General features: G+C 36.4%; 1 protein-coding gene across 1 annotated transcript in view; it reads right to left on the minus strand.

The window, feature by feature from the left end:
- Window positions 1-69,881: 69,881 nt before the first annotated feature.
- Window positions 69,882-72,089, minus strand: part of LOC129871271 (uncharacterized) — a 2,411-nt gene continuing 203 nt past the window's right edge. Inside the window, exons 2-3 of the mRNA XM_055946176.1 lie at window positions 71,500-71,545; window positions 69,882-70,176 (exon numbers count right to left, since the gene is read on the minus strand). Coding sequence (XP_055802151.1) covers window positions 69,951-70,176; window positions 71,500-71,545 — 272 coding nt within the window. The 3' untranslated portion in view covers window positions 69,882-69,950. The remainder of the gene's footprint in view (window positions 70,177-71,499; window positions 71,546-72,089) is intronic.

Here is a 72,089-nt window from a genome sequence, read left to right on the forward strand (position 1 = left end):
ATCATCTATCTATCATAGGGAAAAGTTGTTTGTTTCATGGGTATAGGTTTAATCAAACTTCACCCATACATCAAATAAACACAACCCAATCACTTCCCAATCAAAATATTCACATTTAACACCCATTTTTCCAATAATCAATGACCCAATGAAAATTTATGGGTGAATTAGGATACCACTCAAGAATTAAATCAATATTAGCCAACAATTTCAAGTTTTCCATTACAATATCAATAGGCAATGATGTTATTTCATGAACAAAATTCAACTATTCAATCATGTAGATATGGACAAATATGAATAGGGCAAACTTACCTTTGAATCAGGGTAAAAAGATGAGAATAAAAGCAAGGATTGTAAGAGAATTAATTCAACACCAATGCACAATAAAACAATAGAGAAATGCAAGAGACTAAAAGGACATTAAGTAGAAGTAAATAATAAGTGTGAAAATGGTAGGGAAGAAGAAAGGATAAAAATTTGAAAAGCTTAGCATTTAAACAAGCAAAATACCCTTTGACTGTTCCGAGATGGCCCTTTGTATGAGTGGAAATTAATGTTAATGATGAGTCGATGAGTCTCCCTTTGAGTAGTTATTATACCAAGTGTAGTAGCTAGGAAAGCTAAAGCAAGAACTCAGTCAGCGAGCCCATTAGAGCTCGCTAAGACAAGTCCACATGTCACCAATAGGTGCACTTCTCACCAAAATATTCAGAGCTTCCGGAGCAGATTGAGCAATTCAAGGTGCGAGCTAAGGCAAGCCCACCTAACCAAATAAGCAGATCGCCAAAATAAATCTTACTCTCCAAAAACCTCTATTGCATCTGAGCATTCTGACTTCCCAAACTGCAAGGTGAGTCGATCTCACTAAGTGGAGTGGGCGACTTGCCAAGTGAGGCCGAGCTCGCCTAAATATACTGTAGCTTCTGAGTGTTCTGAGTGCTAAAATGGGCGAGTTATATTGGGCTCGCCAATCCCTTTAGGCGTGTCACCTTTTCAGCAACCATCTCGCACATTTTTCCTTTGTAGCAAAACTGAACTTTAACCTACACATTTTACACACGTTATTGAAAATAACTAAAAACTTGGGTTGCCTCCCAAGAAGCGCCTTAGTTTATGTCATGGCATGATGTGTACATGCATTCAAGCATCGTCCAAATACTCCACATCAATCATACTAACACCCAGGCCTACTCCGAAATACAACTTTAGCCTTTGCCTGTTGAATTTAAACCTCGAGCCATCATTGTTCTCAACTTCAACAGCCCCATTTTCAAATACACAAATTACTTTGAAAGGGCCAGACCACTTTGAATTTAACTTTTGGGGAAAGAGTCGTAGATGAGAATTATAGAGTAACACAAGACCATCAACTCTAAATTACCATCGAAGGATTCGGGTGTCATGCCACTTTTTCATTCGCTCCTTATAAAGGGTGGAGCTCTCATAAGCACGTAGCCAAAATTCTTCTAAAGCATAAAGTTGGTCAACTCTATCCTTCAATGCAACCTCCCAATTCAAATTCATAGTCTTCAAAGCCCACAACACTTTATGCTCAAGTTCAACCGGTAGATGACAAGACTTTCCAAACACCAATCGATACATTGATATGCCAATCAATGTCTTGTATGTAGTTTTATACGCCCACAAAGCATCATCTATCTTTTAGGACCAATCGAATCTATTTGCATTAACAGTCTTGGCCAAGTTTTCTTTGATTTCTCAATTGAACACCTCAACTTGGCCATTTGTTTGCAGATGATAGGGCGTGGCAACCTTGTGCTTTACTTCATATTTACTCAGTAGTGAAACAAATATGTAGTTGTAAAAGGGAGAACCACCACCACTAATAATTGCACATAGAGTGCCAAACTTTGTAATGATGAACCTTTTTAGGAATTGAACAACACTTCGTCCCTCATTTTTAGGTAAGAACACCGCCTCTACCCATTTTGAAACATAATCCACCGTAACCAATATATATTTGATCCTGTAGGAGCTCACAAAAGGATCCATAAAATCAATGCCCTAAACATCAAATAACTCTACCTGTAGAATATGAGTGAGAGCTAATTCATGTCTCTTTGACACCCCTCTTTATTTTTGGCATTGCTCACACTTCTTAACAAGAGAATTGGCATCTTGATGTAGAATTAGCCAATAATAACCACTTTGAAGTACCTTAGCAGTTGTACATACTCTATTATGGTGCCCACCAACCGACAACGCATGGCAAGAGTTAAGAATATCATCGACCTCAACTTCCGAGACACACCTTCTAATCATATGATCCTCATACTCCCAAAATAGGTAAGGCTCATCCAAAAAGTACTTTTTGGCGTCAAAGACAACCTCTTTTGTTGATAGGAGTTTAGCCCTTCGGTTAGAATCCCACACACCACAAAATTAGCAAAATCTGCATACCATGGTGGAGAATTACTTTACACAACCATAAATGAATCATCCATAAATTCTTCTTCAATATCTTTTTCATCAAACACAACCATATCTGACTCAAGCCTTTAAAAGTGGTCCGCCACTTGATTTTCACAACCTTTTCAATCCTTAACTTCAAAATTGAATTCTTGTAATAACAATACCCAACAAATAAAATGTGCCTTTGCATCTTTCTTAGTCATTAAGTAGCGTATCAAAGCATGGTCGGTGTATACCACCACCTTGGTCCCTAAAATATAGGCTCTAAATTTCTCAAATGCATACTCCATGGCTAACAATTCTCGCTCGGTGACGGTATAAGTCTTTTGAGCCACGTTTAGTGTCTTGCTAGCATAATAAACGGGATGAAACAAGTTGCCCTTCCGTTGGCCAAGCATATCCCCCAAAGCAACGCCACTCGCATTACATATTAGTTAAAAAGGAATAGTCCAATCGAGAGAAACAATAATAGTAGCCGACAAAAGCTTCTCCTTAAGAGACAAGAACGCTTTGACATAAGCTTAATCAAATTCGAACACACTCTCATTTTCAAGTAACTTGCATAGATCGTATGCCACCTTAAAGAAATTCTTAATGAACCTCTAATAGAAACCGGTGTGTCCCAAGAAGCTTCGTACACCTTTGACCGAAATAGGAGGAGGCAACGAAACTATAACTTCAACTTTGCTTGATCAACCTGAATACCATCTCCCGAGATTTTATGGCCCAACACAATATCTTACTTCACCATAAAGTGGCATTTCTCTCAATTGAGAACAAGATTTGTTTCAACACAGCTTTACAAAACTCTTCCAAGATGTTCAAATCAAGCTTTGAATGTATCCCCCATAACTGAAAAGTCATCTGCAAAGACTTCCATTGTGTCCTCTCCATATCAGAGAAAATAGATAACATACACCTTTGAAATGCCACAGGAGCATTACATAGACCAAAGGGAATACGCTTGAATGCAAAAGTCCCATATGGACAAGTGAAAGTTTTCTTTTCTTAGTCCTACGGAGCAATAAAGATTTAATTATCACCAAAATAGTCATCCAAGAAATAATACCAATCACAACTCGCAAGTCTATCAAGCATTTGGTCCATAAAGGTCATAGGAAAATGATCTTCTTTAGTCCAAGCATTTAACTTTAGATAATCCAAACACATTCTCTAGCCAATAACCGGCCTCATAGACACTAATTCATTCTTTTAATTTGGGACAATGGTTATACTAATTTTCTTGGGAACACACTGAATTGGGATCACCCATTTGCTATCTGCAATAGGGTAGACAACACTCGCATCAAACCACTTAATAATCTCTTTCTTCACAACTTCTTGCACTGGAGGATTCATTCTCTGTTGATGCTCAATACTTGGCTTAGAATCACTAATCGATTGAATTTTATGGGTGCAAATCCTAAGAGAAATTCGCACAATATCGCTCATCCACCCAATAGCTTTGATAAGCCTTTTTCAACATACTAACAAGTGCTTTCACTTGCCATTCAAGCAAATTCTCAGCAATAATAATGGGCAAAGTGCTATTTTCCCCCAAAAGTACATCCTGAATATGGGAAGGGAGAACCTTCATTTCGAGCTTTAGTGGTTCATCGATGGATGACTTTCCGGGTAGAGTCTATCTATTCTTAAATTAATATAGAGCTTCACATGTTTCTTGGAATATGACCCAATACCCGAAAGAGAAGCCACAATCTCATCATAATTGGAGATTTCTTCCCCCAACAAAGTTCAACAACATCATAGCCAATGACTCACCCACACCTGAAACTTCATTTACATTTGCAATTGCTTCTTCAATTACATCAATGACCGATATCACATGGAAGTCATTTAGTTATTTCATTGATTTACAAACATTAAATGTGACTTCCTCCCATTTACTTAGAATTTCAATTCGTCACTTTCCATATTAACAAGGGCTCTACCGGTAGCCGAATGGCCTACCAAGAATAATAGGCACCTCAACATCGATCTCAAAATTAAGAATTACAAAATTGGCTAAGAAAATAAAATTATCAATCTTTACTAAAATATCATAGAGGATGTCGATAGAATGCTTGATAGAGCGGTCAGCCATAAGAAGATCCATTGTGATTGGCTTAGGCTCGCCCAAACCAAGTTGCTTGAATATAGCATAGGGCATCGAATTTATGCTTTCCCTAAAATCACAAAGTGCTTTAGCAAATTGGTATAGCCCAATGGTACAAGGAATAGTGAATGCACCTGGTTCATCTTTCTTTACCACCATATTATTGGATATAATGACACTACAACTATAAGACACCTTAATAATCTCAAAATCCATGCTCCTCTTTTTCTTCACCAATTCCTTCATGAATTTAGCATAAGATGACATCTCTAATAATTCCTCAACCAATGGAAGATTGATGGAAAGGGTTTTGAAGACAGAGAAATTTTTGAAATTTTGTGTCTTCATCTCTCTTCTTCAATCGTTGAGGGAATGGAGAATATACCTTTGAAAGTGGCTTTGTAGGTGCCACAGGTGGAACAACTCCCACATTGGACATCTTAACCTCACCGAAATCAATAACTTTCAGTGTGTCATCCACCTCATTAGATTCTTCGTTGTTTAGCTCTTCGGACAATTCTTCACTTTCAAAAACAATGGCTTTCCCCTTTCTTGAGCTGGCCGCTTCATCATTGAATACTTTATTTCTGATAATCTTAGCATACTGGGTTAATATTTCCATATATTGTGCATTTTTGTTCTTTGTATTAGCCATTGTATCACTAGGGATACCCCCCCTTAGGTCTAGGATTCAAGTGGGCAGAAATTTAGCCCATTTGTGCCTCAAGTTGCTTGATAGACATAGAATGAGAAGTTAGCATTTGGTTTAATGAAGAGAAGTCAGCTTTAATTTCCTTTAGTAGTTTATCCAAACCTTCCACATTGTTAAGAATACAAGCAAGCATGTCCTCATTCTAGAAGCTCTCGGGATCGGCATTTGATTCCTTGGGCTTTGGACGGTCACAAGGAGGCACATAACAATCTCGCTCACCATGGTTTTTACCTCTATCACGCCAATCCCTTTCTTTTTCTCTCCAACCATCTTCACAGTCTTTGTTCCAACCTTGATTCCTGCATGACCTTGGCTAGCTCGGGCGAGGACACCCCCCTGGTTGATTTGCTAGAAATTGGACCTCTTTATTGTACATCACATCGAACGTAGCTTCCTCCTAGCTCACCCACTATTAGCATCTACTATATTCATGGCCTTATAACCCCCCACCCATGACATGTTTAGATACCAAATTGATTTGAGTCATCATTTTTGTCATATTCTCATCACGTTTATAGTTCATTTCTAATTGTTTCTTGGTTATACCAATATTGAGAGAAGACACATGGTCCTCTCTTATGTGCCATGCATGGTTGATTTTAGTCATTTCATCAATCAATGTTAATGCCACAAAAAATGATTGGCGCATGATGCCACCTCTAATATGATCAGTCATACCTTTGTTCACAGTATCAAGGCTACGATAGAAATAATACAGCAGCACATTATTGGGTAGACCATGAGTAGGACATTGTAACACCAACTTTTGGAACCTTAGCCATATTTCATGAATCGATTCGCCATCAACTCACTTGAAGTTGTGGATGCTATCCATCAATTTCAGCATCTTTGAGGAAGGGAAAAACCTTTCATAGAATGTAGTCGTAAGCTCTTCCCAATAAGTGATTCAGTCCCTTGGTAGCTCGGCTAACCACTTTTTTGCTTCCCTATTAGATAGAAGGGATGCAACCTTAATCGTATAGGCCCTTGAGAGATATATTTAAAGAAGAATGGACTACACACATCCATAAAATTCTGAATGTGGTAATGAGGGTTCCATATAAGAAATTCCCCGAAGAAGCCTTTCATTTGTAGTAATTGTAGCATCATCCCAGTCATATGGAAGATTGAATTACCCATAGTTAGGTGTAACCTTATTACAACGACACTACCCATTTGGAAAACATTGACCTTATTCAATTTCTCGATGTCGTTATTCTGACTATGTAGACTAGCAGTGTTACTATTGTGAAAGCTCATATCTTCACCTAAAAAAGACAAAAACAAGAAAATAATAGTAAGGGAGTTCTACTATAATCAAACTAGATCAGAAACAAACTTCAATAAAAGAACTCTAATCATTGTTCCCCAACATCGACCCTATTTTTGATAACGCTCAAGTATACTTTTTATAATTTAAAGTGTAGGTGATCATTGTCAATAAAAATACACAACTAAGAGTCGAGGTCGAATCCCACAAGAAACTTTATTCAAATAGAATTCAAATACGAAGTACGTAAGTATTCTAAATTATTGTAGAGTTGAAATAAGGAAAGCCTGACATAATATAAATTTGTAAGTTTCAATTATCAATTAAAAGGAGTTTACTAATCTATCACCATAGTAATAGTCACAGAGTTTAAAAAAGTAAAAGGGGTACTTCTAAGGTAGGTGCATAGTTAGAATTGTAGTATGAGCGAGGGTAAAAGTACAACTCAATATTGTTAATTATCAATGAATAGGCTAGGTTATACAATCATACGACAAGCATCTTTCGATCACTAGTCTTGTTTCCATGCAAGCCCTCTCAAACCTAAATATGGGTGCTAACACAAATTAGCCCAATCCTTAGAATAATTCCGCTCTGTCAAGAAATTTACAATTGACAAGCATGTATCAATGACTATTTGTTAATTCATCCAATTCGCGTAACCTTCTCAAGCTAATATGAAGATATAAAATAAAACTAAGTTTGCAACCTCAATTCATAAATGAAAATATGCTAAATTAACATAATCCATATCAAATTAACAAAGTATTGTGCTAGTATAAGAATCCAAATTCAAAAACTACAAATCAACTAAATTAGCACCCCCTCTAGAAGGATGGGATTTAGCTACACATTACAAAATTAAAAGAAATTACACCAAAGTAATTGTCTCTGATTAGATTCAGCTGAACTACACTTCAATTTTCAAATGCCTAAAGCTAGAATTCCCAAATTTCACCCAAAAGAAATGTTCAAAACCCTAATAAATAAGAATGTTCTATTCTCTAAGTTCACAGCAGTGCAAAGATACCAAATTCTCTTCTTGTAGACTATTCATACCTTCTCCAAAAATTGGATGAAAAACCACACCTAGACCATTTTGGCGACTTTAGTCGTGCTCGCAGAAGTAGTCGGCGAGTCACCAAGGGGGATGAATTCTCTCATTTCAGTCGCTCAACAACTCATAAATGACCCTTAATAGATGAGGACTCACCACAACTCCATCGATGAGAAAGATCAACTAGCCAAGTGTAGGAATATGATCCTTAACCCCTATATTATGAGATAATGTAGGCAAAAATATAAGTTAGTACATTTGAATGTACTAAGTCTATGGGAATGACATGCAATATAAATCATAAGATGAAATGATTGAATAACGTACATGATAAAAAGGGATAAGTAATGCGATGAGAAAACCATAGTGATCAAACTATTTTAGAGTCATAGTTGAAAATGTAAAAGAACATAAAAATAGTATACATATGTGGGATAGGAACTAAAACTAAAAATAAGACCATGCAAGCTATAACATGGAATTCCGGTGTCTCTCCATACAATGGAAAAAGGGGAATCTACTTTCCAAGGTAGACTCTACCCTACTAAGCGGGTCATGTACATATGTTATATGTGGATCCACTAGCTAGGCCTAAAAAGGTAATCCTATAGTGGCACGTATTTATAAGACAATAGACTTTATATAAGGACCCCATAGTTCGATCCTCCACCTTAAGTTATTATTCAGTGCTAAGTCAAATCCCACGGAATACATACATCTCATACATAACATATCATCTTACCAAACAAGATTGACTTTTTACCAACCCGCGAAGGGTTATGAGGCTGGACCAGGTACGAGGAATGAATCTATATCTGTGCAACTTATACATAGGTTTAACATTCATAGAGTAGTTTATTTTCATAACATACTTGCAATGTAAGTATTGGCCTTTCAACATTACAATATCATACTTTCATAATTCATGCCATTAGGTTCCTAGGTCACCACATAGGGCCCTAAGTCACCTTTTTCATAACTTACATGCAATTAATAACTAAAATATACTTGTAATCCGTGATCATAATTCATACTTGAATTTAGAGTAAAACTCATATACATAGTCAATTTGGATAAAAACCATGAGAATACTTTGAAATCATTGAACTTCATAATCATACTTCATGTAACTCATCATTGAGAATAGCTTCATGCATGGGCATTCATAATTCAACTTTAAATCATGGAATTCATAATTCAACTTAAAATCATGTAATTCATGTAGAAACATACTTATAATGATCATTGATAATGATTAAAAACATAATTGAAAGTCCTAACATAATTTATCAAAATCAGAGTTTAAAGATAATGAAATTTTATGAGATACTTTAGAAATAACTTGGGACTCCATGGGTGAAAGGAACCCATGGATCAATCCCCATATACCTTTGTGAAATCAACTTAGAATTGAAGAAGAAGTCTTGATGAATTGAAGCCCTAGTTTGAATTTGTAGGAGAAACTTAAGAGAGAATCTTTAGGCTTGCCTTAGGGAAATTTTAAAGAATGGATTAATTAGGAGGGAAACTTGAAGAATTGGGTTAATATAGACTTTGAACTTGGCCATAAAAGTGTCTAGGTTCATTGAACCGAACTTGGGAAAAGACCTTTATACCCTTCATTAAAATCCAAAATTTGGACTTATGAGTTAGACTCTACGAGACTCTATGAGTCATAGGAATAGTGAGGAGTCATCAAGATGACTCATCCTGCATGTTTTAGAAAAACCCTGAAAAATTAGGTCTCTGAAGTTTCTGTACAAGTCGTGTCTACGAATTGTCTTAGAGTATACGATTCGTAAGGTTCACTCGTCCTGTAGGTCTGAAAATTTGCCCATTTACTAAGCCTCTGATATTTGCTTATGAGTCGTGGTTACAACTCGTTATTTGGTCTATGACTTATCCTATAGAGTCGTAGAACCTCTGCTGCACCTTAGTCCTGAACAAGCCCAGGGCTTCCCTCAATGACTCATTCCTACGAGTCCTAGGAAGTATTACGAGTTGTAGGAAGACTTGTCAATCTGAAGTTATTTTTTGCTTTGGGAAATTTTCTTTGGTTCTAACTTCATGACTTTTGGGGTATTACAATATCTCCCCCTTGGGAACATTCATCCTTGAATAAAATTAACTTAGCATACAAAGGACATGGAATAAGGACTAGTAACCTCACATGAAAACGATGACACATAGCAAAGCATAACCATGAGATTTTCAATCTTAATATTAATCATGATTTTAACACCAACTTCATGAACATGCAAGCATATGAAAGACATACAAAACTGAAATGTAGGAGTTTAATTAATTCGATCATGAACAACTTAGTACCATAGGCTTTAGTGAAAGGAAACAAATTTAGATAATGCTTTATCATGTCCTCTTCTGCTTCCCACGTAGCACTCTCTACTTGTTGATTTCTCCATAACACCTTGAAAGGCGCGACCTCTTTATTTCTTAACCACTTCACTTGCTGATCTAAGATTTCCATCGGAACCTTCTCATAAGTTATGTTCTCTTCAATGTTCATATTACCCAATGGCACAATAGAGTTTGGATCACCCACAAACTTTCTCAACATAGACAAATGAAATACCAAATGAACCATAGCCAACTCAAATGGCAATTCTAAATCATATGCCACTTTACTAATAGGTTTCAATATCCTATAAGGTCCTACATATCTAGGACTCAATTTTCCTTTCTAATCAAAACACATTACACCCTTCATAGGTGAAACCTTCAAATACACTCAATCATCCACATCAAATTCAAGCTCTCTTCTCCTAGTATCCGAATAGGACTTTTGACGACTTGAGTCGTCTTTAGTCTTTCCCTTATGAGCATTACTTTCTCCATTATATCCACTACCATATCGGGACCAATCAATGCCATTTCACCTACTTCAAACCATCCAACCGGAGATCTACATCTTCTCTCATACAATGCTTTAAAAGGAGCCATTTGGATGCTAGAGTGATAACTATTATTGTAGGCGAACTCAATCAATGGAAAATTCTCATCCCAACTTCTTTTCAAATCAATTGCATATGCCCTCAACATATCCTCCAAAGTTTGGATGGTTCTTTCAGCTTGTCCATCAGTTTGAGGATGAAAAAAAGTACTTATCTTAATTCTTGTACCAAAACCTTTTTGAAAAGACTTCCAAAAATATAAAGTGAATTGAGTACCTCTATCCGATATAATAGACAAAGAAAAACCATGAAGTTTCACAAGTTCACGAATGTATAACTTAGCATAGTCTTCGGCATCATAAGAAGTCGTAACTGGTATAAAATATGCTGACTTGTTCATTCGATCTACAACAACCCAAATGGAATCATATTGCCTTCTAGTACGAGGCAAACCCATTACAAAGTCCATATTCACATCTTCCCACTTCCAAGTAGGAATTTCAATGTCTTGATCTAAACATCAAGTTTTTTATGCTCAACTTTTACTTGTTGACAATTAGGACACTTAGCAATGAATTATGCTATGTCCTTCTTCATGCCACTCCACCAATACACTTCCCTCAATCACGATACTTCTTGGTGGATCCCAGATGAATTCAATATCGAGAACTATGGGCCTCATTTAATATCAACTCTCTTAACCTATCAACACTAGGAACATACAAACGACCTTGGTAACGTAGTACCCCATCTCCCCTTTGAAAGAAATACTCAATGTCCTTTTCATCAACCGACTTCTTCAATTCAATCAAAACTAGATCATGGTCCTATTTGGCCTTCACCTCCACCACAAGAGACTATTTTGAGCCATTATATACAAGGACACCCCCATCATTGGAATCAACCAAATTCACACCTAAACGTGCCAATCTATGGACATTCTTTGCCAACTCCTTCTTACCTGCCTCAATATGTGCTACACTATCCATGGACAACCGACTAAGAGCATCGGCTATGACATTCGCCTTACCCGAATGGTATGACACACTCATATCATACTACTTTAGGAGTTCAAGCCACCTCCTTTTCCTAAGGTTCAAGTCCCTTTGGCTACACATATTGCAAGCTTTTGTAGAGAGTAAACACATCCATATTCACCCTATAAAGATAATGACACCAAATTTTCAATGCAAACACAACCACCGCATATTTAAGATTATGGTTTGGATAGTTTCTTTTATGTAATTTAAGTTTCCTAGAAGCATAGGCTATAACCTTACCGTGTTATATCAAAACACAACTCAAACCAACGCATGAGGCATCACAATAAGCAACAAACCCATCTGAACCTTCGGACAATGTCAAAATAGGAGTCAACATAAGGCGATCCTTATCTAAAAACTCTTCTCACATTCATCTGACCATTGAAATTTCATTTTCTTTTAGGTCAACTTAGTCAAAGGCAAAGAATTAGACGAAAACCCTTTAACGAACATTCTATTGTATTCGGCCAAGCCCAAGAAGCTTCTAATATCCGAAAGAAATAATGGTCTAGGACAATTCTTCATAGCTTCCATTTTTTTGGATGAACCATGACACCCTCCCCGAACACCACATAGCCAAGAAATGCAACTTCTCTTAGCCAAAATTCACACTTACTAAACTTGGAAAATAGTTGCTTATCTCTCAATATTTGCAATACAATTCTCAAGTGACCCATATGATCTTTCTCATTCCGAGAGTAAATTAAAATGTCACGAAAAAACACAACCACAAATATTTCCAAGTATGGCTTGAAAATACGATTCATCAAATCCATGAAAATAGCGGGAGTATTAGTCAACCCAAATGATATAACTACAAATTCAAAATGGTCATACCTACTTGGCCTTATAAAACCCTAGTCCAACAAATCCTTCAATTTCCTTTTCAACTCTTTAAGTTCCACCAGAGCCATACGGTAAGGAGGAATAGAAATAGGTTGGGTATCGGAAAAGAGATTTATGCCAAAGACAATTTCCCTTTCAGGAGAAAACCTGGAAAGTCATCGGTAAATACATCAGGAAACTCATTAACTATAAGGACTGACTCAAGAGTAGGAGTTTTGGAATCAACATCCCTAACTCGCACTATATGATAAATTCAACCTTTGGAAATCATTTTCTGGGCCTTAAGACATGAGATGAATCGACCCTTAACCATTGAATCATTACCCTTCCATTCAAGAATAGGCTTATTAGGAAATTGAAACTTGACCCTACGAGTTCAACAATAATAGATGTATAAGATGCATGTATCTAATCCATACCAAGAATGGCATCAAAATTATTCATGTCTAATTCAACAAGATCACAAGAGATAATTTTATGTAAGACCGACACAGGACAACTTCTGTAAACTCTCTTTGCTAACACCAAATCACCAATGGGAGTACAAACTGAAAAGAGTTCTAACAACACTTTTAAGGGACACATCAAATCTTACAGCAAGGTAAGAAGTAACAAAACACAAGGTTGCACCTGGATCAAGCAATTCATAAATATCAAAATCAAAGACCCGTAACATACCTGTGACCACATTAAGAGTCTCATCCATATCTTACCTAGTATGGAGAGCATAGAATTAATTATTGCATTGGCAACCCATAGGTTGAGATTGAGTACCTTGTTGTACTTGGCCTTCTTGTGGACGACCTTATACACCTTTGTTGGCAACATGAGTGCACTCGGATTGCTTAAATCCCATCTTGCCATATCCATAAGAAGCACCCATTTCCATCAAGCACTTCTCTCTATGACTCTTTCTATACTTTGCACACTTGGAAAAACAAGGGCTACCATCATTCACACCTCCTCCTTGAACCTTAGGGTATGACACTCTATCTCTATTGACCTTCTTCTTTGAACCTTGGACTTGTTGATAATGGCCATTACCATCATCATCAGTCCTAGCATTAGAGAACCCACCTTCATACCGGGCCCTCTTAGAATCTCTCATTCTTATCTCTTTGACTTTTCTCCTTTAATTTGTTCAGCAAAAGTCATAAGTCGAGATATAACAATTTTTTTGACAAGCATGGAGATACGAGACTCTTTTGCAACCAAGTCAAATACCCTTAATATGAATTGACTCATTTAGGCACGTGGATCGGCAACCAATGAAGGAGCATACTTTTTTAGCTTAGTAAACTTAAGAGCATAGTCCCTCATACCCATGTTGCCCTGTTAAAGATTAATGAACTTCAACACCTTTTCCTCTCGTAGCTCAAGAGGGAAAAAACGATCAAGGAAATCAAACTTAAAGGCTTCCCACTCAATAGGACCTTCATCAACTCTCTCCAAATTCTATTGAGTGTACCAAACTTGAGCAACACTCTTGAGTTTGTAGGCCGCCAACTCTGTCTTCTCTTTCGAAGTCATTCCCATAATGCTCAGTATCTTATACACCTCATAAATGAATTCTTGGGGGTCCTCATCCACTTTCGAACCATGGAACTTGGGAAGGATCATTCTTGTAAAGTCCCTTACTCTAGAAGCCGGAGTAGGTACACTAGGAGAAGTAGCAACCCCTTGGGATAGCAGGATAAAAAAGGTCCAGAACTCCACATTAGTCACTTGGTTAGGTAGGGCACCATTGTCTTGATGGACCAGAGGAACTTGGTCCTCATTAGCATTGACTCCTCTTTGCATAGATGCTCTTCTTGGAGGTATTTTTCTGAAAATTGCAAAGGACAATCATTAGAGAAAGGAGGTCTTAGAGTGTACTCTATCGCATGACATAGATCATAAAAAAGTGAGAATTTCCTAAAACTTCTTATAGCCGCCTATTCACAGGTGTGGCGCACTTCACAACCATGAATAAGACTCTACTTGACGCAGTATGTAGGATACCCTAGGACATCTTAAACCTTGTACTCTAATACCAAGTTTGTCACAACTCGACCTAGGGCCTTGTTGTAACACGGAAATCGAAACCTCGAAGGCACTCCAACCAAGCCTCTTGACATATCATTAAGCATACATAAGGTAAAGTAAATATGAAAATAATATAGAAAGATTCTAAATCATAAATCATAAAAGAAGGTAACTTGACAACATAGACCCTATAACATTCATCCAATAATGTCTCTACTATTTAGGACGGGCGAGGGCTAAGATATGGACCTATCTCACCCTCAAATGAAACATTAAAAAGTCTTTTCAAGTGAGAAGAAAAAAATCATAACTAGCCCTCGATAGATGAGGACTCATCATAAATCCATCGATAAGAAAGCTTAACTAGCCACGTGTAGAAATATGATCCTCAACCGCTATATTATGAGACAATATAGGCAATAATATACGTTAGTACGTTTGAATGTACTAAGTATTTGGAGATAAAATGCAATATAGATCATAAGATTCAATGATCGAATAACGTACACAATAAAAAAGGATAAGTAAAGCCATGAAAAAAATCATACTGATCAAAGCATTTTGGAGTCATAGTTGAAAATGTAAAAGAACATAAAAGTAGTATACCTATGTGGGATAGGAACCATAACCGACAATAAGTGTCAAGACCCAACCCCATAGGCCATGATGGGTGCCCAAACTGGGCACTCGCGTATATCCCTGTTATCTGTAAGTAAATATGTCCCTTGTTTAAGTTATAGCACATCAATAGGCATGATAACAGATAAGCCGGCGAGTCTTATCATAGGCACCACTGTACATACATGCATATACAACCCATACACAACCCATATATATGTCCACGAACCTCTAAGAGTAAGAACAATAACATAAGGCGGGACAGGGCCCCCGCCGTACCCATGAACAAATAAGTATATACATCGAAGGTTAATACCAAAACTAGGCTCTGGCATAATGGAGCGCTTCTATACTGCTGAGTGGAACTCCTACGCTGACAGATCCCCAAAGTGTGTATCTGTACCTACAGTCATGAACGCAGCCCCCTCAAGAAAGGAGGTCAGTATAACATATGTACTGAGTATGTAAATTATAGACATCATAAGGAAATTACATTTGGTGTAGGGATGCAGAGGGAAAGTATAACATTTAACCATTTACCATACTCGCATCGTATAAAAGAAAGTCATACATATTACCATCACGTACTATGCTCGGCTCGTTAGGGGACTCGGTGTACCATCTACATCATTCTCTCATCATAAGCACATATATATTATTAGCGTTGTGGAACATACATCTGGATCCATGTATATAGTAAGTACATGCCAAGGAACATATGACCCAATCTGCAAATCATATAATAATGCTGAAGAATGATGGCCCGATCCAAATATCATATAGTAATGCTGAGGAATGTTTGATTTGATCCACATATCATATAGTAATGCCGAGGAACATTTGGTCTGATCTACGTATCATATAGTAATACCGAGGAATGTTTGGTCCGATCGATGTATCATATAGTAATACTGAGGAACATTCGGTCTGATCCACATATTATATAGTAATGTCGAAGAATGTTTGGCACAATCCATATACATATAATATTAATTATATTATAGCCGACCTAGGACTCGGTGAAAGATGTATTACAGTATACACGAATAAAGTAGTGAGTAACCATATACAATCTATATCATTATCAAAGACTCAATAATGTAAGAAGATTAAGCTATCATCCGAGGACCAGAACAGTAGTGTAGCCATCTCGAGTGCCTTCTAAATTCCATTGAGGCCTATACCACTTAGTACCTCAGGGACCCTAGATATGTACTAAAGTAATACTAAAAGTTCATAGAATCAGGGATACCCATCATCACATAGTACTTAGGACTAGGAGCTTGTGCATCCAGTACTTCTCAACCTATGGAATTCAAGGAAAGTAGTTCAACTTACTACAAGAGTTTGACATTCAGAAGTAAATAAGAGATACAAATTACATTTAGGACTTAAAAGTGGAGTTACCCCAGAGCTCGTATCACATTTTACTTACAATTAGGATATGTCAAAAGAAGAGAAAGAATAAGCTTTACCTAGCCTCTACTTTTCCTCAAGGAGTTATCATTTACATATATCGTACCCGACCCGTCATGGCTTGGTATCATAACCTTATTATTGCATTATCTTAACATCATAGCACCACACTTATGTCAAAGACAAATCAAGAGGAAATAAGGGTAGATCTACATACTTATGCAAGAACATGCCAAGATAAAAGAGATAACTTTACATACTTACTACTCTCCATCATATAGAAGCTTTGAGAGGCAATAACTCAACTAGTATAGGAATTCTACCATTGAGAAGTGAATAAGACTTAGAAGTCATACTTGGGGTTATATGAATGGAATTATCCTCACATTTTGTATATGAATCACTCAAGGCTAAGACATGCCAAAGGAAAGGAAAGGGTAAGCTTCACATACCTCTTACGGATTACTCTTACACATTCACCTCGTCGTATCTTGAACCTATTTAACATAAAAGTAATACTAAGGTTAATGATATTTCATTTTCCAATTTCCAACTCTACACCCAAGTACTCATAGGAGTTATTTCCTTATCCATTACCCTCGACTAGTTTGTTACTAGTTCCGAATCTACCAAAAATCGGGCAGCATCTCTCCTATAACTTCATCCCCGAGATTTTAACTCGGCCACAATATCAACAACCATACCACCAAAAACAATCAGATGCATATTTACAAGTAAATCACTTCAACCTTACACAATACAAGCTCCAAACAACTAGCTCCAAACTATGATATGAAAATAGAGTTTTTAAATCTTTATTTCGCAAAATCTTTAACCATACCAAACGGAGGGTCGTTTGTCTGAAACCAGAAGAACCCACACCCTTTTTAAAATACTTTAAATCCCTATAACACACAACCCAACCAGATGTACCCGCAGAACCACAACGACAACCCACTACTAGACTTAGATTTAGCTATAACCACTTCAATTTAGTTTGTTTCTAACGTCAATCATCCTTATGCAATTTTTCCACTTCCAATCTTATTTAATAAATTTAATATACCTCATAACCACATAATAAACTCTGATTTGAAAGGGAAGCCCTTACCTTGCCTAAAACTCGTCAAAACTTGCCTCGGAAGTTCCTTTAGTGCACCTACAACTTTGTGGCTGCTTGCTAATGTTTTGGTGCTGATCCAAAACATAAGTTTTGATTAATAATACCTTCATAACATCATGGTACACCCTAGATAATTAATTCATGGAGTGAAATCGAAGAACTCATCTTTTTTTCCTTCTAAAACCATGGCTCTCTCCCTCTCTAGTTTCTTCTCTTCTCTTCTTTCTTGTTCTTAAATTTTCTAGAGGAATATAGAACTTAATGAGTCATAAGATATGTATATGTATAGGATATCTTAGGGGGGGACACATGTCATCCCCTAAGTGGTGACACGTGTCAAGCCCTAAGTGGTGATATGTGTCAAGCCCTCATTGGGCCAACACATCCCTTCCTCCAATCATGGGCTGTTGCATGGCATATGGGACCCACCCCCTTTGCTCCAGATGCTTCCATGTGGCACTCCTATCTGCTGCCACGTGGCAGTCACCCATGTTGCCACGTGGCACTTTCTTTTTCCCCTCCTGAGTTCGTAATCTCATCTTCTTTTATGAACCTAAGTAGTCCTTGCTACATAAGCTAGGTATGTACTCCAGTAGCTTAAGTATGTAAGATTTCCAATTGGTAGCTTACGTAAATAATTCATGTCCTACAACTCATCATTCAGTCTCCAACTTTTTCCGGATTCTTATAACTCTATTTCCAATCTTCTCTACTATGGGGTATCGCATTCTCCTTTCCTTAGAGTTGTTTGATAGCGTTATAGATTATCCGGCTCACATGGCAACTCTTAAGAAGCTTTTAGAAGCTTTAAGAAACTTTAGGAAACCTTAAGAAACTTAAGAGGCTTACGATCCTTCTATGAAACTTAAGAGCCTTTCAAAAGACTTAAGAACGCGTTCCAAGGTACAAAAGTATGGGGTGTAACATCCTTTCCCCAATTAGAACATTCGTCCTCGAATGTGAACTACAACCTTCCTCAAGATCTTATACAGACCATATGGAGAGTTTTTCTGTTCCACTATAATAACATATACTTCTATCAAGCACTCAATATCAAAATTCCAAAGTTGGAATTACCTGTAGATATAGGGAATAGGTACAGATACTTGTGTTTCATTTTCTCTTCAGCTTCCTAGGTCACTTCTTCGTGGTTTTCATTTTGCCTCAACGTCTTGATGGAAGCTACGTCCTTAACTCACAACTTCCTACTCTGCCGATCCAGGGTGGCGATAGGTTGGTTCTCGTTAGTTCAGATTCCTCCATGGTCTTTTGCTCAGATTTGGCTCCAATTTTCCTATCGCACATTACATTGCCACTCATGCAATAATGTTCGAAGTCACTCAACTTAGCCCAAGGTTTACCTTAGCGTTGTCTCGCTAGTCTTTAGGTTATGCCTTGCCCTCTCCTCTTTTATCTTATAACCGGTATCGGGGTAGATCCTTCGTTCAACCCTAGTCATGTCCTTTTAGTCATTTGATTTAACTTCTTTTTGTATTCCTCTATAACATCTCCAAAATATCATAACTCTTTTTCATCATGTACTCCTCCACTTGGTCCTATGATGTATATAAATATTCGTAGGTTACATAACTACTCTTATACAACTGGTATGAGGTAAACACAGTATTTTTGTCTCCTGGTCTATCTTGCTTTACATATCATCTTCACACTAAAACTTGATTGTGCTAACATTATTTTGTCCTACTGCTTTCTTTTCTTCCTTTAAGCACTCATTGGTCTCCTCATTTCCTACCATAAGAGATTTTCTATTCTTTCTCCTTGCTACTTGTATGTCACAATATCAGTGACCAATGACGTTGTTGTCATATCTTAATCTTTACTCAAACATGGCCCTACTACCCTTTACACGGTCCTTAGTTTGCTCAGTCTTACTCTCTTATTGTATTCACCCCTTATGGTAGGCACCCATCCCTTAAGGTCTCTACCAATGATTCTTCACATGGTCTCAGATACTGTGGCTTCTATCTGTTTATGGTTGGCCTCAAGCCTTTGCTAACTCGTGCTAGTATGGGATCTCACTTGAAATTTAAGCGTTCCTGTCAACATATGATAGTGTCAGTTGATTTCCTCTCACGCTTGTATTTCCCTTGTCCACTTCCCCCCTTTAGGGTGTACCCATGTCATCCTCTGTTTATTTTTAACTATTCATGCGCATATTATTCTATTCCAACCCTTTGACATACTGCACCATGTCTACACCTTCTGTTAGATCATTTATACTTTAGGTTTCCCCTGTAAGAAACTTTAGTATAATCATGGGGTGATTAGAATTCTCAATAAATAGTACACACTCTAGTCCAAGTAATGGTGCTTGAGTCATATAACTAATGTAGTAGTTTATCCGAAGCCACATTTCATTCATCCTAATTAGTACATTACTAGTGCTTATAATCGTGTCCGATTCTCCATTCGGGGGCACTTATACTCTGATGACACGTGTTTCACATTTTGTTATCACCTCTTTTTATTCCAAAGGATACCACTTGTTTCTTTAATAATTTCACAATGCCTCAGTTGTTTTACTATTTTCTATTCCTTATCCTCGAGGGATCCTACTATTTCCAAAGTCGAGGTATCTATACACAATACCCCTTTCTGCTTTATGAGCTTTCATCCTTATCGTGTACCCGAAGCTAACTCCTAATCTTACTCAAAATCACATTCTTTAGTTACTTCTTTACAAGGCTCTATGTACTTCCATGATGATCCTCATTATATTCACACTATATTCTGCTCATGGTCAATCCCAGAGGGTAATATTTCTTAACTTTTATTCACGATCCTTACTCTGGGCTAATTCCACCTGGTAGAGCAAGCGTACTTAACCCCTTATCCTTTCTCTTCATTCTCATCCTTAATGTTACACCCCATACTTTTAAACTCGGAATGTCTCATAAGTTACTTAGACATTATCATATGAGCCGAATACACTACGACACTATCAAATGACTCTAAGGAAGGGAGAATGTGATACCCCATAGTAAAGAAGGTTGGAAATAGAGTCATAAGAATCCGAAAGAAATTAGAGGCCAAGTGATGAGTCATAGGACTCGACTCACCTACGTAAGCTACTAGCTTAGAAGTCTTACATACTTGAGCTACTTAAGGACATACCAAGCTTACGTAGCACGGATTACATAGGTTCTTGAAATGAGATGAGATAAAGATCCTATGAAAGAGAGCAAAACTAGTTTCCGAACTTACGAAAGTGAAGCAAGCAGGTGACAAGAAAGTAGGTGACTCACCTACTTGGGGTAAACCCCAATGCCACATAGCAACATGTGATTGGCCACAAGGGTTGAGGTGGCACTCTAGGAGGCTGCCACATATCACCCTAGGGGGATGCCACATGGCACCTTCTAAAGAGGTGTATATATGTGTATTTGGATGACTATTAAGTCATTCTTATTCTATTTGGAGCTAAAACTCCAGCAAACAAAAGAAGAGGAAGAACGTGAGGAACAAAGAATAAGGCAGCCATGGTTTTCTAAGAATTGAAGCTAAGTTCTTAAGTTGTCCTCCGTGAATTAATTATTTACAGTGTTCCTCAACCACATGGAGATGTATATATGTATCTTACGATGTCTATGGAATTAATTCTTCATCTTGGAACTTGAGAGAAAGTTAAAAGAACAAAGAGAGAAAATGTTAAGAGCTAGTTAACAAACTCGTTTCTGAATGGGACTGTGGTTAGTAATATTAGTATAACTTCTTGTGTACAACTTCATTTTGAGTGATTCAATATGTTTTGGAAATATATTTCATAGGTATATAACTTTCATTTAGCCTTTAAAATTTAGTTTTGCTTTTATTTGCTCGAAAAAGGGTGATGAAGTATAGAGGAGGTACTGCCCAAATTTTGGTTTTGGACATCTTACACGAACTGCTGTTGGTATATTAGGCATATCCTTTTGTACAGAATTGATGTAGGGGTGATTCGAAATTATATACAATCCTAAGATACATGTATATAACTTTCATGAAGGACATAAAGTCTGAGCAATAAAGTTTGTTTCCCTCAATTACCCATTCGAAATGAAGAGACAATGCAAGACAGTAAGCTATCTAGAATTCACATTTTGATAGTTTTGAGTGAGTTGTTTGGGGTTTGTATTGTGTAATGTTGGTGTGAATTTCTTGAACATATGCTGTAGGTTGTTTTTATTGGTTGGCTGTAGTGTTTAGGGATCTAATTGGAAATTTGGATAGGGCACATTATAGGGGAGGTGTTGTCCAATTTTCGTTAACGCCTTAACTAATTAAAGAACTAGTTGAGGAGACGAACAAGGAAATAGGTTCCATGAATACTAAGGTGCAACCTAAGATTCTGGAAATTTAAGAGTGGTTGATATTCGTATTACTTTCATGTTGAATAGGTTCAAAGGACGACGAGGCAAACGGGATAAAGAGTAACTCATAAGAGGTATGTAAAGCTTTCTCTTGGCATATTTTGGTATAAGTACGTACAACTATCTTTCTTTCTCTTTGGCAAGTCTTATCTTTAAGTGAATTGTTTGTGTAATGTGGGGATAATTCCATTCCCAGAACTCCAGGTATGCCTCGTAATCCCTAACTACGGTTAGGTGTTGACACCCCTACAAGAATTGAGCATTGCCTGTTAAGGCTTTTACGTGTTAAAGAGTAGTGTATGGGAAACTATCTTTCCTTTTTCTTGATATGTAATTGGTATGAAAATGAGATTATGATGCCATAGTTGTTCACTGAGCCCCAGGATGGGCTGGGTACGAGATATATATATAATGACCACCTGAAGAAAAGTACAGACTATATAGAATTTACTCTCTTTCTTTTCTGGAATGTCTTAGTTGTAAGTTAAATATGATGTGAGCTCCGGAGTAACTTCATTCTTAACATCTCCTATTTACTTTTGAATATCAAACTCTGATAGTAGTTGAACTATTTCCCTGGAAACTTTTATACGTTAAAAATGTATCAAATGTACAGGCTCCAAGTCTTAAGGACTATACGAGACTAAGTGTTTTTTATTCCATAAATGATTTGGCCCTATGTTAATACATGTCTAGGGTCCCTGAGATTAATTTTAAGGAAGCCCATAATGACATTTAGAGGACACTCAAGACGACTACACCGTTATTCGGGTCCTCAAACAAAAGCTTAACTTTCTTATTCTATTGCGTCTCCAATAATGATTTAAACTGCATATAGTTTCTCACTACTCTACTCGTGTATACTGTAGTGCTTCTTTCACCGAGTCCCAGGCCGAGAATAGTAATCGTGCATAATTCACTGCATTGTCCACCGAGCCCCTCACTAGAGGGCCGGGATATATATGTATATATATATATATATGATAATGTATTGTAATAAGGTGGTGATGTCACTGGGTTATGATGATCTTACAGGTGTATCCATCGGACCATGATAGGGCCAGCTATATGATATAATTTGAACATGCATGTTTTTATGATTTATAGAGTACAGGTACAAAGGCTTCTTTTATGATGTACTGGATTCCCCGCTTCTCTGCTTCAAATATGTTTCCAGTTATGCTATGTTATGTTTTACATACTCAGTACATATGTCGTACTGGCCCCACTCTTCTCGGGGGGTACCTTTTATGCCTGCAAGTACATATACAGGTTGTGGGAGTCCGTCAGCTTGGGATTTCGCTTAGCTTAGCTGGAAGAGGCTCCATTGTATCGGAGCCTAGTTTTTGGTACTGGCCATTGATGTATAGTATTGTTTTGTTATTCAGGGGTACGACGGGGGCCCTGTCCCTTCATATGTCATCATTAATGTTGTTAGAGGTCTGTAGACATATATACATGGGTTGTGTATATCATTTTGATTTAGCTGGATCTACATGATATATGGTATATGTTATTATAATAGGGCAGCCTTGTCGGCTTGCATGCCTTTCATGTTACGACACAAACAAAAAGGGCTACAGGTTTATGAAAATGTTATCGTCCAATAGGGCTTTGTTACATGATATTGTTTTATTTATAGTTCAATTTGACCACAGCTGATAGTTAGGTATACGGGGGTCCAGGTCAGACCCCAGTTGCTTCCTACGGGGTTGGGTCGTGACAGAAGGAAACACAGCCCCCCCGAGAAGTTTTGTTTAACATTCAGGGATGAATGTTCTAAAGGGGGGAAGGATTTTACACCCCATACTTTTAAACTCAGAATGTCTCATAAGTTCCTTAGACATTATCATGTGAGTCGGATATGATATGACACTATCAAATGACTCTAAGGAAGGGAGAATATGATACCCTATAGTAGAGAAGGTTAGAAATAGAGTCGTAAGAATCTGAAAGGAATTGGAGGCCAAGTGATGAGTCATAGGACTCGACTCACCTACGTAAGCTACTAGCTTAGAAGTCTTACATACTTGAGCTACTTAAGGACATACCAAGCTTACGTAGCACGGATTACATAGGCTCTTGAAATGAGATGAGATGACGATCCTACGAAAGGGAGCAAAACTAGTTTCCAAACTTACAAAAGTGAAGCAAGCAGGTGACTCACCTACTTGGGGTAGACCCCGCTGCCATATGGCAGCATGTGATTGGCCACGGGGGTTGAGGTGTCACCCTAGGAGGCTACCACGTGTCACCCTAGGGGGCTGCCATATGATACCTTCTAAAGAGGTGAATATATGTGTATTTGGATGAATACTAAGTCATTCTTATTCTATTTGGAGCTTAAACTCCAGCAAACAAAAGAAGAGGAAGAACGTGAGGAACAAAGAACAAGGCAACCATAGTTTTCTAAGAATTAAAGGTAAGTTCTTAAATTATCCTCCGTAAATTAATTATCTACGATATTCCTCAACCACATGGAGATGTATATATATATCTTACGATGTCTACGGAATTAATTCTTCAGCTTGGAACTTGAGAGAAAGACCAAAGAACAAAGAGAGAAAATGTTAAGAGCTAGTTAACATACCCGTTTTTGAATGGGACTGTTGTTAGTAATATTAGTATAACTTCTTATGTACATATTTGTTTTGAGTGATTCAATATGTTTTGGAAACATATTTCATAGGTCTATAACTTTTATTTAGCCTTTAAAATCCATTTTTTCTTTTATCTGCTCGAGAAAGGGTGATGAATTATAGAGGAGGTACTGCCCAGATTTTGGTTTTGGACATTTTACACGGACTGCTGTTGGTATTGTGGGCATATCATTTTGTACAAAATTGATATATAGGTGATTCAAAATTTTATATTACCCTAAGACACATGTATATAAATTTCATGAAGGACATAAAGCCTATTTCCCTTAATTACCCCTTCGAAATAAAGCGACAATGCAAGACAGTAAGCTATCCAGAATTCACGTTTTGATAGTTTTGAGTGAGCTGTTTGGGGTTTGTATTGTGTAATGTTAGTGTGAATTGCTTGAACATATGCTGTAGGTTGTTTTTATTGGTTGGCTGTAGTGTTTAGGGATCTAATTGGAAATTTGGATAGGGCACATTATAGGGGAGGTGTTGTCCAATTTTCGTTAACGCCTTAACTAATTAAAGAACTAGTTGAGGAGACGAACAAGAGAATAGGTTCCATAAATACTAAGGTGCAACCTAAGATGCTGTAAAGTTAAGAGTGGTTGATATTCGTATTACTTTTATGTTGAATAGGTTCAAAGTACGACGAGGCAAATGGGATAAAGAGTAACTCATAAGAGGTATGCAAAGCTTTCTCTTGGCATGTTTTGGTATAAGTACGTATAGCTATCTTTATTTCCTTTTGGCAAGTCTTAGCCTTAAGTGAATTATTTGTGAAATGTGGGGATAATTCCATTACTAGAACTCCAGGTATGCCTCGTAATCCCTAACTACGGTTAGGTGTTGACACCCCTACAAGAATTGAGCATTGCATGTTAAGGCTTCTACGTGCTAAAGAGTAATGTATGGGAAACTATCTTTCCTTTCTGTTGATATGTACTTGGTATGAAAATAAGATTATGATGCCATAGTTGTTCATCGAGCCCCAGGATGGGCCAGGTACGAGATATGTATATAATGACCACCTGAAGAAAAGTACAGACTATATAGAGTTTACTCTCTTTCTTTTCTGGCATGTTTTAGTTGTAAGTTAAATATGATGTGAGCTCCGGAGTAACTCTGTTCTTAACATCTCCTATTTACTTTTGAATATCGAACTCTGATAGTAGTTGAACTATTTCCCTGGAAACTTCTATATGTTAAAAAGGTACCAAATGTACAGGCTCCAAGTCTTAAGGACTATACGAGACTAAGTGTTTTTGATTCCATAAATGATTTGGCCCTATGTTAATACATGTCTAGGGTCCCCGAGATTACTTTTAAGGCAGCCCATAATGACATTTAGAGGACACTTGAGATGACTACACCATTGTTCAGGTCCTCAAACAAAAGCTTAACTTTCTTATTCTATTGAGTCTCCAATAATGATTTAAACTGCATATAGTTGCTCACTACTCTACTCGTGTATACTGTAGCATTTCTTTCACCGAGTCCCAGGCCGAGAATAGTAATCATGCATAATTCACTACATTGTCCACCGAGCCCCTCACTAGAGGGTCAGGATCGTATATGTATATATATATATATATATATATGATGTGTTGTAATAAGGTGGTGATGGCACTGGGTTATGATGATCTTACAGGTGTATCCACCAGACCCCTGATAGGGCCGGCTATATGATATAATTTGAACATGCATATTTTTATGATTCACAGAGTACAAGTACAGAGGCTTCTTTTATGATGTACCGGATTCCCTGCTTCTCCACTTCAAATATGTTTCCAGTTATGCTATGTTATATTTTACATACTCAGTACATATGTCGTACTGGCCCCTTTTTTCTCGAGAGGGCTGCATTTAATGCCCGCATGTACAGATATAGGTTGTAGGAGTCCATCAGCTTGGGATTCTGCTCAGCTCAGCTAGAAGAGGCTTCATTGTATCGGAGCCTAGTTTTTGGCACTAGCCGTTGATGTATAGTATTATTTTGTTGTTCAGGGGTAGGGCGGGGGACCTGTCCCATCATATATTGTCATTAATGTTGTTAGAGGTCTGCAGACATGTATACGTGGGTTGTGTATATCAGTTTGATTCAGCTGGGTCTACATGATGTATGGTATATGTTATTATGTTATGGCAGCCTTATCGGCTTGCATGCCTTTCATGTTACGACACAAACGAAAAGGGCTACTAGTTTATGAAAATGTTATCGCCCAATGGGGATCTGTTACATGATATTGTTTTATTTACAGTTCAATTTGACCATAGCTGATAGTTAGGTATACGGGAGGTCCAGGTTGGACCCCAGTCGCGGCCTACGGGGTTGAGTCGTGACACTTAATACCTCGCACGCTGTCTTAAGACATTCATATCCATCACCATTTTTCTCACCATATCAGTATTGACCTTGTACTTGCCACCCATATCGCAATTAACTTATTTCCCAAAGTCAGTTGTACTCCTAGTTTAGTCGGATCTTATCGTTACCGTGGATATGATCTCTCAACATATATTACAACCTTATATCTCATTCTCTTTCTACTTCCCAAAACTTTTCGACAGAGTTTCCTCTATATTTCTCACTATCTCCAAACCTGCATGCAGGAAATACCAACAATGCCATGCAAGGCCAACGTATATATATACATTCTTATTATATCGTATCATATCCATAATGCCTCATAGGGCCAACATATATATATTTATATGACAGCTACACTAGGCGCCCAATATCAACCACAGTATAAAATGATGGACTTACCTCGTATGTCCAACTCGAACTGCACTCGTTACACTTTCCTGTCTACTTTTCCCTTCAATTTTCAACTTTAAATTTCAATCATATTTCAATCTTCTTACCTTATCCAGTATGCCTCTTTCACACCATTACTAACCTATATACTATGTAGCTTCCACAATCATCCATCACTTTCTCCTATCGATTTTGTTCTTCAACTGAAACCAAAGGTTAGTAAAAAAAGAAACTTTATTTCCTATGGGTAGCTCTATCGCACAATCTAAGACAAGAAAGAAAGATAGCATCCTAAATGCCTTGTAGCCTCCTGTTTATAGATGTGGTGCATAATACACCGATAAAAAAGACTCTACTAGACATGATCTGTAGTCATTCCAAGGACCAAACTGCTTTGATACCACTTTTGTCAAGACCCAACCCCCGTAGGCTATGATGGGTGCCCGAACTAGGCACTCGCGTATATCCTTGTTATTTGTAAGTAAATCTGTCCCTTCTTTAAGTTATAGAACATCAACAGGCAGGATAACATATAAGACAGTGAGTCTTATCATAGGCACCACTGTACATACATGCATATACAACCCACATACATGTCCACAGACCTCTAAGAGTAAGAACAGTAACATAAGGCAGGACAGGGCCCTCGCCGTACCCATAAACAAATAAGTACATATATCAAATGTTAATACCAAAACTAAGCTCCGGCACAATGAAGTACTTCTGAACTGCTGAGTGGAACTCCTATGCTGACAAATCCCCAAAGTGTGTATCTGTACCTGCGGTCATGAACGCAGCTCCCCCGAGAAAGGGGGTGTCAGTACGACATATGTACTGACTATGTAAAACATAGACATTATAAGGAAATTATAGTTGGCGTAGGGATGTAGGGGGAAATTATAACATTTAACCATTTACCGTACTCACATCGTATAAAAGAAAATCATACATATTACCATTACATACTATGCCCAGCTCGTTAGGGGACTCGGTGTATCATCTACATAATTCTCTCATCATAAGCACAAATATATTATTAGCGTTATGGAACTACATACGGATCCATGTATATAGTAAATACATGCTGAGGAATGTATGGCCCGATTCGTATATCGTATAATAATGTCGAAGAATGATAGCTCGATCCACATATCATTAGTAATGCCGAGGAACGTTCGGTCCGATCCACATATTATATAGTAATGCCAAGGAATATTTGGTCTGATCCACATATCATATAGTAATGCTGAGGAACATTCGGTCTGATCCACGTATCATATAGTAATGCCAAAGAACATTCGGTTCGATCCACATATCATATAGTAATGCCGATAAACGTTCGACATAATCCATATACATATAATAATAATTATATTATAGCAAGCCTAAGACTCGGTGAAAGATGCATGATAGTATACACGAATAAAGTAGTGAGTAACCATATACAATCTAAATCATTATCAGAGACTCGACAATGTAAGAAGATTAAGCTATCGTTCGAGGACCAGAACAGTAGTATAGCCATTTCAAGTGCCTTCTAAATTCCATTGAGGCTTATACCACTTAGTGCCTCGGGGACCCTAGACATATACTAAAGTAATACTAACAGTTCATAAAATCAGCGATACCCGTCGTCACATAGTCCTTAGGACTAGGAGCTTGTACATCTAGTACTCCTCAACCTATGGAGTTCAAGGAAAGTAGTTCAACTTACTACAAGAGTTTGACATTCAGAAGTGAATAAGAGATACGGATTACATTTAGGATTTAAAAGTGGAGTTACCCCAGAGCTCGTATCATATTTTACTTATAATTAGGACATGCCAAAGGAAGAGAAAGAATAAGCTTTACCTAGCCTTTACTTTTCCTCAAGGAGTTATCATTTACATATATCATACCTGACCCATCATGGGCTCGGTATCATAACCTTATTATTGCATTACCTTACCATCATAGCACCACACTTATGTCAAAGACATATCAAGAGGAAAGAAGGGTAGCTCTACGTACTCATGCCAAAACATGCCAAGAGAAAGAGATAACTTTACATACTCACTACTCTCCATCATATAGAAGCCTTGAGAGGCAATAACTCAACTAGTATAGGAATTCTACCATCGAGAAGTGAATAAGACTTAGAAGTCATACTTGGGGTTATATGAATGGAATTATCCCCATATTTTGTATATCAATCACTCAAGGCTAAGACATGCCAAAGGAAAAGAAAGGGTAAGCTTCACATACCTCTTACGGATTACTCTTACATATTCGCCTCGTCGTCTCTTGAACCTATTTAACACGAAAGTAATACTAAGGTTAATGACCTTTCACTTTCCAATTTCCAACTCTACACCCAAGTACTCATAGGAGTTATTTCCTTATCCATTACCCTCGACTAGTTTGTTACTAGTTCTAAATCTACCGAAAATCGGGCAGCATCTCCCCTATAACTTCAACATCCCCGAGATTTCAACTCAGCCAAAATATCAACAACCATACCACCATAAACAATCAGAAGCATATTTACAAGTAAATCACTTCAACCTTACACAATACAAGCTCCAAACAATTAGCTCCAAACTATGATATAAAAATAGAGTTTTTTATTCTTTATTTCACAAAATCTTTAACCATACCAAATGGAGGGTTGTGTGGCTGAAACCAGAAGAACTCACACCCTTTTTAAAACACTTTAAATCCCTACAACACACAACCTAACCAGTTGCACCTTGTGAGTCCTTACCTTGGTAATTTTGAGAGAATGAATTGAATAGGAGGGGATTTTGAAGAAAAGAGTATTTATAAACTTTGAACTTGGAAATAAAAGTATCTAGATTCATTGAACCGAACTTTGGAAAAGACACAATTGCCCTTCATTAATTTTGGAAAATTGACTCTTTGAAACCTATTATACGGGCCATCTTGGCAAGATGAGTTGTTTAAATGACTCATCTTGCAGGTCTGAGAAAAGGTCTGAAAATAGAGTCTCAGAAGTTTGGGAACGAGCAGGCTTTACGAATCCATCGTCAAGGAAATGACCCGTCTTTTGGGCTCGTCTTGTCGGTGCTAAAAACCTACAAAATTCAAGTCTTTGAAGGTTTTTGACGGGTGGTCTTTACGAATAGTCCTTACTTCTATGAGCTGTCCTATCAAGTCGTCATCTTGGATTGAGGGATCCTTCAAACTTGACATCTGAACTTGGTTTACGAGGGCTTTCTACGACTTGTCATCTTAAGGACGACCCGTCCTAACAAGCCGTAAAACCTCTCTTGAGGGAAACATCAAACTTTGCTCGAAAGGTCACTCTACGACCCAACCTTACGAGTAGTGGAAAGCTCTACAAGCCATAGAGGGACTCGTTCATATGGATGGGTTTGAAATTTTGAGACTTTTCTCCTTGGTTCCAACTTTTTGACTTATGGGGTCATACCATATCTCCCCCTTGGAAACATTCTTCCTCAAATGAGATTAACTTATCATAGAAATGACACAGGAAAAGGACTAGCAGCCCAACATGAGCATGATGACATCTTAAAATGCATGAAATATGAAAACTTCAACTTAACATAAAATCATAGCTTTTAAAATCAACTTTTTGATGAACATGCATACATATGAATGATATAGAAGGAAGTGAATACTTAGGAGTTTAACTAGATTGGATAAAACAACTTACTACTTTAGGCCTGAGTAGAGGAAAAGAGGTATGGGTATCATTTCATCATATTCGCCTCTGCCTCCCAAGCAGCACTTTCTACTTGTTGATTCCTCCATAACACTTTGACGGACACAACCTCTTTGTTCCTTAACTTCTTGACTTGATGGTCTAAAATTTCCACCGGAACTTCTTCATAAGTCAAAACCTCTTTAACACTTAAATATTTCAATGGCAAAATAGAGTTTGGATCACCTACGAACTTCCTCAATATCACATATAAAATACCGGTAAACCATAGCTAACTCAAGTGGCAAATCTAACTTATAAGCCACCTTGCCAACACGTCTCAATATCTTGTAAGGTCCTACGTATCCAGGACTCAACTTCCCTTTCTTACCAAAATGCACTACACCCTTCATGGGTGAAACTTTCAAATAGACCCAATCATCCACCTTAATCAAGCTCTCATTTTATATCATCGAAATAGGACTTTTGATGACTTTGGGATATGTTTTGTCACACCCCGATATCAATAGGGTGTGATGGGCACCCAACCCCGAGCTCGGAGCCGAGTGAAGCAGCCAGCACAAACTTAATCTATTTAGACTTTTACATCAATAAGAAATAAAAAAAAAGAAACATAGCTAAGCTTTCCAAATCTCTCCTCCCATAAAACTCGTGACATACGACATAATAACATATCGGCTGGTGACGCCGCTTACAAAGCTGACACTCTATACCCACGACTCTGTCTGCAAAGTCTCTAACTTCGAATGAAACATCATAGCGTATATACTCTGACTCGGCAGCACTCCAGGAACAAGTGGAGTCACTAACCCCGCTGCAACATCTTCTACAATAGCTTCTTCTCATCTGGGTGTACCTGCGCGGCATGAAACGCAGCCCCCGAAGAAAAAGGGGGTCAGTACGAGTAATGTACTGGGTATGTAAGGCATGGAAATCAGCATAACAAAGAACATAAGGTATGAACAACCATATCGTAGAATCATAGACATATAGTGAGATAAGAGAGTAACCTATACATATGAGTTCCCTTTTAGGCCGGATGTCATGCATGCTTGTCTTATCATATAAAACATATCTTTTTCATATGCATAGAAAATAGAAGTCATAACACCGAACAACGTCGGCGTGCCCACATATTTCCCGCATCCGGGCATCCCGCGTCCAGGATGAAAATTACTTCAACTGATCAGGTGGGAATGCATCTATAGCGCCACATATACACCTCCCCATATCCCACATATACATATACATATACATATACATATACATATACATATACATATAGACAGCATGCAGGAGAGCTCAATGAAAGTTGTGTATTTATCGGAGTGACAGAAGGTCGGTAACCTCCGATTATATTATGAATTAACCATGATCGCTTTCTCTCACCTTGAAGGAACAATCATTATAAGATGAGATTATCAACGAAGGATAATATTAAGAGAACGTAAAATAAGGTAACAATCTCATAAGACGCCAAATCGTATACATATGCACATAGGACCAATTTTCAAGACTCATAGAATAATCGGAATGAGCTATGATTAACAAAACAAGATAAGAGTCATGTCAAGTACCTTTCAAAAATTACCATGGATTATATCAACATAAAACTTTTGGAATCATATACACGTATCTAAGCACGAGAAAAAAATATCCTTTGGAAACTCAAGAAAATTGGCCATCCTAGTGGCTCTACGAATAGGACTTCCTTGAAATTGTATAAAATATCATATACTTGCTTCATAAAAATCATGCCAAAAGAAAGTGTAGCTCTATATAGTTATGTCAAAACATGCCAAGAGAAGGAACGGTTAGCTTTACATACATGAAGCCGTTCTTATCATAGCCATCATAGACATATTCTCATCCTCGACATCATCAATGTCGTTGAAAAACATATCCATCGTCATTGTCATAAAAGCTTGTAATACTGTAAACCTTTGTTTTGGGAAACTATAGACATTTTGGAAAACATTGAAGGGTTATAGAAAAGGTAGTCATTCCGTTGGGACCATTGAGACCTAGCTTTTGAAAACAAAGAAAATATGGAAGCGCTTATGAAATCATGACATCGGAATCATGCCTTAAAAGGAAAGGGTAAGCCTTACATACTTATGCCAAAGACATGCCAAAAGAAAGAAAGGTTCGCTTTACATACCTATGATAAAGACATGCCAAAAGAAAGAAAGGTTCGCTTTACATACCTGTGCCGCGCCTTACTAGCTACGCTTATGTCCAACTTGTTTTTCTACATTCAAGAGAGTTGACATAGTCATTATATTCATCACCATATACTTGTCTCAATCCTTCAAACAAATTAATTTCCAATCTGCCGAAATTTTGGCAGCATCTCCCCTATAAATACACCATCCCCGAGATTTCAACTCGGCCACCATGTCAACAACCATATCAACAAAAACAACCAGCAGTGCATATATATACAATCAAATCACCTCAACTTTAAACAACACAAGCTCCAAACAACTAGCATAAACTCCGATACCAAAATAGAGTTTTTAACCTTTATTTCATAAAATCTTTAACCATACCAAACGGGGGTTCGTGTGGCTGAAACCAGAAGCAACCACACCCTTTTTAAAAGACTTTAAATCCCTGCAACATACAATCCAACCAGCTGCACCCGCATCGCCACAACGACAACACACTACGCGACTTCGATTTAACTACTATGACTTTAATTTAGTAGTTTCCAACATCATGCCTCCTTATACATTTTCTCTGCTTCCAGCCATATTTAGGACACGTAATACACCTCATAACCACATCATAAACTCAAATTTTAAAGGAGAGACCTTACCTTTCCCGAAACTCTCCAAAACTTGCCTCGGAAGCTCTCCTAGCGCGGCTAAAACTTTGGGGCTGTTCGGTGACGTTTTGAGCTTCTCCAAACCATAAAATTTCATTACCAATACCTTCATAACATCATGGTACACCCTAGATAATTAATTCACGGAACGAAATCGGAAAACTCAATTTTTTTCCTCTTGGCCGCCACTAGTTTCTCTAGTTTCCTAGAGTTTCTTTTCTTCTTCTTGCTCTTGAATTTTCTCTCTTTGTCTTGAAATTTCTAGAATAGTATGGACTTGATGAGTCAAGGGACACATATATATATAGGGTACTTTTAGGGGTGACATGTGTCAATCCCTAAGTGGTGACACATGTCAAGCCCTAAGTGGTGACACATGTCAAGCCTTCGTTGGTCCAACACCTCCCTTCCTCCAATCACGGGCTGCCATGTGGCATGTAGGGCCCACCACTTCTTGCTCCAGCTGCTGCCATGTGGCACAACCAGCTGCTGCCACATGTCACTTCCTTTTCCCCCTCGTGGGTTCGTAGTCTCGTCTTATTTTACAAACCTATGTAATCCTTACTACGTAAGCTTGGTACGTACTCAAGTAGCTTAAGTATGTGAGATTTCCAAGTTGGTAGCTTACGTATGTGACATATCCAAGGTAATAACTTACGCAAGTAAGACGAGTCCTACGACTCACTACTTGGCCTCCAATTCCTTCCGAATTCTTATGGCCCCTTTCTCCATTTTTTCTACAATTTCTCTTTTAAAAAAATAAAGATGGCTTAATTGCCTTGCCATGTACACTTTGGTTCCTTCAAGAACATTCTTGAACATTTTGTGAAATTTCCGTTTTACCCCTAGCCTTCCACAATATTACCATAGGCCACTTTGTGAATTTTCCTTTTTGCCCTTTGCCTTTCCCAATATTTCCAAACTATTAATGTTCATAAATGATATTCATAACCAACTTGTGTGCTAAACAAAATAAAATATGACCTTGTTTTAAACTTCCCGCGATTTTTCTCGAATTATCCGAAAATACCAAAATGCGGGATATGACATTCTCCCCCCTTTAGAACATTCGTCCTCGAATGTTGAACCGACTTTATGGTGTAGTATAATACATTGGGGAGGTCTCCTTTATAGATGTCATATATGACCATTTAACACATCCACTTTAGAAGCTCCTTACTCTCTATGTACCCATTTTATTTCTGTTCCCGAATACCACTGTGTTAGGACTTTCCAGCCTATGTCTTTTACTCTGCCTCTTGAATTCCGTCTGGTTAATGCCTTCTATATATCGTAACACTGGCTGCTGGGATTCACTTGTCTATCAATCAGTCACAAATGAGATGTCGTATACAAATATATATATACTACCATTTCACTCACAAACATTTCCAAGCGCTATTCTAACTTACTTTAATCCGAAAGCCATGTCACGCTTCCTTCCTTTTCACCAGTCTAGTCTACCTCGTCTTACGCGGCCTCTTAAGGTTTCCAGCCATTCCATAACTCTAGTTTTCCCTTAGGTTACTCTAACCTCTCCTTTGTCTCTTACGTCTGGATATATAGAATTCTTGCATACTTCCCAGGGGGTCACCCATCCTAGTACTACTCTTGCCTAAGCACGCTTAACCTTGTAACTTTGATGGAATCGGGTGCATTAATGCCGATATAATCGCGTCCACCTCCTCGCATGACCTTTATTACATCATCGGGAGCGAGTCAAGGTCTTACAGGTTCCGAGATACTTTCATAACACGTCCTTCTTTTACACTTATTGTTTTGCCCTTTTTGATTCTCAATCTTCCCCTTTTGCTTTCGTGCATTACTATCTTTCGTTCTTGACTCCCAGATTCCCGAGGGTAGTGATCGCATTTTCATCGCCATAACCTCTGTGAAACAACGCATCTCACTTATTGTTTATTTACTGTATTTCCTTCCCAGGCTTCTTCCCGTTAGGCGTACCCAATCTGGCAAGATCTCCTTACCACGCCTACTATTCAAAATCTGTACATAGCAAACATCAAAGTACCTCACAGAACATACAGCTATATGACACCTTCAAGCCATCCAGTATTTCCAGTTTCAGGTAGCAACGCAAATATATCCAGACTCACCTCCATAACTCACCATATCGTCACTCACCTCCTTCAGTCGCGTATAAAGCTCATATAGGGAATCTCTTTTCCTATGACTTGACTCTATCGCACGAAGTAGGATGGAAAGAAGGTCGACAATTCCTAGATGCCCTGCAGCCTCCTGCTTATAAATGCGGCCGGCTTCACATCCATAAACTGGACTCTACTAGACACGACTTTGCAGACAACCCTTAGACCAACTTGCTCTGATACCACTTTGTCACACCCCGATATCAACAGGGTGTGATGGGCACCCGACCCCGAGCTCGGAGCCGAGCGAACCCGCTGCTTCATAGCACAAACTTAATCTATTTAGACTTTTACATCAATAAGAAATAAAAAAAAAGAAACATAGCTAAGCTTTCTAAATCTCTCCTCCCATAAAACTCGTGACATATGACATAATAACATATCGGCTGGTGACGCTGCTTACAAAGCTGACACTCTATACCCACGACTCTGTCTGCAAAGTCTCTAACTTCGAATGAAACATCATAGCGCATATACTCTGACTCGGCAGCACTCCAGGAACAAGTGGAGTCACTAACCCCGCTGCAACATCTTCTACAATAGCTTCTTCTCATCTGGGTGTACCTGCGCGGCATGAAACGCAGCCCCCGAAGAAAAAGGGGGTCAGTACGAGTAATGTACTGGGTATGTAAGGCATGGAAATCAGCATAACAAAGAACATAAGGTATGAACAACCATATCGTAGAATCATAGACATATAGTGAGATAAGAGAGTAACATGTACATATGAGTGCCCTTTTAGGCCGGATGCCATGCATGCTTGTCTTATCATATAAAACATATCTTTTTCATATGTATAGAAAATAGAAGTCATATCACCGAACAACGTCGGCGTGCCCACATATTTCCCGCATCCGGGCATCCCGCGTCCAGGATGAAAATTACTCCAACTGATCAGGTAGGAATGCGTCTATAGCGCCACATATACACCTCCCCATATCCCACATATACATATACATATACATATACATATACATATACATATAGACAGCATGCAGGAGAGCTCAACGAAAGTTGTGTATTTATCGGAGTGACGGAAGGTCGGTAACCTTCGATTATATTATGAATTAACCATGATCGCTTTCACTCACCTTGAAGGAACAATCATTATAAGATGAGATTATCAACGAAGGATAATATTAAGAGAACGTAAAATAAGTTCACAATCTCATAAGATGCCAAATCGTATACATATGCACATAGGACCAATTTTCAAGACTCATAGAATAATCGGAATGAGCTATGATTAACAAAACAAGATAAGAGTCATGTCAAGTACCTTTCAAAAATTACCATGGATTATATCAACATAAAACTTTTGGAATCATATACACGTATCTAAGCACGAGAAAAAAATATCCTTTATAAACTCAAGAAAATTGGCCATCCTAGTGGCTCTACGAATAGGACTTCCTTGAAATTGTATAAAATATCATATACTTGCTTCATAAAAATCATGCCAAAAGAAAGTGTAGCTCTATATAGTTATGTCAAAACATGCCAAGAGAAGGAACGGTTAGCTTTACATACATGAAGCCGTTCTTATCATAGCCATCATAGACATATTCTCATCCTCGACATCATCAATGTCGTTGAAAAACATATCCATCGTCATTGTCATAAAAGCTTGTAATACTGTAAACCTTTGTTTTGGGAAACTATAGACATTTTGGAAAACATTGACGGGTTATAGAAAAGGTAGTCATTCCTTTGGGACCATTGAGACCTAGATTTTGAAAACAAAGAAAATATGGAAGCACTTATGAAATCATGACATCGGAATCATGCCTTAAAAGGAAAGGGTAAGCCTTACATACTTATGCCAAAGACATGCCAAAAGAAAGAAAGGTTCGCTTTACATACCTATGACAAAGACATGCCAAAAGAAAGAAAGGTTCGCTTTACATACCTGTGCCGCGCCTTACTAGCTACGCTTATGTCCAACTTGTTTTTCTACATTCAAGAGAGTTGACATAGTCATTATATTCATCACCATATACTTGTCTCAATCCTTCAAACAAATTAATTTCCAATCTGCCGAAATTTTGGCAGCATCTCCCCTATAAATACACCATCCCCGAGATTTCAACTCGGCCACCATGTCAACAACCATATCAACAAAAACAACCAGCAGTGCATATATATACAATCAAATCACCTCAACTTTAAACAACACAAGCTCCAAACAACTAGCATAAACTCCGATACCAAAATAGAGTTTTTAACCTTTATTTCATAAAATCTTTAACCATACCAAACGGGGGTTCGTGTGGCTGAAACCAGAAGCAACCACACCCTTTTTAAAAGACTTTAAATCCCTGCAACATACAATCCAACCAGCTGCACCCGCATCGCCACAACGACAACACACTACGCGACTTCGATTTAACTACTATGACTTTAATTTAGTAGTTTCCAACATCATGCCTCCTTATACATTTTCTCTGCTTCCAGCCATATTTAGGACACGTAATACACCTCATAACCACATCATAAACTCAAATTTTAAAGGAGAGACCTTACCTTTCCCGAAACTCTCCAAAACTTGCCTCGGAAGCTCTCCTAGCGCGGCTAAAACTTTGGGGCTGTTCGGTGACGTTTTGAGCTTCTCCAAACCATAAAATTTCATTACCAATACCTTCATAACATCATGGTACACCCTAGATAATTAATTCACGGAACGAAATCGGAAAACTCAATTTTTTTCCTCTTGGCCGCCACTAGTTTTTCTAGTTTCCTAGAGTTTCTTTTCTTCTTCTTGCTCTTGAATTTTCTCTCTTTGTCTTGAAATTTTTAGAATAGTATGTACTTGATGAGTCAAGGGACACATATATATATAGGCTACTTTTAGGGGTGACATGTGTCAATCCCTAAGTGGTGACACATGTCAAGCCCTAAGTGGTGACACATGTCAAGCCTTCGTTGGTCCAACACCTCCCTTCCTCCAATCACGGGCTGCCATGTGGCATGTAGGGCCCACCACTTCTTGCTCCAGCTGCTGCCATGTGGCACAACCAGCTGCTGCCACATGTCACTTCCTTTTCCCCCTCGTGGGTTCGTAGTCTCGTCTTATTTTACAAACCTTTGTAATCCTTACTACGTAAGCTTGGTTCGTACTCAAGTAGCTTAAGTATGTGAGATTTCCAAGTTGGTAGCTTACGTATGTGACATATCCAAGGTAATAACTTACGCAAGTAAGACGAGTCCTACGACTCACTACTTGGCCTCCAATTCCTTCTGAATTCTTATGGCCCCTTTCTCCATTGTTTCTACAATTTCTCTTTTAAAAAAATAAAGATGGCTTAATTGCCTTGCCATGTACACTTTGGTTCCTTCAAGAACATTCTTGAACATTTTGTGAAATTCCCGTTTTACCCCTAGCCTTCCACAATATTACCATAGGCCACTTTGCAAATTTTCCTTTTTTCCCTTTTCCTTTCCCAATATTTCCAAACTATTAATGTTCATAAATGATATTCATAACCAACTTGTGTGCTAAACAAAATAAAATATGACCTTGTTTTAAACTTCCCGCGATTTTTTTCGAATTATCCAAAAATACCAAAATGCGGGATATAACATGTTTAATCTTTACCTTATAAGTCTTACCTTTTCCATAGCATTGGTAACCAAATTTGGACCAATCAAGGTCATCTCACCCACTTCAAATCATCCCACCTGAGATCTACATTTCCTCCCATACAATGCTTTGAAAGTAGCCATTTGGATGCTAGAGTGATAACTATTATTGTAGGCAAACTCAATCAATGGCAAATTTTCATCCCAACTTCCTTTAGAATCAATAACACATGTCCATAACATATCCTCTAAAGTTTGGATCGTTCTTTCGGCTTGACCATCAGTTTGAGGATATAAAGCAGTACTTAACTTAACCTTTGTACCGAGACCTATTTGGAATGACTTCTAAAAATATGAAGTGAATTGTGTACATCAATCCAATATAATGGAAAAAGGCACACCATGAAGTCTTACCAACTCTCGAACATACAACTTAGCATAATCTTCTGCACCATAGGAAGTCTTGATCGGTAGAAAATGAGCCGACTTGGTCATCTAATCTATAATAACCTAGATGGAATCATGTTTCTTCTTGGTACGAGGAAAACCCGTTACAAAATCCATAGTCACATCTTCCCACTTTTAAGTAGGAATCTCAATGTCTTGGGCTAGACCTCCCTCACAACAACAACCCACTACTCGACTTTGATTTAGCTATAACCACTTCAATTTAATTTATTTCTAACATCAATCATCCTTATTCAATTTTTCCACTTAATTCCTTATTTAAGACATGTAATATACCTCATAACAACATCATAAACTTTGATTTGAAAGGGAAGCCCTTACCTTGTCCGAAACTCGTCAAAACTTGCCTCGGAAGTTCCTTTAGCGCGCCTACAACTTTGTGGTTGCTTGATAACATTTTGGTGCTTTTACAAACCATAAATTTAATTACTAATACCTTCATAACATAATGGTACACACTAGATAATTAATTCATGGAGCAAAATCGAAGAACTCACCTTTTTTCCTTCTAAAACCGTGGTTCTCTCCCTCTCTACTTTCTTCTCTTCTCTTATTTCTTATTCTTGAATTTTCTAGAGGAACATAGAACTTAATGAGTCATAAGATATGTATATATATAGACTACTTTAGGGGGAGACACATGTCATCCCCTAAGTGGTAACATGTGTCAAGCCCTAAGTGGTGACACATGTCAAGCCCTCATTGGGCCAACACATCCCTTCCTCCAATCATGGGCTGCCACATGGAATATGGGGCCCACCCTCTTTGCTCTATATGTTTACATGTAGCACTCCCAGCTGCTGCCACATGACACTCTCCCATGCTGTCATGTGGCACTTTCTTTTCCTCTTGTGGGTTCATAATCTCGTCTTCTTTTACGAACTTATGTAATCCTTGCTACGTAATCCGTGTATGTACTCCAATAGCTTAAGTATGTAATATTTCTAAGTTGGTAGCTTACGTAAATAAGTCGTGTCCTATGACTCATCATTCGGTCTCCAATTTCTTCCAGATTCTTATAACTCTATTTCCAATCTTCTCTCCTATGGGGTATCGCATTCTCCTTTCCTTAGAGTTGTTTGATAGCGTTATAGATTATCCGGCTCACATGGAAACTCTTAAGAAGCTTAAGAGTTCTTAATAAGTCTTAAGAAGCTTTTAGAAGTTTTAAGAAACTTTAGGAAACCTTAAGAAACTTAAGAGGCTTACGATCCTTCCATGAAACTTAAGAGACTTTCAAGAGACTTAAGAACGTGTTCCAAGGTATAAAAGTATGGGGTGTAACAATAAGACCATGCGAGCTATAAAATGGAATCCCAGTGTCTCCTCATACAATGGAAAAAGGGGAATCTAATTTCCAAGGTAGACTCTACCCCACTAAGCGGGTCATGTACATACACTATATGTGGATCCACTAGCTAGGCCTAAAAAGGCAATCCTATGATGGCACATAGTTATGAGACAAAACACTTTATATAAGGACCTTATAGCTAGATCCCCCACCTCAAGTCATCATACAGTGCTAAGTCAAATCCCACGGAATACATACATAGTGATCATACTTAAATATATCAAGAAACTTATACATAGGTTTAACATTCATAGAGTACCACATTTGTCATAACGTAATTGCAATGTGATTATTGGCCTTTCAGCATTACAAAATCATACGTGCATAATTCATGTCTTTAGGTTCCTAGGATACCACATAGGGCCCTAATTCACCTTTTTCATAACTTGCATGTAATCCATAACTTGAACTTGTAATCCATGATCATAATTCATACTTGAATTTAGAGTAAAACTCATATACATAGTCAATTCGGATAAAACTATGCTAATACTTTGAAATCATTGAAATTCATAATCATACTTCATGTAACTCAACATTGAAAATTGCTTCATGCATAGGCTTTCATAATTCAACTTAAAATCATGTAATTCATGTAGAAACATACTTATAATGATTAAAATGTAATTGAGACAACCCAATACAATTCATCAAAACTAGAGTTTAAAGATAATGAAATTTTATGATAATTTTGAGGAAAACCTTGGTATCCATTGGTGAAACGAGCCCATTGATCAATCCTCACATACCTTGGTGAAATCAACTTAGAATTGAAGAGGAAGTCTTGATGAATTGAAACCCTATCTTGAATTTGTAGGAGAAACTTGAGAGAGAATTTTGTGTCTTACCTTAGGGAAATTTTAAAGAACGAATTAAATTGGAGGGGAATTTGAAGAATTAGGTTAATATAGACTTTGAACTTGGTCATAAAAGTGTCTAGGTTCATTGAATTAAACTTGGGAAAAGACCCTTATACCCTTTATTAAAATTTGAAATTTGGACTTATAGGCTAGACTCAACGAGTTGTAGGAATAGTGATGACTCGTCAAGATGACTCATCCTGCAGGTTTTGGAAAAACCCTAGAAAATTAGGTCTCTAAAGTTTTTGTACAAGTCGTGTCTATGGTTTGTTTTGGAGTCTACGATTCCTAAGGTCCTCTTCTCTTGCAGGTATGAAAATTTGCCCATTTACTAAGCCGTTGATGTTTGCTTATGAGTCATGGTTATGACTCATTATTTGTCTATGACTCGTCCTATAGAGTCGTAGAACCTCTCTGACACCTTAGTCCTAGACAAGACCAAGTCTTCCCTCTTCGACTCATTCCTCGAGTTGTAGGAAGTATTACAAGTAGTAGGAAGACTCGTAAATCTGAAGTTAGTCATTGCTTTGGGAAATTTTCTTTGGTTCTAACTTTTTAACTTTTGGGGTCTTACAGGTTCAGCGTTTCAGCATCTTCTTATTCCACTAAACCTTTTATCTCTTCACCTAAGCAAGATTTTTAGTTCATTTATGTAAGCTCAATTGGACTTGCCATCCACTTTGGCGAGTCGCATTTCAAGAGTTTGGCTCGCCAAGCTTAGTTGATTTTTGGATTAATCTTTCAAGGAATTTAGGAGATAAAAGGGGAAACTTGATGAGTCGCCAAGGCCTCCTTTGTGAGATCCAACCTTTTTTCACTATTTTGCCAAACCTTTTGGCTCTTTTCTTTAATGTAGTGTTGTCACGACCCGACCTAGGGCCTAGTTGTAACAAGGCAATTAAAACCCCAAAGGGCTTCAACAAGCCTCTTAACATATCATTAAGCATACATAAGGTAAAGTAAATATAGAATTCGCATAGAAGAGTCTAAATCTTGAATCATAAAAGAAGAACGTAAGTTGACCACATAGACTCTACATAGTTTGTCCAACGAATGCCTCTACCAATCAAGAAAGGTGGGGGCTAGTACATGTCTCTTGATCACCCTCAAGCATGAATGAAGTAAAAAGTCTTTAGGATAGAACAAAGTCGTAACTCGCCCTTAATAAGATGAGGACTCACCAACACTTCGCCGAATGGAACTCAACTAGCCATGTGTATCAAAGTGATCCTCATCCCTACATTATGAAATAATGTAGGCAATAATATGTGTTAGTACTTTTGAATATACTACGTAAGTAGGCATGGCATGCAATATAAAACATAGAACGCAATGATCAAATATCATATATGGTGAAAGCGGATAATTAAATGGTGAGAAAGAAACCATAGTGATCAAAGCATTTTAAAATGTAGTTGAAATCATAAAGGAACATACAAAAAGTTTACATAGGTGGGATATGAACCATAACTGACAATAAGACTATGCAAGCAATAACATGGAATCTCGTTGTCTCTCCATACAATAAAGAAAAAGGGGAATCTACTTGGTAGGGCAGACTCCACCCCGCTAAATGGGTCATGTACATACACTATTTGTGGATCCGCAAGGTAAACCATGAAAGCAACTAATGGTGGCACGTATTTATGAGAAAGGAGACTTTATATAAGGACCCTGCAGGTCGAGCCCCCACCTCAAGTCATCATTAGGTGCTAAGTCAAATTCCATGAAATACATAACATAGAAATCATACTTAGCATATATCATAAACTTGTTCATAAAGTTTCATAATTCATAGAATAGCATATTTTCATATCGTACTTGCAATGTGAGTATAAGCCTTTCAACATCACAATATCATACTTGCATATTTCATGTCATTAGATTCCTAGGTCACCACATAGGGCCCTAATTCACCTTTCTTCATAACTTGCATGGAATTTATATCTTGAATTTAGAGTAAAACTCATATACATAATCAATTGAGTGAAAACCATGAGGATAAGTTAAAATCCTTGAATTGTCATAATCATAAAACTCATATACATAATCAATTGAGTGGAAACCATGAGGATACTTTGAAATCCTTAAATCTTCATAATCATAATGCATGTAAATCATCTTTTAAAATAGCTTAATACATGGGCTTCCATAATCCATCTTGAAATCATGATATTAATGAAGAAACATACTTATAACGATCATTGATAATGATTAAAAATGTAATTGAAACAGCCCAACACAATTCAATTTGAATTAGAGTTTAAAGATATTAAAATTTTATTAGATTTTTGAGGAAAACCTTGAGAATTCATGGGTGGAAGGGACCCATGGATCAATTCCCACATACCTTGGAAAAATTGACTTAGAATTGAAGAAGAAACCTTCATGAACTTCAAACCCTAGCTTGAATTTATAGGAGAAGCTTGAGAGAGAATTTGGAGTCTTGCCTTAGAAAAATTCAAAGAATGAATTTAATAGAAGGGGAACTTGAAGATTGAATATATAAAGACTTTAACTTGGCATAAAAATGTATAGATTCATTAAACCAAACTTGGAAAAAGACATGAATACCCTTCATTAAAAAGGAACTTTGGACTTATGGCATGAACTCTACGAGTCGTAAAAACTATGATGAGTCGTCAAGATGACTCGTCCTATAGGTTTTGGAATAACCCTAAAAAATCAGGTCTCTAAAATTTTTGTACAAGTCATTTCTAAGACTCGTTCTCAAGTCTACGACTTATAATGACCACTCATCCTGCATTTTCTTGCAAATCCTGAGCCCCAATACTTTCACCACGAATCATAGTTATGACTCATCATCGTGAAGATGACTTATCCTGATGAGTCATAAGGTATTCTTCATAGGATGGTCCTGAACAAGTTCAAGGGATCACCTTACGACTTGTTCCTACGAGTTGTAGGTAGCTCTAAGACTCGTAAAAGGACACATAGACTTCAAGTCAGTCCATATTTTTAAAACTTTCTCCTTGGTTCTGATTTTCCGACTTTCAGGCTTTTACAATATCTCCCTCTTGGGAACATTCGTCCTCAAATGAGATTAGCTTAACATAGAAAGGACATGGAATGAGGACTATCAATCCAACATGAATACGATGACACACAGCAAAACATAAACCATGAGCTTTTCAATCTTATCATAAATTATGACTTTAAAACCAACTTTACGAATATGCATGCATATGAGAGACATACGAAACTGAAACCTAGGAGTTTAATTGATTCGATCATGAACAACTTAGTACCTTAGGCTTGAGTGGATGGAAAGAGATATGGGTAACGCTTTATCATGTCCACTTTTGCTTCCCATGTAACACTCTCTAATTGTTGATTTCTCCATAACACCTTGTCGGATGCAACATCTTTATTCCTTAACCTCTTTACTTGTCGACTTCATATTTTCACCAAAAACTCCTCGTAAGTCAAATTCTCTTCAACATTCACCATTTCCAATGGCACAATAGAGTTCAGATTACCACAAATTTTCTCAACATAGACACGTGAAATACCAGATGAACCATAGCCAACTTAAATGGCAATTCTAACTCATATGCCACTTTACCAACACGTTTCAATATTCTATAAGGTCCTCCATATCTAGGACTCAATTTTTCTTTCTTTCCAAAATGTATTACACCCTTCATAGGTGAAACCTTCAAATAAACCAAATCATTCACTTTAAATTCAAGCTTTCTTCTTCTTATGTATGAATAGAACTTTTAATGACTTTGAGCCATCTTCAATCTCTCCCTTGTGATCCTTAATTTCTCCATTGCATCAACTACCAAATTGGGATCAATAAAGGTCATCTCACCTACTTCAAACCATCCCATCAGGGATCTACATCTTCTCCCATACAATACTTCAAAATGAGCCATTTGGATGCTAGAGTAATAACTATTATTGTAGGCAAACTCAATCAATAGCAAATGTTCATCCCAATTTCCTTTAAATTCAATCACGCATGCCTTTAACATATCCTCCAAAGTTTAGATCATTATTTCGGCTTATCCATCGGTTTGAGGATGAAAAGCAATACTTCGCTTAAATTTTGTACCAAAACCTTTTTGAAGCGACTTCCAAAAATATGAAGTGAATTGAGTACCTCTATCAGATATAATAGACAAAGGAACACCATGAATCTTCTCAAATTCACGAATGTACAACTTAGCACAATATTTGGCACTATAAGAAGTTTAACCGGTAAAAAGTATGCCGACTTAGTCATTCAGTCCAGAACAAACCAAATAGAATCATATTGCCTTCTTGTACGAGGCAAACCCATCACAAAGTCCATATTCAACTCTTCCTACTTCCAAGTAGGAATTTCAATGTCTTGAGGTAAACCTCTTGGCCTTTGATGTTCAACTTTCACTTGTTGACAATTTGGACACCTAGCCACAAATTTGCTATGTCTTTCTTCATACCATTCCACCAATACACTTCTCTCAAATCACAATACATCTTGGTGGATCTTGGATGAATTGAATATCGAGAACTATGGGCCTCATTCAATATCAATTCCCTTAGTCCATCCACATTAGGTACACACAAAAGATCTTGGTAACGTAGTACCCCATCTCCCCTTGGGAGAAAGCCTCAATGGCTTTTTCAGCAACTGACTTCTTTAATTCAACTAACACTAGATGACTATCTTTTTTGGCTTTGACATCTGCTACAAGAGACGATTATGAGCCATTATGTATAAGAACACCCTCATTATTGGAATCAACCAAATACATACCTAACCATGACAATATATGGACATGGTTTACCAACTCTTTCTTACCTTCCTCAATATATGCAACACTATCCATGGACAATCGACTAAGAGCATCGACTACAACATTCGCCTTATCTCGATAGTATATCACACTCATATCATAGTCCTTTAAGAGTTCAAGCCACCTCCTTTGCTGAAGGTTCAAATCCCTTTGGCTAAACACATATTGCAAGCTTTTGTGGTCGGTGAACATATCAAAATTTACCCCATAAAGATAATGGCGCCAAATTTTCAAAGAAAACACAACCGCCACAAGTTCGAGATCATGGGTTGGATACTTTCTGTAATGGACTTTAAGTTTCCTAGAAGCATATGCTATAACCATACCATATTGCATCAAAACACAACCCAAACCAACACGTGAGGCATCACAATAAACAACAAACCCATTTACACCTTCGGGCAATGTCAAAATAAGAGTCGATGTAAGACGATACTTCAATAATTGTAAACTCTTCTCATATTCATACGACCATTGAAACTTCACTTTCTTTTGGGTCAACCTAGTCAAAGGTGAAGCAATAGAAGAAAACCCTTCAATAAACCTTCTATAGTATCTGGCCAAGCCCAAAAAGCTTCTAATATCCGAAAGAGACCATAGTCTAGGCCAATTCGTCACCTCTTCTATCTTCTTTGGATCAACCATGATACCATCACCAGACACCACATGGAAAAGAAATACAACTTTCCTTAACCAAAATTCGCACTCACTAAACTTAGCAAATGGTTACTTGTCCCTCAATGTTTGAAACACTACCCTCAAGTGACTCATATGATCTTCCTCATTCCGAGAGTAAATTAGAATGCCATCAATAAACACCACCACAAAAATGTCAAAGTATGGCTTGAAAATATGATTTATCAAATCCATGAAAATAGTGGGAGCATTAGTCAGCCCAAACGACATAACTATAAATTCAAAATGACCATACCTTATTCAAAATGCCATTTTGGAAATATCACACTCTTCCACCCTTAGTTGATGATAACCGGAATGAAGATCAATCTTAGAGAAATAACTTGCTCCTTGCAATTGGTCAAATAAATCATCTATCCTTGCAATTAAATACTTGTTCTTTATGATAACTATATTCCATTAGGGTCATATGGTAAGAAGGAATAGAGATAGGTTGAGTATCGAGAAAGAGATCTATGCCAAAGTTAATTTTCCTTTTTGGAGGAACACAGGGCAAATCATTGGTAAACACATCGTGAAACTCATTAATAATAGGGACCAACTCAAGAGTAGGAGTTTCGGAATAGACATCCCTAACTCACACTATGTGATAGATGCACCCTTTGGAAATCATTTTTCGGGCCTTAAGACATGAGATGAATCGACCCTTAACCACTGAATCATTACCCTTCCATTCAAGGATAGGCTCATTAGGAAATTGAAATTTGACCTTACGGGTTCTACAATCAATGGATGCGTAAGAGGCATGTAACCAATCCATACCAAGGATAATGTCAAAATTGGTCATGTCTAGTTCAATAAGATCACTAGGGATAACTTTATGTAAGACCGACACAGGACAACTTCTATAAACTCTTCTAGAAAGGTAAGGAGTAACAAAATATAAGTTATTACTTGGATCAAGAAATGCATAAACATCAAATTCAAAGACCCGTAATATACCCAAGACTACATCGGGAGTCTCTTCCACATCTTGCCTAGCATGAAGAACATAGAATCGATTGTTGTGTTGGACACTCTTTGGTTGAGCTTAAGTGCCTTATTGCACTTGGACTCCTTGAGGATGACCTTTTACACCTTTGTTGGCAACATAATGGCTCTCTAATTGCTTATGTCCCATCTTAGACATCCATATAAAGCACCTGTTCCCATCAACCATATCCCTCCATGATTCTTCCCACACTTTGCACACTTGGGAAATGAAGGACTACTAGCATTCACACCTCCTCCATGAACCATAGGGTATGGCACCATATCTTAACAAACTTCTTCCCCAAACCTTGGCCTTGTTGAGAACGGCTACTAGCACCACCACCGATCCTAGAATTAGAGAACCCACGGGCCCTCTTAGAATCCCTCATTCTCATTTCTCTGAGTTTCTTTCCTTCAATTTGTTCGACAAAAGTCATGAGCTGAGATATGTCCATTTCTTTGAAAAGAATAGTGGTACGACACTTCTTTTCAACCAAGTCAAATAACCTCAATATGAATTAACTCATTCGGGCACGTAGATCGGTAAAAAGAAGCATACTTGGATAGCTTAGTAAACTTGACAGCATTTTCCTCATACCCATGTTGCCTTGCCGAAGATTAATGAACTCCAATACCTTGGCTTTCCTTAGTTCAAGAGGGAAAAAGTAATCAAGGAAGAAAACTTTGAAGGCTTTCCAATCAATAGGTCCTTCCTCAACCCTCTCAATCTTCCATTGAGTATATCAAACTTGAGAAATACTCTTGAGTTGGCAGGCCACCAACTCTGCTTTCTATTATGAAGTCACCTCCATAATAATCACTATCTTGTAGACCTCATCAATGAATTCTTGAGGATCCTCATCAACTTTTGAACCATCAAATTTGGGAGGATTTATTTTTGCAAATTCCCTCACTCTAGAAGTCGGAGTAGAAATATTAGAAGGAGTCGCAACCCCTTGGTTGGCCACTACTTGGGCTAGCATGGTGATAGTGGTTCGGAACTCCGCATTAGTAACTTGGTCGGGTAGGGGACCACTGTCTTGAAGGACCGGAGGATCTTGGTCCTCATTAGAATTGATCCCTCTTTGCATAGGTGCTCTTCTTGGAGACATTTTTTGAAAATCGCAAAGGACAATCATTTGGGAAATGCAGTCTAAGAGTAGACTCTATCGCATGACATATATAATGAAAGAAGTGAGGATTTCCTTAAAGTATCTTATAGCCTCCTATCCATAAATTTGGTACGCTGTCACAACCATGAATAAGACACCACTCGACATGGCATGTTAGACTTCCTAGGACATCTTAAACCTTGTGCTCTGATATCAAGTTTTTCATGACCCAACCTATTATTAAGCATACATAAGGTAAATTAAATGCGGAATTAACATAAAAGAGTCTAAATCATGAATAATAAAAGAAGAATGTAACTTGACTACATAGACTCTACATAGTTTGTCCAACGAATGCCTCTACCAATCAAGAAAGGTGGAGGCTAATACATGTCTCTAGAATGCAATGATCAAATATCATATATGGTGAAAGAGGATAAGTAAATTGTTCATAGTGATCAAAGCATTTTAAAATATAGTTGAAATCGTAAAGGAACATAAAAAAGTATGCATAGGTAGGATAGCAACCATAACCCACAATAAATCCATATATGCTATAACATAGAATCTCGTTGTCTCCCTATAAATGAAGGAAAAGGGGAATCTACTTGCTAGGGTAGACTCTACCCCCTAGGCGGGTCATGTACATATACTATATATGGATCTACTAGCTAAGACATGAAGGAAACCTATGGTGGCACGTAGTTATGAGATAATTGACTTTATATAAGGACCCCGTAGGTTGAGCCCCCGCCTCAAGTCATCATTCGGTGCTAAGTCAAATCCCACTGAATACATAACATAGAAATCATACTTAGCATATATCATAAACTTGTTTATAAGTTCCATAATTCATAAAATAGCTCATTTTCATATTGTACTTGAAAAGTGAGTATAAGTCTTTCAACATCACAATATCAAAATTGCATATTTTATGTCATTAGATTCCTAGGTCACCACATAGGACCATAATTCACCTTTCTTTATAACTTGCATGAAATTTATTGCTTGAACATAGTTGTAATACATGAACATAATTCATACTTGAATTTAGAGTAAAACTCATATACATATTCAATTGAGTGAACACCATGAGGATACTTTGAAATCCTTGAATCTTCATAATCATAATTCATATAAATCATCTTTTAAAATAGCTTCATGAATGGGCTTCCATAATCAAACTTGAAATAATGCTATTAATGTAGAAAAATACTTATAATGATTATTGATAATGATTAAAAATGTAATTGAAATAGTCCAACACAATTCAATAAGAATTTGAGTTTAAGATAATAAAATTTCATGAGATATTTGAGGAACATCTTGGGACTCCATGGGTAGAAGGTACCCATGGATCAATCCCTACACACCTTGGTAAATTTGACTTAGAATTGAAGAACAAACCTTGATGAACTTGAAACCCTAGCTTGAATTTTTAGGAGAAGCTTGGGAGAGAATTTGGAGTCTTGCCTTAGAAAAATTTGAAGAATGAATTGAATAGTAGGGGAATTTCAAGAATTGAATATATAAAGACTTTGAACTTGGTCATAAAAGTGTCTAGGTTTATTGAGCTGAACTTGGAAAAATACATGAATAACCTTCATTAAAAAGGTACTTTGGAGTTACGGCATGGACTCTACGAGTCGTAGAAATTGTGATGAGTCATCTCGTCCTGTAGGTTTTGGAGAAACCTTGAAAAATTAGGTCTCTAAAGTTTTTGTACGATTCATGTCTATGACTCATTCTCAATTCTACGACTCATAATGTCTACTTGGCCTACAGGTTCTTGCAAACTTGCAAATACTGAGTCCAGTACTTTCACCACGAGTCATAGTTACGACTCATCATTGTGAAGATGACTCATCCTGATGAGTCGTAAGGGCTTCTTCATAAGATGGTCCTAAGCAAGTTCATGGAATCACCTTAATACTTGTTACTATGAGTCATAGGTAGCTCTACGAGTCATAAAGGGACTCGTAGACTTAAAGTCAGTCCATATTTTGAAAACTTTCTCCTTGGTTCCGACTTTCTGACTTGCGGGATCTTACAAGTGCCAATGCCTTGTCCTTAATCCTTTATATCTGCAAATCAACACTTTAATAGCTGTTATGTACACAATATAGGCAAAGAGGACACTATTTCATTAGATTTTAAGCCTTTAATGAGATGAAATCCCCGACTCATCGGGAGATAGACTTCGAAATAAATGTTCTTCCCTATACTCAGCCTATTTTTATTACGCTATATAGAATGGCTCCTGTACAATTAAAGGAGTTGAAAGAGCAGTTTAGAGATATCTTAGATAAGGGATTCATCAGGTGAGTGTCTCACTTTAGGGCGTTCCTATCCTATTCATGCAAAAGAAAGATAGTTCTTTAAGATGTGTATTGACTATCGTTAGTTAAACAAGATTACTATAAAGAATAAGTGCCCTCTTTAGATAATCGATAACCTATTCGACCAAATTTAGGGTATCACTTGTTTTTTCAAGATAGACCTCAGATCAGGCTATTATCAGTTGAAAGTGAGAGAGTGACATTCTGAAGATGGCTTTCAGAACCAGATATGCTCACTATGAGTTCCTAGTTATGTAAGTCAGTTTGACTAACGTTCCTGCAAAATTTATTGACATTATAAATAGAGTGTGCAAGCAGTATCTAGGCATATTTTTTATCGTATTTATCAACAACATTCTGATCTATTCAAAAAGTAAGGAAGAGCATGCCAATCATCTTAGAATTGTTCTCCAAACTCTTAAGAAAAATGAGTTGTATGTTAAGTTTTCAAAGTGTGATTTTCAGCTTGAATTTGTATCATTCTTAGGACATATTATTTTTGATGATAGTATATGATTAGATTCGCAGAAAATTAAGGAAGTAAAGAACTGGCCCAGACCCACATCGCCGATAAACATAAGAAATTTCTTGGGTTGCTTGGTTACTATAGGAGGTTTGTTGAGATATTTTCATATATTTCATCTCCACTGACTAAGTTGACTCAAAATAAGACTAAGCTTCAATGGTCCAATACTTGTGAGAAAAGTTTTCAAGAGTTAAAAATGAGACTGACTATTGCTCCAGTATTGTCCCTACCCGAGGGAACATATGGCTTCATTAATTATTGTGATGCATCTAGAGTTGGATTGGGTTGTGATTTGATACAAAAAGGCAAAGTCATAGCTTATGCTTCCGCACAGATTAATATCCATGAGAGGAATTATCTGACTCATGATCTAGAGTTTGCAGCAATAGTATTTGCTCTCAAGATTTGGCGTCATTATCATTATGGTGTGCATGTAGGTATGTTCACTAATTGAAAGAGCTTGCAGTATATGTTTAGTTAGAAACATCTGAACCTAAGGTAGAGAAGATGACTTGAGTTGCTCAAGGATTATGACATGAGTTCTCTACCATCCAGGTAAAGCTAACGTTGTTGCTGATACTCTTAGCAGGATGTCCATGGGGACTACTGCTCATATTGAAGAAGAAAAAAAGAGTTGGACAAAGAACTTCATAGACTTGCATGTTTGGGAGTTCATCTTGTGGACTCTGATGAGAGAGGTATTATTGTCCAGAATGGGGCTGTCTTTAGTTTTTGAGGTGAAACAAAAGCAAGACCAATACCCTATTTTATTCCAATTGAAAGAACAGGTTCATAAATAGAAAATAATGGCTATTTCTAAAGGGGGAGATAGAGTATTAAGATATCAGGGCAGATTACGTGTTCTGAGTGTTAATGGTATTTGCAATAGAATTATGGCAGAGGCACATAGATCTGGATATTCAATTCATTCGGGTTCTATAAAGAGGTATCATGACTTGAGAGAGGTCTATTGGTAGAATGGTATGAAGAGATATATAATAGAGTTTGTTTCCAAGTGCCCAAATCGCCAATAAGTCAAAGTTAAGCATCAAAGGCCTTGTGATGTGGCTCAAAGTATAGAGTTGTCAAATTGGAAGTGGGATATGATTAATATGGAATTCATTATAGGTCTACCCCACTCTCGTGGACTACATGAATTGATTTGGGTGATTGTGGATATGATGATCATATCATCCCATTTCTTGCTCATTAAGATTACGGATTTAGTCGAGGATTATGCAAGGTTATATATTCGAGAGATAGTTTGACTTCATGGAGTTCCCTTTTCTATCATCTCAAATAGAGGTACTCAATTTACTGCATAATATTGGAAGTCATTTCAGAGAGGTTTGGGTTCAAAGGTGAATCTAAGTATTATTTTTCATCCTCAGATAGATGGGTAGGTAGAGCGTACAATTCACTCTTAAGGATATGTTGAGAGCTTGTATTATTGACTTCAAAGGTAATTTGGATGACCACTTGCCTCTTATTGAGTTTGCTTATAATAATAACTTTCATTCGAGTATTCAAATGGATCTATATGAGGGTCTTTATGGGAGGAGATGTAGATTTTCAATTGGTTTGTTCGAAGTTGGTGAAGTTGAGTTAATAGGGATAGGATTGGTTCATCATGCTATGGAGAAGGTGAAGATTATACAAGAAAGTTTGAAGACTATGCAAAGTCATTAAAAGTCCTACACTGATGCTAGGAGAAGAGACTTGGAGTTTGAGTTAAATGATTGGGTGTATTTGAAAGTTTTACCCATGAAAAATGTCATGAGATTTGGGAAGAAAGAAAAGTTGAGTCTCTGATACATTGATCCTTACCAGATTATAAAGAGAGTTTGCAATTTCTCCTATGAGCTAGAGCTTCCATCAGATTTAGATGTTGTTCATCCAGTGTTCTATATCTCCATGCTTAAGAAATGCTTGAAAGATCCTTCACTCATTGCTCCTACAAAAACATTGGAGTGAAATATAGCTTGTCCTATGAGGAGATTCCTGTCTAAATTTTTGATCGTCACATTCATAAATTGAGGATCAAAGATGTCTTTTTAGTCAAAGTCTTATGGAGAAATCAATTTATTGAGAAGGATGCACGGGAAGTCGAGGAGGATATGAAAGCCAAGTACCCTCATCTATTCAATCCTCCTAGTATCTATGTTGAAGGTAATACTCCTATTCCCATCTCAAAGTTAGTACTTTCTTGAGTTTGAGTTATTTAGTGAATATCTTTAAGTTTGAGTCATTGAGTTCTTGCATTGTATTTGTGCCGTGAGTAAATTCTTAGCTTGGTCATCTTTCGAGGATGAATGATCCTAAGGGGGAGATATTCGAATACCCCGTACTATTCTAACTTAGATAAATTCCAAGAATCTAGAGAAAAATTGAGAAAAGCTCAGAAGAATAAGCTGCCCAGAGACCACGAGTGGGAACTTATGTATATATATATATATATATATATAAGATTGAAATTCTACTTCCAGTTGGACTCTACTTTGAATTGGTCAAATCTAGTCTGATAGACAAAGGGATCACGTTGTAGAGCCCATTGTGCAGGTGTAATACCCCAAACATCCCTACGTACAGAAATTATCTATGCAGAAAGTCTGAAAATTTATAACTCCTAGGTTTTTACGAGTCCCATGTACGGTCCATAGATATTTGTATGGCTCTTAGAAGATGTTTGATAGATGAACTTCAGAAACAGGAAAAATTGAGCCTAAGATTCATAAGCTAAGTTTACGATTCATAGAATCCTTTATGGGTCATAGACAAGGTTCGTAGACTGAAATTCAGAGAGTTGGAAAAATTAGACTTGTACAGTAAGAAGGGGAATTACGGTTTGTAACGTCCTTTACGACTCATAGTTTGGGATCGTGGATCAACCTTTAAGACTTAGCCATTCTAGTATTTTGATTCTATGGACGAATAGGATAGCTCGTGGTTTAGATTATGGGCCATAAAATTACATCGTGGATCAAAGGTTCAAAAAATAGGTATTTCAGTATAATTTTACTCGACCAAATAGGACGAATCATAAAATATTTTAGGAATCATAAAAAGTGTTTCTTGGTTTAAATTTTAGATTTCAGGAATTTTATCTGATTTCTACGGGAAGGCTTCTCCGTCTGTAGAAGGGACTACGGTCTGTAGATGCCACTAGTAGAAGCCCTTCATCAGTTTTTAATCAAGATTCTGTTAGTCTTTTTCCACTCTTTTAATTTATATACTATATCATTTTGGCCTATTCTAAGTGGGTTTAACTAATTCTTACCAAATCAAGCTTCTTCTTTCTCAAGCCAAGAACAAGGGTTCCAAGCTTCAAGTCTTGTTTCCCTAGGATTTTGATCAAGGTATCTAAGAACTTCATCAATGGATCTCTCTTCATCCATTGAGTCTCAAAAATGCCCTAATTTCTTCAAGTTGTGATTTCCCAAAATTCTTGAATTTTATGATCTTCATGGACTCTAATTGAATTTCATTGATTCTTCAAACATGATCTCTAATTGCATGAATTCAGTCATAATTCTATATTTAAAATGGTATTTTCATGAATCCAGATGTATACAAGTATTTTCATGATCTAGAAATTATTCTATGTCACATGCATGTCTATGATTATCAGATTTTGATAAACTTAGATTTTTTGAGATAAATTATCTTTTAGTATTTCCAGTTATCATGATTGTGATGCTTTTGAATAAAGTATCTCTCCGTTATGTTCAATTTTAAATCTTGATTTAGAAGCTACTCTATGTCTATCAAATTATCAAAATTTAAATATTATTAAATTATTATTGTATTAATTTATGCATGTTTTTTCATAGGAGTAATAGTTAGCACCGAGCATATTAGGGATGAAGATTTCCAATCAGCATCCATGGGCCTTTAGTAGCAATCCCGAAGTCCCAAAACTAAGTGTCACCATAGATTCAGTACATTCCAAGTACTGACCGCATACTTTTCTACCTATATTATTTCATAATATAGGTTCTGGCGCTCCTCATCACGTCGGCAGTTACTACAGATTTTCTATCAGCAGTTGAGCTAGCTTGGTGAGTCCTCATGTTTTGAGAATGAGTTTGTCTTTCGTTCAGTATTATTTCTTCCAATTTTAAATTTTGGAGTTAGCTAGGAACTTTTCCTTGCAGCCCACCTATGTAGAAGAGGCTTTCATACAGGTAGTTAGATTTTAACTATGCCAACTTTTAGATATTGTCTAATTTGATATGTTAGACTCTACTAGACTATCAATGTTGTCTTTCGCTTTTTAGTTATATCTTCTATTGTTTATACATCTTACTATCATACCATGCCATGAGGTTATCTTGGGGGCATTTGTGTTGTTAAGTATCGTGTCGCATCTAGGAGGTAGTCTTGGGTGATCATAGCAGGGTAGTGGTGTATGTCACAGGATCCATCTTAGACCCGTCTCATATTCTTAATCTTTGAAGTTTAGTTCTTGACTAGGTGTAGTTCGAGGCGCATCTCAGGGTACTTCCTACCATAATTTATTCTTTGTCTTTGTCTGGATTACTTTGCTTTGCATTTTAGTCAATTATATGAGTCTTTTCTTGCTATTGTTTTTTACCTGAAATTATCCAAATCATGTCCCTTAGCTTATCACAACATATAATTAATAAACATATGGATTTCACAAGATCATACTCAAAACTTAGCTAAAATATAAATAAAACATGGTATTTAAATACGTTAATCCCCCTCTCAGATCAGTTCACATGCATATTAAATTGGTAAATCATATGGTGTTATCTTATGCCCTAGGGAAGAATATAGATATATTGAGGTACAATTATTAGTTGCTTTCTTTAGAATACTCTTTGATGGTAGGAGTAAGGTTCGCGTACACTTTACCCTCCCAAACCCCACGTTGTGGGATTTCACTGGGTTGTTGTTGTTGTTGTTGTTTAGAATACTCTTTGATGGCCTACAGATAGTATCTAGATTGAGTATTGATATTATAAACTCTGATGGCATGATTTGGAGGCAATACATTGACCTCACGAGTCTCACATGGGTCATGACCAACCGCCAAAGGTGATGTGTATGTATTACTACATTGGTCATCATGTTATTATCATCTCATATGCATTGTATTGCATGATATTATTTGATATGCTTTACTTGGTTTCCTCATTATTGAACTAAACTTACTTGAGATAATGGAGTGTGACATACTCTAATTTATATAATTAACTTCTTTATTTGAAACTTTATCTATGTAAATTGTATTGGATTCTGATTTCCTCTTTGAGTAAGTATGGAGGTTGACAAGGTTAGATCAACTCTTGTCAGTTATTATTTCCTTATATGATATTGTTGAATATATGTGTTTTTGTACTCACCCTTGATTTATGCATCTCTGTTTTGCAGGTTCTAATCTTGGTGTGTGTAGTAAATGATCTTACTTCAATTTTAAATATTATTGAAGTCCTTGGAGGTAGTTTCTTGGCTGCTTTACAACATCCAGATTTCTCTATCTTTACATTTTGCCTATCATTATCTTTCAACTACTTTGTAGTTTTTTCGAATCTTGTTCATGATATTCTAAAATCTTTGTACTCGTGTCATTAGATTTTAGAGTTAGTCCATATTTTTGGCAATTCTTCTTTAGGACTTTACTTCTGCTACTTCTTTACTTCTATTTTTATAATTTTTTAAATATTTAATTTGGATAAGAATTGGCTTACCTATTAAAGGGTCGGGGTAGTTTCATGAACATGATTTGTGGATTGTGATAGTGATAATATCAAATGATGCATTAAGACAAATTGCTTCATCAATGATATTTTCTTGAATTTCATTAGAACTTTCATTCAGAACCAAATTAGAGTATACTTCTATCTTCTCTTATTCAGTAGTCTCTGATAATGTACTCAATTGTATATTTTTATTTGGCCTAGAAAATATTGTTTTCCCATATATGTATCATTCTCCTATTGCTTTTCTAGCCTCAAATAGATTGTAGATTGTTTCTTGAATGACTGAAGTAGAATTACCATCCATTTAATGAACCCCGTAAGATTTGTTTTCTAAAGAACTTATATAACTAATTGTTTGTGATATAAATTTGTTTGCAGTTCCTCAATTTTTTTCGTACGCTGTATCCAAAAAAAAATTTTGGTGTCTAACTTTCTCAACTGCATGACTCAAGAAAAATGGATCAAGCATCTTAATAGTATGCCTAAGATCATATTTGAACCCTTCAATGAAAGCCCCTAGGAAGAACTCCTCGGGTATTGTTGGATGTTCAATCAAGAAACAAGCCTTAATATCTTCAAACATTCATAAGTATTCATTGATTGCACCTTTTCTCTCAACCCTTTTAAATTCTCCCATAAAATTTAGGTTACTATTATCAGACTCATCAAACCTCTTGCAGATTTCCTCAATGATCAGGTTACCTCACAATATCCATACTCAAATGGTATGAAAATACCAAGATTCAACCCTTTTATTCAAATGATAGACATTCATTTTCATCTTTATTGTGCACCATGAATGTGGTTGTAATGGAAGTACACTCACATTTTCTCAATCAATATCAAAGGTCTCCTTCTTCAAAATAAGAAAATCCAACTTTTGGAGGCAAAATTATTTACTTGATGTCTCGCATGAACTTTCTATGATTCCACACTTCTTGGCTAGATGTTACACCCTTCATAATTTTTAGTTGGTGCACTACTCAAAATGCCATCTATATCCGTTGGCCAAAAGCTTCTCCGTCATAATTCCAATTTTCCTACCCAGATTATCCATTTTGAGTCTTTATTCTTCAATTTTCAATGGCCTCTGTCATGTAAACTTGTACGTAATTTTCCAATTTCTTGACTTTTTCCTCTGTGGATTTGAATCGAGATTCTGTAATCGTCATAGTGCAAGGATTGGTTCTAATTTTGATTCGTAATATATGTGAAGGAATAAAAGAAAGAAATTTAGAAACATGAAATTTTACTAATCTATAGGTAACTAAATTGAATTACAAGATTGAACATTATAGTACTCCTACATATCAACCTAGCAGTACAGACAATGAGAGGTTAAAAGAGGGAAAGAAGATGAGAGAATGAGAGAAGTAGTTAGAAAGGTTGTAACTGAATTACCAGATAATTATTTGTCTCTCCTAGCTCAGGTTCTGTGTATTTATATACTGAAATAAATTTGGATTATAATTGAATTAAGGAAAAACTACATAATTAGACAAATATTATATTTACTAGTTCTCCCTATAGTTTGAAATAATTACATATTGTCTCACTAATTAATAATTTTATATTAGATTTTAAATCAGATACACCTAGAGACATATATTTTTGCTAGCAGATACACTAAAATAGGGAGAGAGGTATGCGGGATAGATAGGTGGATAGCAAGATCCCAAGACACATGTGAATCACACTAGATACATGCATCTGGGATACCAGATACAAGGAGAAAGGAGAGTAAGAGAGGAGAGTGGGAACGATAGGAGAGAGGCGAGCGAGACAGTCAGATACATGCGAATCCACTTAGATAAAGTGTATCTAGAATAAATTACATCAATTTTTGACCCCATTTATTCGAGTTACATGTATCTAGATGTATATGGACGTATCAGATATATGTATCCAAAGTCCAATATCTAATAATATTCATAATATTACAAAGTAGTGTGTATTAGTTCTTAAACTAGTGGGATTTATATAAGTCACCCTTTAATTAATAGGCAGACTGTAGGCCAAATAGTCTGGGATTACTATTCAGCCCAATACTAAATGGCCTAGCTAATTGTAACCCAGTTCTTACATCTGGCTCCATCACAGATAACAACGACCAATTTCCCTACTCATTTTAGCTCCCCTTCTCATTCATAACAAATTAATAGGTTAAATACTTGTGTTTTCTTTTCCTCTTTTCCTTTGGACTACAACAGGTGAATTTTGACGGAATATTATAAAAATATGAATAATTTTATAGAAAATTAACTTGAAGGAACGGAAGAGCAGTGTGAAATTGAGATCCTGGAAGCTGACCAGTTCATCAATGAACTTAGAAGAAGCCGAAATAGAAAGAAGAGAGAGAAATATTATTGATCTTAGCTCAACATTTATTTACAGAATAAGGGGCTTTTATAGCCTGAAAGTCTAACAACCAAATAAAAAACTATTGATTAGTAACTAACTAATGGAACGTATAGTAACTAACTAATGGAACGTATGGTAACTAACTAATAGACCATATTCATTATGTATCACTACTAACTAATGGACCAGGTTCATTACATGATGCATTTGAACACCCCCCCCTCAAGCTTAAGGGGTAGAATATTAAGCACACCAAGCTTGCCTAGAAAATGCAAATGTTGAGCTTGACTCAATCCTTTTTTTCAATAAGTCTGCAACTTGTTGCTGAGTATGAACATAGAAAGTCTCAACCACCCTTGTTTTGATCTTATCTCTGATAAAGTGACAGTCTATTTCTATGTGTTTGGTCCTTTCATGGAAGAATGGATTGGCAGCTAATTGAATGGCTAACTTGCTATCACTTAAAATATAACAGGCACATGAATGGGCACACCTAGCACAATGGACAAGCCAAGTAAGCAAGTAACCTCAAAAACAGCTGAAGCCATGCTCCTATACTAAGCTTTAGTAGAACTCCCAGAGACAGTGTGCTATTTCTTAGACTTCCAAGATACTAATAACTCACCAAACTTGACCACATATCTTGTGACAGACCTTCTAGTGTTGGGACAAGAAGTCCAATCAGAGTCACACCAATAAGCAAGCATAGTGGTATTCTTGGCATGTAACCATACCCCTTGACCTACTGTGACTTTTAAGTACCTAACTACTCTAGAAGCTGCCTCCCAATGTGACTTCTTAGGGGACTACATAAACTGACTAAGAGTTTTAATTGCATAGCTAATATTTGGTCTAGTAATGGTGACATAGAGAAGCTTATCAATCAGTATTTTATATAGGGTAATGTCATGGAGAACATCATATCCAATAGAACAAGTTACTAAATCATATTCCACTAAGGTGAGTCTCATGTTGGATTCAAGAGGAGTGGTTTTTCACTAGTGAGGCCTGCATCAACTATAAGTTCTAGAATGTATTTTCTTTGAATCAGAATTACACTTTTTGGAGACCTCAAAACTTCAATGCCTAAAAAATATTTGAGCTCACCTAGATCCTTCATTTTGAAATGCTGATGCAAACTTTCCTTAGCCTTAATAATCATTTGTGCCTTATTTCTTGTAATTAGTAAGTCATCAACATAGACTAATACAATCACTAGGTATGCACCTTTCTTCAAAGTAAATAGGGAGTAATCATGTGCACTTTGAGTAAAACCAGCAGCCAACAAGCCAATAGTGAGTTTTAAGTTCCATTGTCTAGAGGCTTGCTTAAGGCCATACAATGACATGAGTAGCCTACACACTTTGGTCTCACCTGGCCTCTTAAGGCCTTCAGGCATATCCATGTACACCTCTTCATCTAGATGACCTTGGAGAAATACATTATAGACATCTATTTTATATAAGTTCCAACCTTTAGACACAGCTAAAGCAATGATACATCTGATTTTCACTCTATTAGCAACATGAGAGAAAGTGTCACGGTAGTCCAATCCTTCTTGTTGACTATAACCCTTAGCCATTAGCCTGACCTTAAATCTCTCCACCTCACCATTTGATTTATATTTTACCTTATATACCCATTTGGAACCAACTGTATGCATTTCATGTGGTAAGTCAACTACCATCCAGGTATAGTTATCCTCTAGAACCTGAATTTCCTGTTTCATAGCTTAAATTCATCTTTCATCTTTAGCTGCCTGTCTGGAGTGTTTAGGTTCTACATAATTAGAAACTCGCTCAAGTATCTCTTATAACAAGTAGTTAAGTTGTCATAGAAAAGTGAATTGGCTAGAGGATGCCTAGTTCTACTTTGCTTCTTTTTAGTGGTGACATATCCTTCATCAAAACAGGTTCCTTGGTGTTTCTTGAAGTCCTTCTAATAGAAGGGTCTACATGTGGTGGCAGTATAGGACACGAGGGTAAGACCACTTCTTCAAGAGGGGTTGGTGCTTGGGAAATATCTAATGAATGTTTCAGTTGATCTCTCACTAGTGACTTCTCCATGATGTTCACCAACAATATCAGCATCCTCATTCTTTAGAACAATAATCTCTTCATTATGAGTTTCACCGACAATATCAACAACTTCATTATCTAGATGATCACTCAATTCTAAGGGAGAACCTACAAATGTAGTTAAAGTATCTGTCTGGGGCATTACTTGAGCAAATGGAAAAACTTCCTCCTGAAAAACCACATCTCTAGTCATAGTGATCTTATTAGATTTGATACCCAATGGTATGTATCCCTTTTGTAGATCTGAGTAACCTATGAGGATAGAAGAAACAACTCTTTCTGAAAATTTATCACCCTTTAGTAACACTAATGCATAGCAAAGGCAACCTATGACCCTTAGGTGAGATAGGGTTGGTTATTTGGAGTAGAGTAGCTCATAAGGAATTTCGTTTTGAATAGATGATGAAGGAAGCCTATTTATCAAATATACAGCAACCTTGATATAATATCCCCAATATATAATAGGCAAATGTGATTGAAATCTGGTAGTTCTAGCTATATTGAGAATATGCCTATGTTTCCCCTCCACCACACTATTTTTTTGTGGTGTGTGAGGATAACTACTTTGATGCAAGATGCCTCGATCATGGAACAAAGTTGCGAATTGAGAATTAAAGAACGCGATTCCATTGCTAGATCTCACAACCTTAACATAAGAACCAAATTGAGTCTTGACCATTAGGAGGAAATTTTTTATATCAACAAAGGTTTCAGATTTCAGCTGCAACAAATGAATCCATACAAACCTGCTATAGTCATCTAAAATTGTCAAGAAATAGTTCTTATTATCTATAGTATGGGTCTTATAAGGTCCCTAGAGATCCATATGAACAACATCAAATTTCATAGATGCTCTAGAATAACTAGTAGGGAAGAAGAGTCTAGTTTGCTTAGCTAGTGGGCAAATATAGCACTTAGTGAGTACCTCACTATCTTTATTATTTTGAACTAGATTTAAATGCCTCAGGGTTTGAGAAGAAGCATCTCCAAGCCTCATATGCCATAGATTGACATCATGCGTTATTGCTTCTGCAGTCATTATTTTCTGATTATATGTCACTTTCTTCATCTGATTTTTTGTAAGCTCACTCTTGAAGATGTAAAAGCCTCCATCTTCTCTACTAATCCCCTTCACCCTGCCACTAAAGAGGTCCTAAAAGATACAAAATTCATGAACAACATCAAATTTCATAGATGCTCTAGAATAACTAGTAGGGAAGAAGAGTCTAGTTTGCTTAGCTAGTGGGAAAATAGAGCACTTAGTGAGTACCTCACTATCTTTATTATTTTGAACTAGATTTAAATGCCTCAGGGTTTGAGAAAAAGGATCTCCAAGCCTCATATGCCATAGATTGACATCCTGCGTTATTGCTTCTACAATCATTATTTTCTAATTATATATCACTTTCTTCGTCTGATTTGTTGTAAGTTCAATCTTGAAGATGTACAAGCCTCCATCTTCTCTATTAATCCCCTTCACCCTGCCACTGAAGAGGTCCTGAAAGATACAAAATTCAGGGTAAAAGGACACAAAGTAAGGTATTTCTCTTATGATCTTGGAAACTGATAAAAGGCTGAACTTGAAGTCTGGTACATATAGGGCCTTTTCACAAGTTCATTGTCAAATATAGATGATTCACTAACATGACTAATATCCATCTTGTCTCATATAGGCAAATGCACTTGATTCTTCTGTGACTTAGTTAGAGCATGACTCATTGTTATTAAATATTTATTGGCTGTAATATGATGGGATGCACCAGAATCCACTATCCATTCTTGTGCAAATATATGTGACATTAAACAAGTAGTAATACCTGCCATGTTGATTTGCTTAGAATCCTGCACATCTTTGTTCAACATCTCCGATATTTGCTTATACTCCTTTTTAGTAAATGCATGTCCCATTGCTAAGAGGGCCTTACTTTCCTCCTGACTGGTTGAAGTCATCTGAGAATGATCATAGTGACCACTAGTTATGTTGTTTGCTTAGTGTTTTCCTCCATAGCCACTAGAGTATGAGGGACTTGCTGAGCTTCTCATGTTGTTTGCTGGAAACTGTCCTCCATAACCACCAGAGTATGGGCCTGCTATGTTTCTCATGTTGTCATTCCCATATCCAGACTTCTTCCTTTGCTTCCAATCATCTAGATAGCCAATCAACTTGTGGCAGTTGTCTTTGGTGTGACCAGTGAAATGGCAGAACTCGCATTTTTTTCCTTTATAGTATTCTCTTCCTTGATTTTTATTCACATTCATCACCGTTGGATCTGGTTTCTCAACTACATTATCCACATATATGGAATGTTGGATCTCATCTTCTATTATCATAGCATAAGCTTGGTTTATGGATGGTGTAATTCCCTTTAGTAAAGTTTTTCTACGAGTCTGACCATAGGACTTAGTTAAACCACTCAAAAACTGAATCAACCTTAGTTATTATAGATGATATACATATTCCTTCGATTGAGGACATATACAACTAGGATTTGGTACAACTGCATCATACTCATTCCATAGTATTTTCAGCTTTGTAAAATAATACGACATAGAATCCATACCTTGTGCAAGTGCAATAATCTCCCTGTGCAGCTGATAGATTTGCATGCGATTCACCTTATCAAATCGCTCCTTCAAGTCTGTCGAAACTAAGAAGGCACTCATAGTATATACAATTCCATTGAGGAGTTCTTCATTAATAGTGTTCATCAAATGTGATAACATAATCGTATTGTATGTCTCCCATTGCTCATGTGGTTCATATCTGTATAATCCTCTAGTACAAGCACCTGTTACAAATATTTATTTCCTCTTTCCCAATAATGCGATCCTCATCGACCTGCTCCAGATCCCATAATTTTCAGATCCAGACAACTTACTAGGAATCAACACAGATCCTGAAGCGTCTGATGGGCCGATATATAGAGGATCATTCTGATCGAATTTTAGGACTGCCATTTCTACAACTCTAATCATAAATCACCTAGCTAAAACAAATATAAGCTCATCTATAATTCCTTTCTTAACATTCAGTATCGCTGCTCTGATACCATGTGAAATTGAGAGCTTGGAAGCTCGCAAGTTCATCAATGAACTAAGAAGAAACGGAAACAGGAATAAGAGAGAGAAATATTATTGATCTTAGCTCAACATTTATTTACAGAATGAGGGGCTTTTATAGCCTGAAAGCTTAGCAACTAAATAACAAACTACTTATTATTAACTAACAAATAAAATGTATGATTCATTATGTATCACTACTAACTAATGGACCAGGTTTGTTACATGATGCATTTGAACAAGCAACATAATACAAGTTTTGTTTGTATTTTGTTAAAATAAATTCTTATTTTTGCTTCACCACTACAAAATGCCTCTCTAAAGAAATAACTAATGCATACTTTGTAGAGTTGCAATCCAATAAGTCTCTTTCTTTAATAGACAAAGAGAAATCCAGTTATACCTTTATTTAGGCTGGAATAAATCATCAAAAAAGTTGCCAAATTCTTTCCTCATCTCAGTTGTTTTTACTGTTATATATAGTAATTTTTTATTAGGTTACTTTGTATTATTTTTTATTAGGAAAAGAACACTTATGCCCAAAAAAAGTAAAACATTTACCCTTAAATGCCCCATTACTTTCATACCCCTTTTTATTTTAAATTCGTGCACCTCTGTTTTTCTTCTTTGATATCATCATAGTATATTACCGTTTATGAATATACTCTGATGGTACTAAAGAGTCACTGAATAGTGTCTTTATTGAAGGACTGCTTCTTCATCATTGATACCATCAAAGTACAATACACTCTAGTGATATCAAACAGTAACTGAGTTGTATTTTTATTGAGGTTTGCTCCAGTTCTTCGATGAGATTACTCAATCATCCATGATACCATTATAGTATATCTATATACTGTCATGGTATCATTGATGTATGTTTAAGTTCTTTAATATTTTAATGTAAAAATAATTTTAAAAAGGAGACAGAATTTAGATACAATTTTTTAAAAATTTGCAAAACGAGAAAATAATTATAAAAATATATTTTCCACTAATTTAGAGTTTAATAAATAAGATTATGACTTTCATAATTTTCTCTTAATTGTTTCTTATTTGTTTCTTAAGAAAAGATCCCAATCCTATAGGATGCCAATGGGGTATCAATATACCGATGGAGTATCATAAAATATTAAGGTCAGTCCTAGATGATACCTATATGATATCAATATACCGATGGAGTATCACAGTGGATTAATCTCAGTCATATATGTTATGAATATACCGACAGAGTATCACATATGATTAATTTATAGGTGTGATGCCGATGCCATGTTGGTGTCGTGCACGAAATAAGAAAAGAGAAAGTGAGGTAAGCACGTAAATAGTTTTGGTCATGGGTCAATTGAGGGAAAATAATTTGGGTTGGGCCCAATTTATGTAGTAATTGCTTTTTTATTTGGGATTATCGATCATTATCCAACCCAAAAGTCACATCTGGTCACATCTGATATGGATCTAGATAAAATTGGTGTAAGGGTTAATTACCTTCTTGAGTTTCTTTTATAAAATAGTTGAGATTTTTTATTTATTACTTAGATATGTCATATTTACCATTTATAGAAATTGTACTATGTATTAAAAGTAAATTATAAATGTATTAAAATATATTATACTTGTTTTGATTAAAAAAATTACACTATGTATTAAAAACAAATTATACATGTAATATATATGTATTACACTATGTATAAAAATTTTGATTGCAATATAGATGTATTTTAAGTGTCTTAAAAAAATTTAGGCTTGTTTTGGTAAGAAAATCTGCATTACGTATTATACGTGAATTATACCTGCAATATAAATGTATTAAAATTATATAGGTATAAATGGTAAATATTTTTAAAATATGGTATATTTAGGTAAGTTTTCCACTATTTAATACTAGTTATAAGGGTCCATGCAAACACGGCCCCAGTATATGTCACTCCATCTATCTCAATTTATGTGGCACGAATAGACTTAAGAGAGTCGATCAAAATTTTATCTGATTTTAAAATAATTTTAGTTGTTAATTATTGTGTTTTATATTATTTGTATTTTATAACATTTACAAATAATATATGTTACTCCTCTTGTTTTAATTTATTTGGCCAAACAAGCAAAATTTCGAGAGCCAACCAAATTTTTAATATGTTTAAAAATATTTTAAGTTGTTATTAAGGTTTATATATAACCATTTTTTTGTAATTTTTAAATACTTTACATACTAAAAAAAAGTAAGACAACTAAATTGAAACGGATAAAACACTAAATATAAATAGAGGAAAATGAAGTAGAAGGGCAAATCGATCAATTCAAGTTGTTCACGTTCTCTTCTAAATAATTAATATGATTTTAAAATATTTTAAGTTGCTAATTTTTATGAATTATAGTAATTTTTTTTGTAATTTTTGAATTATTTCTGTTACTCCCCCGCTCTCTATTTATGTCGCACACGTGAAATTTTGAGAGTTAATCAAATTTCAATACATTTAAAATATTTATAGTGTTAATCATTGTGATTTATAATACTATATTTTTCTAATTTTTAATACATAATATAAAGGAAAGTAAAACAAATAAATTAAAATAAAATATACTAAATATAATGGACGGAATTAAAGGAGAAGGGCAAATCACTCAAATGACCGACTGACCCTGTGCTCCTTTATTCCCTCTTCTAATATATACTAGTTGTAAGAGACCGTACAAGTGCGGACCCAATATATTTCACTTCATTTGTCATAAAAAGTCAATCAAATTCTTTTATCAAATTTTTAAATATTTTAAGTTGTAAATGATTATATTAATTTTTACGTAATTTACAAATTATATATGTCTCACTCTCTCAATTTATCTGGCACAAGCAAAATTTTTGAGTGTCAATCAATTTATAATAGTTTAAAAAAATATTATAAGTTGTTAATTATTGTTATTTATGGTACCACTTTTTAAATTTTATTGTAGATACTTTACATGCTAAAAAAAGTAAGACAACTAAATTGAAACAGAGAAAACACTAAATATTAATAGAGGAAAATGAAGTAGAACGACAAATTGTTAATTCACCGACTGACCCTAAGCTGCTCACATTCTCTTCTAAAATTTTATATCATTTTTAAAATTTAAGTTATTAATTAGTGTTATTTTATAATACTTTTACGTAATTTTTTAATAATAAGTGTTATTCCATACGTTCCAATTTATGTGGCACAAGTGAAATTTCGAGAGTCAACCAAAATTTTAATACGTTTTAAAGATATTCTAAAAGGTAATACTTTAAATATATAATCGGATATTTTAAGTTGTTAATTATTGTGACTTAAAATAATATTTTTAACGTTGTTCAAATATATAACATATTTAAAAAAAACAATTACAATTGAGAGACTACTAAAGGGAGCCTCACACATTTCAAGAAAAGCTCCTTAAATTCATTAGAGATTTGTAAATATGTTAAATTCTAAAAATATTTTTATTTTCTTAAATTCTAAAACTGATTTACAAATATTGATTATTTTATATCTACAAAAAAATTCCAATAATTTTAGTCACAAATTTTGCCCAACTTCATTCTTAATAGGCTTGTTCTTTTTTATTTTTTTGTACAAAAATTTAAGGAAAAATTACTTAACTACACACCCCTTTTTATCATATTTTTTTATTTTTCCTACAGTTTTAAAAAATATCAAAAATTTCGTTTGCTCCCATCATTCCCTTTTCTGGATACATCAATTCAAAATATCATATCCATGATTTTCTTTCTTTTTTAACTCTACAGTTACATTCATTAATCTATTATTGAATTTCAAATATTTTCTCTTTCCAATTATTGATTAGAGGTAGATTTCTTTCCATCACTTTATTTTTTTAGTTTTTTTTGTTTGTTTTTTCATCATAAAAAATTGCTGATACATATGGATGAAGGTCAATTTTTGTTGTTCATCTTTTTTGTGATACATATAGGTTCACATTTTTAATGTATCTAATTGTTTTTATTTCTTAAATTAATGTATAAAACTCATGACATACTTCATAATAACCTATCGGCTGGTGACGCCGCTTACAAAGCTGACACTCTATACCCACAACTCTGTCTGCAAAGTCTCTAACTTCGAATGAAACATCATAGCGCATATACTCTGACTCGGCAACACTCCAGGAACAAGTGGAGTTGCTAACCCCGCTGCAACATCTTCTATAGTAACTTCTGCTTGTCTGGGTGTACCTGCGTGGCATGAAACGCAGCCCCCAATGAAAAGGGGGTCAGTACGAGTAATGTACCGAGTATGTAAGGCATGAAAATCAGCATAATAGAGAACATAATGTATGAACAACCATATCGTAGAATCATAGACATATACTGAGATAAGAGAGTAACCTGTACATATTAGTGCCCTTTTAGGCCAGATGTCATGCATGCTTGTCTTATCATAAAAAACATTTCTTTTTCATATTCATAGAAAATAGAAGTCATATCACCGAACAACGTCGGCGTGCCCACATATGTCCCGCGTCTGGGCATCCCGCGTCCAGGATGAAAATTACTCCAACTGATCAGGTGGGAATGCATCTATAGCGCCACATATACACCTCCCCATATCCCCCATATACATATACATATACATATAGACAGCATGCAGGAGAGCTCAACGAAAGTCATGTATCTATCGGAGTGACGGAAGGTCGGTAACCTCCGATTATATTATGAATTAATCACGGTCGCTTTGTCTCACCTTGAAGGAACAATTATTGTAGGATGAGACTATCAACGAAAGATAATATTAAGAGAACGTAGAATAAGGTCACAATCTTATAAGGCGCCAAATCGTATACATATGCACATAGGACCAATTTTCAAGACTCGTAGAATAATCGGAATGAGCTATGATTAACAAACAAGATAAGAGTCATGTCAAGTACCTTTCGAAAATTTCCATGGATTATATCAAAATAAAACTTTTGAAATCATATACGTGTATCTAAGCACGAGAAAATATCCTTTGGAAACTCAAGAAAATTGGTCATCCTAGTGGCTCTACGAATAAGACTTCCTTGAAATTGTATAAAATGTCATATACTTATTTCATAAAAACCATGCCCAAAAGAAAGAGTAGCTCTATATACTTATGTCAAAACATGTCAAGAGAAAGAAGGGTAAACCTTACATACATGAAGCTGTTCTTATCATAGCCATCATAGACATATTCTCATCCTCGACATCATCAATGTCGTTATAAAACATATCCATCGTTATTTTCATAAAAGCTTGTAATACTGTAAACCTTTATTTTGGGAAACTATAGACATTTTGGAAACATTGACAGGTTATAGGAAAAAGTAGTCATTTCCTTGGGACCATTGACACCTAGCTTTTGAAAACAAAGAAAATATGAAAGCACTTATGGAACCATAACATAGGGAACATGCCTTGAACGAAAAGGGTAAGCCTTACATACTTATGCCAAAGACATGCCAAAAGAAGGAACGGTTCGCTTTAAATACTTATGCCAAAGACATGCCAAAAGAAGGAACGGTTAGCTTTACATACCTGTACCGCGCCTTACTAGCTTTTCTTATTCTTCCAACTTGTCTTTCTACATTCAAGAGAGTTGACATAGTCATTAGATTCATCACCATATACTTGTCTCAATCCTTCAAACAAATTAATTTCCAATCTGCCGAAATTTCGGCAGCATCTCCCCTATAAATACACCATCCCCGAGATTTCAACTCGGCCACCATGTCAACAACCATATCAACAACAACAACCAGCAGTATATATATACAATCAAATCACCTCAACTTTACACAACACAAGCTCCAAACAACTAGCATAAAACTACGATACCAAAATAGAGTTTTTAACCTTTATTTTGTAAAATCTTTAACCATACCAAACGGGGGGTGGTGTGGCTGCAACCAGCAGCAACCACACCCTTTTTAAAATACTTTAAAGCCCTGCAACATACAATCCAACCAGCTGCACTCGCAGCGCCTCAACGACCATACACTACGCGACTTCGATTTAGCTACTACGACTTTAATTTAGTAGTTTCCAACATCATGCCTCCTTATACATTTTATCTGATTCCAGACATATTTAGGACACGTAATACACCTCATAACAACATCATAAAC

This window comes from Solanum dulcamara, chromosome 10 (assembly GCF_947179165.1).
Source record: "Solanum dulcamara chromosome 10, daSolDulc1.2, whole genome shotgun sequence".
Taxonomy (NCBI): Eukaryota; Viridiplantae; Streptophyta; class Magnoliopsida; order Solanales; family Solanaceae; genus Solanum; species Solanum dulcamara.